This window comes from Armigeres subalbatus, unplaced genomic scaffold (assembly GCF_024139115.2).
Source record: "Armigeres subalbatus isolate Guangzhou_Male unplaced genomic scaffold, GZ_Asu_2 Contig1793, whole genome shotgun sequence".
In the NCBI taxonomy this organism is placed as follows: Eukaryota; Metazoa; Arthropoda; class Insecta; order Diptera; family Culicidae; genus Armigeres; species Armigeres subalbatus.
This window is the reverse complement of record NW_026942609.1, coordinates 8,382-80,470: the sequence shown is the minus strand read 5'-3', so window position 1 is coordinate 80,470 and position 72,089 is coordinate 8,382. Positions and strand designations below refer to the sequence as shown.

At 41.0% G+C, this 72,089-nt stretch overlaps 1 protein-coding gene across 1 annotated transcript; it reads left to right on the top strand.

Annotated features, from left to right (window-relative positions):
• Positions 1 to 44,899: 44,899 nt before the first annotated feature.
• On the top strand, positions 44,900 to 66,055 carry LOC134203333 (uncharacterized; the record flags this gene model as incomplete). The annotated part of the gene is given in 7 exon segments (XM_062678210.1): positions 44,900 to 46,078; positions 46,081 to 46,568; positions 47,177 to 47,424; positions 47,485 to 47,679; positions 47,736 to 48,102; positions 64,436 to 64,530; positions 64,922 to 66,055. Coding segments are annotated over 7 exon segments (2,870 nt in total), but the record flags the coding sequence as incomplete, so codon positions are not given.
• Between the last annotated feature and the right edge of the window lie 6,034 nt (positions 66,056 to 72,089).

Sequence of the window (72,089 nt, the reverse complement as noted above, 5' to 3'; positions counted from 1 at the left end):
TTCTTTGAAGTTCATTGGTACTATTATACCACGGAGGCAATTTCAGAATCATTTTCAAAATTTTATTTTGAATCCTCTGAAGTGCCTTCTTTCTGGTATTGCAGCAACTAGTCCATATTGGTATAGCATACAACATGGCTGGTTTAAAAATTTGTTTGTAGATCAAAACTTTGTTTTTAAGACAAAGTTTTGATTTTCTGTTTATAAGTGAATATAGACACTTAATATATTAGCTACATTAATTCGATCTATAAATCCCAAATTACACAATCCAGCTCCTAAGAAATCAGCCAAAAGCTAAACAAAAGATCATTCAGTATCATCGTACAATGTTCTATGAAATTGTTCTGTAACATACCAACTGCCCTTTTTGCAATTCTGAGCTCAATCGAGCAATCAGAACCAATTTCCAGATCAAATGAGTGACGGAGGTGTATTTTCCTATATATTTTGACTGAAAACACCCATACAAACTTCAAATCAAATGGCGCATTTGCTTATGCAACAAGCGATTGAGCTGAAATTTTGAGAGATTGATTTTCTCACCAAAAGACACAATCCTGGGGGGTGCCCCGTAGAATTCGACAATATTTTTTCTCCCCATATAAAGCTGGGCCAGTCTAGGCAGCAGTTTGCCAAGTAGAAATAATGTTTCCTTTCTTGTACAAAAACTTGTAACAAAAAAAAATTTATCTTTTCCTTCCAAATTTAACCTTTTTATAGGAGGCTCGGAGACCCATAGTCTCATATACAATCAACTCGACGAACCGAGCTATTATCTGTTTGTTCTTGTATATGTGTTTGTGGCATGAAGCATGCAAAAATTGTTGTCAAATTTTCATCCTCAACCGACTTCAATTGAGTGCAAGAAACAGCTGCTATGGACAGTATGAGCCGGTCACGCCCTTACAGCCAATTTAGTATTAAGAGAGGAAAATTAGTATAAGAGACCGAGGAATGCTCTGCATCTCCATGAGCGCCACGGGAAAGGAATCTTTGGTTTGTTGAAAAGGTAATTCATGTGAAGCCACCTTGGTAATTGACATTGTAAACGAAGTTATTTTGAAAACTCGGAGACAAAAACCTTGCTTCAAATCGATTCAACGCAAAGGGAACAGGAACCGAAAAAAAAATCAAATGTCCCATTCTCACATTTGATTTTTTTTTCGGTTCCTGTTCCCTTATAAATAATTTATGTTAAAAAAGACAAGAAGTTCCTTTGAGAATTCCTCCAGGAATTCCTTCAAAAATTCCCCCAGGAATTGCTCCGGAAATTCCTCCAGGAATTCCTCCGTGAATACCTCCAGGAATTCCTCCGGAAGGTCTTCCAGGAATTCCTAAGGACGTTTCTCCAGGAATTACTTCGGAAGTTCCTCCAGGAATTCCTTCGGAAGTTCCTCCGGAAGTTCCTCCAGGGATTCCTTCGGAAGTTCCTCCAGGAATTCCTTCGGAAGTTCCTCCAGGAATTCTTTCGGAAGTTCCTCCAGGAATTCCTCCGGAAGTTCCTCCAGGAATTCCTCCGGAAGTTCCTCCAGGAATTCCTCCGAAAGTTCCTCCAGGAATTCCTCTGAAAGTTCCTCCAGGAATTCCTCCGGAAGTTCCTCCAGAAATTCCTCCGAAAGTTCCTCCAGGAATTCCTCTGGAAGTTCCTCCAGGAATTCCTCCGAAAGTTCCTCCAGGAATTCCTCCGGAAGCTCCTCCAGGAATTCCTCCAGGAATTCCTCCGGAAGTTCCTCCACGAATTCCTCCGAAATTTCCTAAAGGAATTCCTCCGAAAGTTCCTCCAGGAATTCCTCTGGAAGTTCCTCCAGGAATTCCTCCGGAAGCTCCTCCAGGAATTCCTCCGGAAGTTCCTCCAGGAATTCCTCCGGAAGTTCCTCCAGGAATTCCTCCGGAAGTTCCTCCAGAAATTCCTTCGGAAGTTCCTCCAGGAATTCCTCCGAAAGTTCCTCCAGGAATTCCTCCGAAAGTTCCTCCAGCAATTCCTCCGGAAGTTCCTCCAGGAATTCCCTGGAAGAACTTATGGAGCAATTTCTGGAACAGCTTCCAGAGAAATTTCTGGAGGAACTTCCGGAGGTATTTCTGGAGGAACTTCCGAAGTAATTACTAGAGGTACTTCCGGAGGAACTTCCGGAAAAATTCCCTGATCCCGAGGAATTCCCGGAGGAACTTCCGGAAGAATTTCCGAAAGAACTTCCGAAGGAATTTCCGAAAGAACTTCCGAAGGAATTCCCAAAAGAACTTCCGAAGGAATCCCCGAAAGAACTTCCGGAGGAATTTCCTGAGGAATTCCTGGAGGAACTTCCGAAGGAATTCCCGAAAGAACTTCCGGAGGATTTCCCGCAGGATGTTCCGGAGGAATTCCCTGAGGAAGTTCCGTAGGAACTTCCGGAAGAATTCCCGAAGGAACTTCCGGAAAAATTCCCGAAGGAACTTCCGGAAGAATTCCCGAAGGAACTTCCGGGAGAATTCCTTAAGGAACGTCCGGAGGAATTGCCGAAGGAACTTCCGGAGGAATTGCCGAAGGAACTTCCGGAAGAATTGCCGAAGGAATTTTCCGGAGGAATCGCCGAAGGAACTTGTTTTCATTTTCCAAAACCAGCTGGAGTTTGTTTATTTTGATCTCCTCATTGCGTGATTGGTCGGCGCTGCTGCTGTCCTCTCTAAAAATACTTCACAAGGGCATCAGGAATCCACGCCACGGCTTTGCCTATTTGTCAAAGTTCTACAAATCCGATTCATATCTGATTACATTTGCAATCTAATCCTGACGTATTAAATATTGCGTCGAATAACTTGTGAAAATAAATAGGAAAGAATAGTTAAAGACATTTTTCTTTTTCTTCTTGGGCATTTCCAACATAACACTGGAGACGTTTTATAGAAGACATCTAAATACGTATTTGTCAACTTAAAATTTGTATAACATAAAGTTTCGAAAACAGTTTTATCATTTTATTAAGCGGCGCAGCCAAAATTTTTGATAACACACAACCTTAAGAGACAGTATGGTTTAAGTCTAGATTTATTTCGATATTCCGCGGAATACCGTTAAATTTCGTTCAAAGCTAGCGAAATTTTTGTAATTTTACGAAACGAAACGAAATCATGATATCAGATCTCGCCATGTTCAAATTCCGCAAAATTCCGCTGAATTTCGCTTCGAACCACCTGAAACGAAATTTTTCGAAATACCGCATATGCTTAATTATTTCATGTCAACTTTCCCAAATAACCAATATTTTTAAAATCCATATTTTAAAAGTGTGAACCGGCCTGAAGAATTCGTTAGGCCAAAATTTAATTTCAGACGTTAAAAAACAAGGTTTGGGAAAATTAACCTTAAGTAAGTGAAACAATCGATTGAGCGAGTAGCAATTTTTTAAGGGAAAGGTCAGCTTTGTCGTTCTCAGCGGCCCAACCATGCGTTATCTCTCGGATAGCCTTTCTCACTTCGTATAGTTATCAATATTCGAGCAACGCCTAACAATATACCCTTTGTCATCAACAGAGTTTGTTACTGACAAACACATCTCGCAGCAAGCCTTTATCAGAACCCAAACACAATATGACAAGAATCGTTTGCCTTACCCACTCTGATATTTCCGAGAATACGATGCTAATTTAGTAATCAGAGTTAGATTCTCGAATATCTCCATAAAAGCAGAAACTACGATAGCCTAAACCAAAATTTGCTGTAGAGATAAAGCAAACTAACGGGATCAAAAGTTAGTTGCTAGTTACAAAATTGTCTTCTTTTTGTTACTGACAAAATTTTTCGGATCTTTGTCATTACTCCGACAAAAACAAAGCTTTGTCGTTGGTTCTCTTTTGTCGCTTGTTTCGCATGCGCATCCAAGCAAAAAATGATTCCGAGTTTGGTTGCGAGTCAACAACAACCCAGAGCAAGGGGCAAGTAACTCTAAACTTTGCGATAATATTACTCATTGTCTCGCAATAGTATTTCGTGATATTTCTAGTATCCACGATTTTCGTCAAACAAAGAAACGGTTGCTAGTTTGGTTGTTATGGCATTTGTCAGTTAGTTGATGAAACACAGTGATCCCCCGTATTGGAATCACCTGATTTCTACCTTCTGCAGATTCTAGACAAATTTCAAACATTTCAATATTTCTAACGCCATCAAACCAAAACGTGGGCCCTAAAGATTGCTCAAAAAGTAATAGTGATAGAAATAGTTGTTCAGTGATTTGTTAAGAATTAAAAGGAGACTGAAATCATGTGTTACCTAAAACTGGTTGGACTGTATCGGCTGGGTGACGTTGTGTTTCATACTTTCCCAACCAGGGCTCTTTGATCAATTTAACATAGATACGACGTAGTTTTTCGCTAGTATTTGTTAGTATTTCTGGATACTGTTGAAAGTTTAGAGTTAGTTGCCCCTTGACCCAGAGTGTTCTTTCCATCTAGTAGCCACGAAGCCACGACTGGCACGTTCTACTAACGTAGTGTTATTGCGTGTGTTATTGCTGGCAAAGCTTCCCGATGGCCTTAAGCCCTAGTTTTTTCTCAGTTGCTTTTAGTTATTTATATCGTTTTTTGTCTTGACTCCTAGCTTTTCAAGCAAGTGTCTCCTTTACTGGTTTTCTTACCTCATTTAAAGAATTCAATTCACACAATTGTGAATTATTGCCTTTCTCGTAAACGGATTTTTTTTATATATGTAATCTTCATCTAAGTGATTTTGTAAATAAAATTGGGCGAGTAATAATATTGTTTTGTAAATAATATTAAGTTCGCAGTGATGAATACTGCAATAACGCAGACAGTCGCTGTATGTTCAGTCGCATGGTTCGCTCACACCCAGAACCGGTGATGCTGGACAGTCATACCACCAGATAGTGGTCACAGTCGATATTTGATCCTCAAAAGGTCTTCATATCGATGACATCTAACAGATACCGAACCTCAACCAAAACACAATCGATTTGAGAATACGTTTTGCCATAAAAGTGTCTCTAAAATTTGCATTCCAAGATTCCTACGTGCAAAATAGACACTACAGATAGCCATTCCACTGGAGGCTGCCGAAAATGATACCAGCAGAGTATCTCTTACATACTATGAACCCTGCATTGCGCATCTCCGCATCTTGAAGACGTTCCGATCGAATAATGTACGCCGCCGTACCAAACTGACTATCTGCAAAACACTCATTTGACCTATGGTGGGGTGGCGAATGAACCACGAGTTGCATCTGCTGTTGGGAGAACCGTCCGCGAAAATCGGAAGAGTACGGTGGGCCAGGCACGTTGTCAGAATGTCGGACAAAAACCCGATGAAAATTGTTCTCGACAATGATCCGGCGGGCATAGGAAGACAAGGTGGATTCATCAGGTGGAACGCATTTCGGAATTCAGCCTCTGGAATGATTTATTGGTCAAATGATAATGATAATGAAATGATAAGTTCATTATCTGACAAAAGTAGTCATTCTATTACTATATTATTTTTTTGAAACTAGGGTTGACTCTAACAATTCTTTCTAATGGCTAGCATTTCAGAAACAATCGACTTTTGTGGTGCAATCTATAACACTATCCCCAAAGACATCGAAACCATTCGACGTCTTGTAAACCTATCTGACACACTGGTCATTGAACTGAATTGGTACACACATTTTGTCGGTCGAAAACACGGCTGCAGCTGCGATGCGTACCATAACAATAATTCACATTGGTTGAGTAATAACGCACCAACGAAAAAAAAACGCACCTGTACTCGCAGGCAGTAAGCAATAGCCAAACCTTTAATGTGCCCCAGTATTAAAGGTACAGAGACTCGACTCGAGACCGAGTCAATTTTCTTGGGATTTACTCCATCACATTTTGCCCGTATACGTCTGTCTGTATTAATTTGATGGACTCGTAAGAAGACGCAAATGGAAATTGAGAAAGATGTCTCGAGGTTTGTTTTGGGCGATGATGCATAGCCGGAGACTGGTTTGTCAGACTTGCTTGTATTTGTATGTATCAACATCTCCCATTGTCCGATGGAGTGATGTTCGGAAGGATGATAATGATCTTATCGATTAGCACTTTTCGAAAATGTGCAATGATACAACGTCTTTATACAAATTCTTACTCGCAGTTGTGAGACAAGCAATTTCAAAATATCAAAATAATTGCATATTTCTTAACTCGAATCACATTTCCAAGTCTGTTCCCACATTTCGAGAGCAATTTAAATTCAACAGATTTGTAAGCCACGCGCCGTAAACTGAACCGTAAAACATGCGAACGATTATGCCCAAAGTACCTACCGCACTTAATCTGAGATGCCGTTGCAACCGAGCTTTGCATCATAATCAATTATTTTCAACCGTAGCGCCGTCACGAAGAAACACACCGTAGAAGATGAGGATAACCACACTTTCTCACATTCCAGCCTGGCTGGGGAGAGGCACCTTATTTATAAAACATTGACAATTGTATGCAAAGCGTCAGCAGCAGCAAAACCGTTAAAGCGCTGAAGTCAAACAACGATGGCCATCCGCTGCCGTTGTGGTGCGATGATGATGAGTTCATCACAAATTACCGGACTCTCCCCCGCTCGGTCGCGTCTTTATCTACCCAACCTGCAAATTGTGGGCCCGAGTACTGGCGAGGCCTAGTTGAGTATGGCAACATTTTTTCCATTGCATGCTCGACACGTTTCGGACGTCGTCGTCGTGGTCGAGGATGACTGCTGTGCAACTACTAATTAAACCATTAGGAGAGAAAACACCATTTATTTCGCAGCAAAGAGTTGTTAGGCTGAAGAAATCACGCCCCACGAGATGGCCATGATGGCAGTTTGGGTGGACCTATCCGCATTCAAACGATCAAGAACGACGACGCCTGGGCGATTCAAATTCATCTCGTCAAAAATCGCACCATTGATTGAGCTTCCAAATCACGTTCCGTTTTTTTTTCTTCGGCTGTCAGTGCAGATGTGCGACAGTTGAAGATATACCTCATGCGTGACTATTTACATACCATCACGACATTAGTACCATTGACCATTTTAACTTTGCTAATGTTTATTTTCCTTTCGAAACATCTGCATCCATTCCAAATTTACTTCGAAAGCAGCCATTCTGTCTGATGGAAACAACAATAGGAATCACTTTCGACGGGTTTACAATCGATTGGACGTGGGGAAAATCGCCAAAAGAGGTTTGCGTTGTTTAGCGACAACGTGAAGTTTCAATTTAATGGATTCATGACTTATTCATATTGGAATTGGAAATCTGGCCATAGGAAAATAAAATGGAATACGCTATTCGGAATTTACTGGAACTGAAGAATTAAGAGATGACGCAGTTTTTCACAAACGCCAAGATGATAACTATGTATTCATATAGTGTGGTAGATGATGGTATGCCAAAATAAAAACTCAAAGGTGCACTTGTCATAAGACGATTTTGTACTATCCCATTTAATTCCACCAATTTCAATACAATTCCAAGGTACAATCAAGTGGTGGAATTAAATGGGACAGTATAAACTCGTCTTATGACAAGTGAAGATATTCCACTAAAAAGCTAACAGTCCTTTTCAGGACTAAAGCTATTTATCCAAGCAAAGGTATTGACCGTTGGGAAAAATCTTCACCCAGACAAACAGACTACTCGGCTTAAGTTTCTGAATTTTCTTTATTTAAACGATAATGACGATACTAAAAAGAACCTTTATTTTCAATAATGCGCCTTTGCAAATGGCTTTGGTACAGTTCGTTGAATGACATTTGGTCGAAGGGACATTTGGTCGAAGGGACATTTAGTCGAGAGGACATTTAGTTGAATGAACATTTAGTCGAATGGAAATTTAGTCAAATGGACATTAAGTCGAATGAACATTTAGTCGAATGGAAATATAGTCGAGTGTAAGTTAAATGTTAAATAGATAACTCGTCAATAGATTTTTGGTTGAGTTTGAATAAATAATCCACAAGATACATGGATAAACTGATTAGAGGAATTCGAATCTATACAATTTCGTCGAAAGACATTTCGTCGAATGACATTTGGTCGAAAGGACATTACGTCAAATGGACGTTTGGTCGAAGGGACATTTAGTCGAAATGATTTTTTAATCCACTAGAGACGCAGGACATATGGTCGAAAGGACACTACATCGAATGGACATTCGGACGAATGGACATTTAGTCGAAATCAGATTTTAGAATGAAGAATCTTCGTACACTTGGTTGAATAACGTTTGTTCAAAAACAGATTTTCGAGTTAAAAATCTTGGTACATTTAGTCTAATGACGTTCCGTCGAATGGCTATTTTAAAAAAACGAACTTTAGTCAATAACAATTAAAAAATGAATGATTTATTGTGGTGTTTATAAAAGTCATATAATTATCGCTCCAATATTGTCCAAAGAATGATGGGTTCATAAAAGAATAAATAATACGAAAACGGTGAATATTCTGAGAATATTCCCGATTGGATATCGACTTTAGCGAACCTATCTAACCGACTACGATGAATCTATTCCACCTGATCAAAAAAAAATCAGTCGAATGATGTTTCGTCAATAGACATGACGTCGAATAGATTAGGTCATATGACCATTTGGTCGGAATTAAATTTTCGGCCAATAATTAACGAATTATGGTTGGAATTTTTTTCTAAGCTTATTATTGTATAAATATTGAGTGAAAGAAAGAGTTTCAATGAAAAGAATAAGAAAACCATTTCCATTCGACTAAACGTCCTTTCGACGAAATGTCATTAGACTTAATGTTCCAAAGCCGACTACGATGAAGTATTGGTAAATAACATTAAATGACATGTGCCGAAAAATAGATTAGACGGTATTTCACCATCAGTACACACTTAAAATAAATCGCCGAATTCGGTAAAATTTTACCGAAATCTCAACAGCAGAACTGTTCGGTAAATAATTTAACTGATTTTCGGTGATTTTGACAGTTGTGCAATGGAAAAAATACAAAAAATCTGTAAAATATATTACCGAACAGTTCTGCTGTTGAGATTTCGGTAAAATTTACCGAATACGGTGAAATGAGTTAAGTGTGTACCTAATATTTTGCTATTTCTGTAGGTTTTCAATTCAACAACTATAATCCACCAGGGACTCCTGAAGTTTCTGTTAGCTCAGGTGAGAAATCCTCATTGGCATCCGTATTCGTTTCTTCCGCTGCTGATTGAGCTTCCGCTGAATTCCTCTAATCAGTTTATCAATGTATCTTGTAGATTATTTATTCAAATTTACCCAAAAATCTATTGACGAATTATCTATCTAACTAATTACCTATTACCGACTAAACACTTTCAACATTCGACTAACTTTCCATTCGACTTCATGTCCTTTCGACTAAATGTCCATTCGACCAAATGTCCATTCCATTAAATGTCCATTTGACTAAATTTCCATTCGACTAAATGTCCATTCGACTAATTGTCCCTTCGACCAAATGTACTTTCGACTAAACGTCATTCGACGAAATGTCATTCAATCAGCAACGGAAGAAAGGAATACGGAAACCAATGACGATTTTTCACCAGAGCTAACAGAAACTTCTGGAGACCCTAGTGGATTATAGCAAAATTAAACCTACAGAAATTGCAAAATATTAGGTACTAATGATGAAATACCCTCTATTCTTTTTTTTGGTACATGGTACAAAGCCAATTATATCAATGTTATTTTGCCAATATTCCATCGTAGTTGGCTTTGGAATATTTCGTTGAATGACATTTTGTCGAATGACATTTCGTCGAAAGGACGTTTAGTCGAAGGGACATTTGTCAATCGTTAATTATTTGCCGAAAATTTAATTTCGACCAAATAGTTTTAGGATCCAATGTCTATTCGGCGTCATATCTAATGATAAAACATCATTCGACTGGTATAGATTCATCGTAGTCGGTTAGAGGGGTTCGCCAAAGTCAATATCCAGTCGGGAATATTCTCGGAATATTCACCGTTTTCGTATTATTTATTCTTTTTATGAAACCATCATTCATTGTAATAATTTTGTGACTTTTAGAAATACAATAAAATTGTACTTTTGACTGATACGTATTTCGACCTTAACGGTAGGGCCGTTTTCAGTGTCTCGTACTTGACTTGACTTGAAGAAAATGATCGTAGGTACTATCTAGGTACAATAACTTATTCTACTGCAGTGCTCATTTCTACTCCCTTGTTACGTTACGTATTTTTAATTTTTATTGACTGAAATTCGTTTCTTTCAAATATCCATTGGACAGAACGCCATTAGACTAAATGTACATGGAATATTTATTCGAAACTCCGCTCCGGAATTCCTTTGAGAACTTCTTTAATAAATACTGCATGCACTGCACATCAAAATCTTTGATAAACTCTTTCGGATATGACCAAAAATATTCCGTCGTTAATTGCCGGGAGAATTACCGGGGAGATTCTTGGAGGAATTTATATAGGAGTTCTTGGAGAAATTTTCGGGATAATCCTTGGAAGAATTCCGGGGTAGACATTTCCGGGTTAGTTTCTGAAAGAATTCCTAGAGGAATGCGCGTAAGATTTTTTTTCTAGATCTTTCTTAAGTAGGTGTCCGACTAACCATCCTTCCCCTTCCCCAGCATTCGCAAGGACGTGGCCAGGATAGATCTGGACTATTGGAGAGTGCATTGCTTCCATCTAAGAGATAGTGATTAGTCCCAAATCAATATCTGTGGTAACGGATGAAAGTGATGCTACTCCCATACAATCCTGAAGGTACTTCCGAATGCATTCCTGGAGAAACTTCCCGAGGAATTCCTGGAGGAACTTCCGGATGAAATCTTGAATGAACTTCCGCAGGAATTTCTGGAGGAACTTCCGGAGGAATTCCTGGAAGAACTTCCGAAGGAATTCCTGGAAGAACTTCCGAAGGAATTCCTGGAAGAATTTCCGAAGGAATTCCTGGAGGAACTTCCAGAGGAATTCTTGGAAGAACTTCCGAAGGAATTCCTGGAGGAACTTCCAGAGGGATTCCTGGAGGAACTTCCGGAGGAATTGTTGGAGAAACTTCCAGAGAAATTCCCGGAGGAACTTCCGGAGCAAATCCTGGAGCAACTTTCAGAATGCTTTCGGAGCTTTCCTGGTAATATTTACGGTGGAATATGTGGAAGAATTTCGAAGAATTTCTAATGCACGAAATAAGCTCACGGCAGGCTGATTTGGCAGGTGTGAAAGGTCTCGTGGGGTTAGTGCCTGTGGAAGTTTCGGTTGCTGTAATGGCACATTAACTCAGTCTCGTTAATACTCCATAGATATCAGAAGAGGATAAAGCATTTATTCAGGCAAAAATAAACTGCTGGCTGTTCAACATGGAAAATGGTTGAGAACAATTAATAGTAGGACCACAAGCTAGAACACGCCAAGCAAACTACTTTGCTAGAATACGAATAGACGCAGCTTCACCTAACTTATTCCTAAGGAAATATTCTCACCACCAGTATTTTCACTCTACCATATTTCTTTCTGTGACACCTGTCATGTGCGAGTGAGAAGAAATAAATTTACAGAAATATTAATCATCTATAGACCCATGGTTTCAGACTCTTTTCAGAATCTAAAAGGGAAAATTGTGAAAATGTTTTTGCATTGTTGTGAAACTGTGAGTCAGTTAGTAAATTAGGACATAAAAGAAAATTGATTTTGAATTAATATTTCACTTGATCAGTACTATTTTTTGTGATTGGGTGCTTTTCAACCCCGTCATACATACGTAATGCATAGTATTTATGCATTCCTCGATACATCCCTGATCTACGCGTATCAAAGCAGGCGTTGCTTTGAACGATAAAGAGTCGTCCTCTTTGTTCTTTGAACTGCCGGGCGAGCAGGTTGTGTGCTGGGCGACAGTTCGTGCTCAATACGGATTTCACATTTTTTATGCCTTTCAAAACGATCACTAAACATCACAGATACTTAGTTAGCATACAAATGGAGAGTTGTAGCAGATATATACGTTGATAGGACAATCATTGGCAAGTTAGTATACGAATTGAGAAGCGGTGTTCAATATCTTCCATAGACAAGGAAGGGTTAATAGTTCGTTTTGAAACAGAAATACAAAGAGACGGATTTATGTCAAATACTACGGATAGAATGTTAGTTGAAATATTGAAAAATCTATAAATAGGTGAAATAACATTAAACCTGGTACTGTTGTGTACTTTCTTGTTCCATACTTTCCTGATCCGGTAAAATTATATATTTATGCTGAAACTGTCGCACTACGTCACATTCCATCTCATCACATGTATCGACAGAATCTTTACTTGACGGCCTATTACTGACAGCGATTACTGTCCATCCTGCTGAATTGCCGCTCGAGGAACGTTTTGTTCTTCTGTCTCGTTTTTTTTTCGATTATCGCCAACACCGGAACGTAATTACCGATGTTCAGCTGGTCCACTTTGGCACTGGGATTTTGGTTCTGTGTGACAAGGATTTGAAGAGCGTCGAACATATTTCCTCCCAGAAACTAAAAAAAAGTATGCAAAGACAATTCGAAGTAAAAAAAAAAACAAAAAATGTACGAAGATTATTTATTCTAAAATTTGATTTCGACTAAATGTTCATTCGATCAAATGTCCATTCGACGTAGTGTCCTTTCGACCAAACGTCATTCGACCAAATTTCCCACGTCTCTAGTGGAATAAAAAGTCATTTTCGACTAAATGTCCCTTCGATCAAATGTCTATTCGACGTAATGTCCTTTCGACCAAATGTCATTCGACGAAATGGTATAGATTCTTTTCAAACAGTAAAGCAGTTAAACGAAATTTTCCACCGTAAAAGACGAGTTTAGTACTCTCCATTTAATTCCACTTCGTTTTGTTATCTTTGCATATAAGTATTTCGACCACAACTCGACTTAGGTACGAGACACTGAAGACGACCACACAGTTGTGGTCGAAATACTTATATGCTAAGATAACAAAACGAAGTGGAATTAAATGGAGAGTACTAAACTCGTCTTAGACGGTTGAATACATTAAAATATTTTTTGTTGCCTGTGCTTGCGATATCTAATCTTTAATCTGCTATCCTGTATTTGTTTTAAACTTTTGAACGTAACTTATAAAATAATAGAATAGGATAGGATAGGATAGAATCATTTATATGTACAATGTTTAATTAATCCTCTTCCTTCAACTGACGAGAGTCCATGATGCAGAATAGCCGCAGAACCGATTACCATTAAGTGCGTCCCGTGCCTGAAGACAATCAAGCAGTTAACCGAGCTTCTTTCTTTCCCACAGCACAGCTCCCTTATTTATGAAATCAGCTGATCGCGAGGAACCGGTTTTAGCCGCAAGCATCATCATAACAGGCCTACATTATTTAGTGCAACAACGCATAGTCAAGGCCGTCCGTGTGGGGGGACGATGACAACGACGCGGCGCGTTTACGCTCTGGCACGAAGCTAAACGGCTTCAAGTGCCAGTGCTTGTCGTAGTGTCCGTCGTGGATGGTGGAATGTCTGATATCGCCACACCACCATCAATGGCACAAGCAATGCAACAGCAATGGTGCAGGAAATCTGGTTCTCCTCGTAGGTTCATTTTTGTCATTAGGCACTTATTTGATCAGATGCCAGAGGAGTATAGATTAGTAGGCATTTGAGGGGTAGATTGGCACTATTTATATTACATTTTTTTCAAAGTGAGCTGTTTTTATGTAAAACGCAATGATCACTAGAATTATGTTTAAAAGTCGCATTCATTTCAATTATTCGCTTATCAAGCATTACGATTGCGTCTATTTGATAATGAAATAAAATAACTTGGATTATCTCGTTATCTTTCTATCCAAAATACCTACATATCGAAGCAAATTTGTTCTACATTCTTGTATGACCTATATGGAATAAATTATTTGTATATAAATGTTTATGATACCCCGAATAATATTCGGGATATCTAAGAGCATTAGCACCAAATTAATCTAATGTTTCTGTGTACTTTCCACTAACCATTCATTTAAACCAGCCGGGTCTGGTATCACTGTTTATCCAAACATAACCCAGAGCCATTACGATTCCCCTCGGTATACATAGTACGAACCGGTTTTAATTATCATCGTAGCTACAATCTAAGTACCGAGTCCCACCGGCCCCGCAAGTTACCACCTCTTTGCCCCATGAAGCAAAGCATGCCGTGCATCCGATCAATCCGGAAAGGCTAAAGCTGCAGCAAATCCAAACAAGCACCATCACAGCGACCGCGTGCGTTCGCGGCGGTGATGGGAAGTGGATCGGATACTATGCGAAAGGCGTTCGTCCGCCCATGCCGGTACGCGATGACGAGCGGGCACCCCCTTGCAGGAGGAAAATAAACATCTAATCATAGCTATCAGTGAGCAATAAAACGCTAGAGAGCTGACTAGCTCTGAGCAATTTACTATTAGATATACGTACTTCAGAAACATGCTCCGTGAAAATACAAACATAGTAGACGAGGAGGAGTAATCCGAGGGGGGTGACCGGTAGCCTGCTTTAATTGTGCTAAGAGAAACTTGTAATTAATTGAATGGAGCCAATTGAGAAGTGCGACTTCCACTCAGCACCATGGTGCTGTTGCAAAGATTAATGTTAAGGGGTGGATCGTTGAATTACAGCTACAATAATAAGCACCTTATTGGCTAAAAATAATTGTATGTCTCTTTCATCCTTTGCTTGTTATCTCCTAAAGTATGATTTGTTGACGCTATTCTGAAGGATTTGATAAAATTGACTGCGTGACTATCGCCAATTTTGCAGAACTGTGTACCATCACTTACGTCCTCATTTTTTTTTATTCATATATTTGATAGGCGCTCTGTGTTCTTAACCGCTATTGTGCCGTGATCTACTGTGGTATTCTGCCATTCAGAATCTATTTTTAGATCCATAATCGTTATTGTTATTGATCATCGATTCTCAACTGTTTCCTTGAGTGTTTCACCTAAATCCGGGTAGAATCTTCTGAGCAGAATAAAAGTGTTTGCAATTTACGGATTTGTAAACTTATTTTATAAGTATTTTCCTATCAGGAATAAAACATGTATTCATCCGTCTCAACCGTCTAAGACGAGTTTAGTACTCTCCATTCAATTCCACCAATTATGTATTCATAAGTTATCATAACTGTTCAATATTCTGCTGTCCGGATATTCTAGAATTTCAAAGTGAAAAAATTCTCGTAAAACAAAATCATTCGGAATACTTTTTGAGAGATATCAATACTTTTACACAAAAAGGTGCGTGTTGCATCTGACAATTCGTGACAGCGCTTGCTGGCTGCAGATGAAGTTACATTTTTCCTCTTTGCAAGACCCGTCCCAGGTCGTTACTAGTCCATCTCATCGTGGATCTTTTTTTAGGGGGAGAATATATTTACGCACGACCCAGCACACGTGCTTGATAGTTGCCAAGCTACCACACGGTAATGTACTAGAGTGTCGGACTCTCTAGGAATCCGCCCATCATTTCACCCAGAAGCTGCCTCTCAGCCTCAGGATTACTTCTGGGGTATAGGCAGCAGTAGTGAGATTTTCATTTTCATTGAGAGAGGTCACGCGATATTTACAGCTTATCTCGCTACAGCGATATCTCTCGCTTTCAAAGAAAACATAAACAATTAAAGGAAAATTTTTCACGGATTTTTATTTCATGAAAGCGCATCAAACTATTGTAAACAAGCTGTTTCTCCTTCAATAATGTTACTTCCAACTCGTAAACAAGGATGAATATAAGCATTTTATCAACTAGTCATCGTTATTTGCACAGATTTAATAAAACTATTCAGAAATTTAGATTTCAAAACAAAGCAACATTCCCATCATGACTGCTTGTAATGTGACAGGTGACCGGGAGCCCGCTACATTTTCATTTGATCTCTTGAAAATGAAAATGCAACTGTTTTTGGTTTCATATGACGATCACGAAAACCCTACATGATCGTTGCTTTGTTCGGTTGCCATTTATCTAGGTACGTTGGAGTAATGCTTTCGAAAAGATCAAGCCGGTGTCGTTGAGGCGCCTTCCCCAAAACGCCATCTCACGGATTGTGCTTCCGGCGACTGACGAGGGTTTGGTGGAGGGGCTGGGATTCGAACCCATGACCATTCGTTCATAAGGCGAGCGTGTAGTCAACTACACTACAGGAAGGGGGCTTCTTTGCTTATGAATTCAGTACTGGAAAATTTCGTTATGGTCATAAGACAGCGAGCAATGCGTCTGCGTCTTTTTCTATCTTAGTCGACCAAATAAAAATATCGTGGGCTCTTTGATCTACTCCACATGAACCAGACAACCCTTCCACATGTGTATAGTACACGTTCACATTAGAGGAGCTTGATTATTTAGAACAGGGCTGCCCAATGTACGGCCCGCAGGCCGGATGCGGCCTTCAACATAGTTTTTTTGTGGCCCGCGGCGTATAAAAAAAACCCTTATAACCGGCCCGCAAAATTTCTATCTTGCTTGAGATGCAGCTTTTTATTATATTATTTATTTATTATTTGTTATATTATATTAGATTCGGAAACCACTGATCTGCAGGGCTTTTAGAACCGGGAAAGCTTCTTAAAATGGGTTGAAATCCCACCCTGTTCTTAAAGGGGGACTCCCATACAAATGAAACACATTTCTGCATAATTCGAGAACTAATCAAGCAATTTGGCATGTGGAAAAAAAAGAAGTTTTGACGTTGCTCCACCAAAATGAAATCGAAATGCCAAAATTTGCTTAATTTGTGAATACAAAATAAATGCTTGTGCTTATTAATTTTGGGCGAGGCGAAGTTCATTAAGTTCAGCTAGTTTATTAATAAATTCTGTAGGTTACTACTGAAAATCTTGGCGAAATGGCAAATTCTTGGCAAGCACGAAGTTGGATAATGCAATACGGCCAGTTTGGCTGTTAATAAGATTTATTGGTAACACGGAGAACTTGTTATGAAATGCATCTCAGCTGTTAGTGATATCGTGTACCTTAAGGAAAAGCATCCTTCAGTACTATTAGTTTGTTGTAAAGCACTATCAAGAGTAAAAGTCTTCGAATTGAAAACTACGTTACGTGAAAAAGCCACCTGCTTGTGACTCTACTTGCTTGAAATCGATGAAAATACTGAATGTAAAAAAACAAGACACAGGTAGGTGTATTTATAAGTGGAATTGATGATCATCTTCAAATCACAGAGGTATTAGTAGCTTTGATCCTAATGAAGAATAGACCTGAGGAAAGCTGTGAAAACCTATACGAAGGAGCCTGGACTCTTCTTTTTAAATACTTAGGGCCCAACAACTGATGGAGCTCCGGCAATGACTGAAACGAACACGGGCGTTGTGTTAGCGTTAGCGTTAGCGTTGTTACGGTATACTTCGTAGATTGGACACTAGTGATACTCATGTTTCTTATAAAATCCTTATCCAGATTGCTGTCAGAAATCAAGGAGGGGAGTAATCCTTGATTTTAATCTAAGATAAAAATGGCATAAGCATGAGGATTACTACTCCCGGCCACGCCCATCTTTACCGTAACGAGGGATAGGGAAGGAAATGTTGATGTATAACTTACTTAGCGAGAGGCCCCCGACTTGGCGACGCCCTCATAAGTTCCACGGAGTTGGTTGTTGGGTAGGGTAACGTAGGTCATGCAGGTTTGCCTCAAGCTAGCAATTTGAAACGAACACGGGCGTTGTGACACTTTAAGTAAAGTAAACCATTTTGTTTATTTTATAAACAATTGTTATGAGTGTTTAATGTTAATGTTAGTGTTAAATGTTAATTTGTGAGATTCCCCTACACATTACATTTTTCACAAAAAAATATCTCTGTCCGATATATCTTCGTGATGTAATATGACAATCACCTTTTACTACGCGAGGACACTCAACTACCACCAAATCCAAATTATGTCGATGGAAGCACAACACGGGGATTTTCTGTGTTATTGTGAAGTTTGTTGGCAAACCGACGAGCTCGGTGGTCTAGTGGCTACCGCTGCTGCCTTATAAGCAGGAGGTCGTGGGTTCAATTCCAGGCTCGTCCCTTTCCTACTTTGTATTTCTATCTTAGTTCTTTCTGTGTTTAACGTTCTACCAAAACGATTCCTACTGTTATAACCTTCTACACAATCCCAAAAAAAAACCTCCCATGGCAGCTATGAGAGGTCGTAGAGTTCTCTGCTTCTTTCCTTAATAGGTGTCCAACTAATCATCCTTCCCCTTCCTCAGCATTCGCAAGGACGTGGCCAGGACAGATCTCGACTATTGGAGAGTGCATTGCTTCCATCTAAGAGATAGTGATTAGTCCCAAATCAATATCTGTGGTAACGGATGAAAGTGATGCTAGTCTCATACAATAGTCTTGGCTTGTACCACCTACGAATTTGTGCGAATTTCTCAATGCTAATGATATTGTGAAGTTTATTGGCAAACCCGTGGTACCTAGCTTGATAGATTTTATTCTCTTCAAAAGGAAATCATTTTTCACAAGTCTGCTCCGTGGCAGTGCGGTTAGCAGCATCTGTCGTCTGGCCGCATTTGCGTGCTGTGGAATGTGGGTTTGGTTCCCGCCCTGGTAAGGAGAAAACTTTTCATAATGCGGAAAATTCTCCACTGTCCCACTGGGTGTTGTGTAAATGTCCTGTCCGTTATCTAATGCCAATTGTTAAGTATTCATTCTGTACAACCTCTGGTCGAAGACGGTGATCATATCGGTCGGTCAATCGGTGATTATAAAGGAAAACCGATACCCGAGCTGTTATCCAACATGCAAACTATTGAAACAAAATTAACAATTTGGCACAATTGATTGCCGAAAACTAATGCATTTTTCCAAACCTTTTAGAAAACCTTTCATGTAAATCTGTTAAATATGCTGGTAAACTCGAAGCCCTTCAACAGAAATTTTCAAGCCCATTCGCTTACGAGAACACAGTTCCTCAACACCGTTCACTGATGTGAATAGTGTACCATAAATGTTTCGAATGGATATAATTGACCTTCAACGTAACAACGAACTCGAATCTAAATTTCAGAAAGACACATCTCTCGTAAGATTCTAAGTTTCTTTTTTCAGAAGTACATATATGTATGAACAGCTCTTATCAAGAATGAAAACAGTGAAAAGTAATTGTTGATCTTCTTTATATGATTGTAAAATTTGTGAGTGATTTGACTATGCGTCCAATTTGGGTATCTCGGGCTCATCCAGTAGCCGCTAAGTTGCAAATAGGCCGACGGAGGTCCTTCGTAGCTTAGTTGATTAAAGCACCAGTCTACACACCTAAAAATAATCATGTAATTTTAGGTGCTGCGACAACGACATATACAAGCATCACTTTTGACGTAAAATTAGATGATACTTTAATTTTACATCACAACTTTATTGACAAAAAATTGAAGGATTAGAACGAGAATCGAACATAAGCCCGTTGAGTCAGAGCCCATCACGTTACCACTCAGCTATCTTCGTCTCTTGAAAGAGGGGTGATCGAAGTAAAGCACAATTTGCACTGAACAAGTATTTCACTGCATCAAGTCATCGACTGCTAAGAGCGTTAGGTGCGTCGCACCGGGTGCTGTGTTTGGGTTCCATGACATGTAATTTTAAATCATCTAACATTGAAAAATATGCGATTCAGTTTATGTCATGTGGTTTTGTGTCATTTTATTCACATACGTCACCTGTAATATTCATATTTTTTTGGTGTGTAGCCTATTGAGGGTCGTGGGTTCGAACAATACACAGTATTAAAATGTTACAGCATATAGGTATGATGTAAGGGAAGTTAAGGATGTCATCCAACAGCTAAATACAAATAAAGCAGCTGGTAAGGATGGTTTTGGAGCTGAGCTCATCAAGATAGGCCCGGAAAAGCTGGCCACTTGCCTGCATAAACTGATAGTCAGAATCTGGGAAACTGAACAGCTACCGGAGGAGTGGAAGGAAAGGGTTATATGCCCCATCTACAAAAAAGGCGACAAGCTGGAGTGTGAGAACTTTCGAGCGATCAGCATCCTTAATGCCGCCTACAAAGTGATATCCCAGATCATCTTCCGACGGCTGTCACCATTAGTGAATGAGTTTGTGGGAAGTTATCAAGCCGGCTTCGGGCGACTTCGGATTTCGGGCGAACACTCCAGTTCGTTCGAATCGCGCCGGGGACTAATACAAGGTGATGGACTTTCGTGCCTGTAGTTCAACATTGCGCTAGAAGGTGTTATAGGGAGAGCCGGGTGTAACAGCCGGGGTACGATTTTCAAAAGGTTCAAAAAAGTCAAAAAAGATTCACCTAGTGCGGTGGTGAATGTGTCATGTACAAAACGCTGATAAGACCGGTAGTCCTCTACGGACATGAAACTTGGAAAATACTCGAAGAGAACTTGCAATCACTCGGAGTATTCGAGAGATCGGTGCTTAGGGCCATTATTGTCGGTGTGCAAGAAGAGGGTGTGTGGCGGCGAAGGATGAACAACGAGCTCGCCCAGCTCCCCGTCCAGAAGGTAGCTAGTAAAGCTTGAAAGGTACGATGGCCGGACAGCAAGCCTGTTTCGGATCCAACAGGTACGAGACGGCGTGGAGCGCAGCGAGCGAGGTGGGCTGACCAGGTACAGGCGAGCGTGGGGCGCATTCGAAGATGGAGAGATACGGCCTCGAACCGTGTATTGTGGCGTCAAATAGTTGATTCAGTGTTATCTGTTTAGATGTAAACTAAATGAGATGAGATGCGAAAAGTGTTTCAAATCATTACAAGCCATAAACACAGGTTTATCGTTCTTCGACACTAGTGCGAACAAAACAGAATTGGATAGGCAGCCCCACCGATAAGTGATGATAAAAGGCTTAGTTATCGCCAGCGCCGTAGCGTGTGGTTGGCCAGGTTGGCACCCGTCAAGGGCACCAGGCCTCAGGGGGGTGCCAAAAGCAAGAATGTCGCTATGATTAAGTATTATTCTCAAATTCATTGGTTCAAAATGATTCAGATCCAAGCGACCAGGATCAGACCACTTCCTCCATAATCAACGATTCCGTAATCAACTGTTTGACTAGTATCCAGAGAGCCCTTTTCTGTTAATAACTGATACACGTATCAGAACGTCGACTCAGGGGGCACGTTTTCCCCAATTTAGGAGATTTATGCCATCGCCTTCACTGTCTTTCACTGCTTTTATTTGACGGATTAGGAAGTAAAGAATAAAGATAGAACAGGAAATACAAATGGCAAAGAGTACGGAACAGGCTTCTGGGGAAGAAGCCCTACAAGGGGACTTTTCAATTCGCTAAAGGCAAAACACAGAGTAGACCGTAAAAAACGTATACACGGAAGTAGTTTGTGTGAATTTGAGATAAAGAAACTCATGTTACGCAGAAAAGTTATTTGAAGTCTGAAAACGATCGCATTCGATCCAGTGACATTCCCGCAGAGGTGCATCCACGTTCCAAGTCGTGGGCGTGGGTAGGACAAATACGAGAAATGACTATTTAGCCAACAGTTATGGTGTTGAAAATCGATGCAAATTTTACATGAAATCAACTCTGAATATCAAAAATCTTGACTACCGGGCAGAATCCTCACAAAAGTTATGAAATTTTCGTTGGTCTTCAGAACAAATATTGTATTTCCAAATACCGGGATTGTTCATTTCACAGTTGCGAGTTGCTCTTTTAAGTCAATCACTCTCAATGTCCATTGAAAAATGGCAAGTTGTAACGATTCGGGATAAGTGCTTTATAAACAGCCCCAATTACAGAGGACACTGGTTCTAATTATTAATTTCAATTATTTATCCAGTTGTGCGAAAAAAAAATATGGTCCTCAACGGAAAATGAGCAAGGACGAAGCGTTTTATCATAACTTTTCGGTAGGTCTGCCTATCCAATTCTGTTCTTCATGACTTATAATGATTCATAGAGGTTTCTGCCTTTCTCGTTGTTTGTTATATATAAGGAGTTATTTTTGCAAACCCTGCGTACAAGAATCAAGCTTTTTCGATAGAAACGACGCGTACTACAAGTGCACGACGATCTGTCAAGCACTAATTATTTAACTTCATTGTATCGTGATTCAAGACAAAAACAACCCACACATTGGCCGCCCGGTGACTGCTGCACTCTGACTGTAAATTAGCTAAAGAACTACCCATGACATAAAGATGGCAAATTTCTGGAGAATACTAAACTAATTTTTGCTTTCGAAGTGTTTCCAAAATTATTGTTGAACATATTTTCTCAGTCATGTACATGAAATAAGGAATTTTTGAATTTTGTTCATTCGAACTTCTGTTCCTTCCATCTTTAGCCTATCCGACCTCTAGTCATTTCACCTTTTTGTCTTCCATCTTCTTGTCTCACTGCCCATTCTGGAATGGTTCTGATTTTTGAAAAAAATTACAACCTTCCAGCAGAGGTTACGGATCCTACAAATTTCTGCAAATCTTCAATGGTTTCAAGCAATTATTACTAATTTCTTTGAGGTTAATAAACTTTCCAAATTTGTGATGGACCTTGGCGATTTAATATCAAGACATCGTACCCCTTGCGAACCATATTCCATGCGGGCTTAGGGATGATTGTGATTCCATAGATTTAAGACGATGCCTTCATACAAAAACTACATACCGTATTTTAAGACTTGGAAAATCAGACCTACCAGACAGTATTGCAACTAAATAGTTACCTAGGTGATATGTTCTTACCATAATCATGGGTAGGACAATGCCTTGACTGTCCCACCCAGGAATATTCATGCGTAGGACATGTCCTACTTGTCCTACCCACTCCCGGCGCCACTGCGATTCCTGATTCCATTAAACCAGAAACTAGCATGAACAGTGCCCTAACTACCGGCAGACCGAAGATTAGTCTGGCCATTAATCAACCCACTCCAGACTTGGTTTTTATTATACGACTAGGTCAAATAATTATTCCGACCATCTAGCAATTCACTCCAGAGTTGAATTTTATTTAAAATCCTGTTCTTTCAAACCATCGACCTAGCCACTCTAGAGTTGGATTTTTGGTCCGATAGCGCTCCATGCACATTTTATTGGCATAATTACCTAGATGCACTAGTGCGTAAATTCACAACAAGTAAGTTCAGAGTTTTTTGTCGAGAATCCGTGCAGTACTGGATCAAGTAGCTATTTGCATAGGTTTGTTGAATTCAAAAATTCATGAAAATGTCTATGGATTTGTAGGAATTTTATGGATATAGCTTTTTTAGAAAACCTTACTTCCTACCTCTATATTGAATCAAATTAAGGTTATAGAGGCTTAAGGAATTCATAAAAAATAATTAGGTACACTATGCAAATAATTGATTTTAAATCTCCCTGCGTTTATTGCACTTTATTATTATTTTGAATATTTGCAAGAAAGTAAGGGGCGCCCAATAAAGACTTCGCCAAGAACGCCGGGACGCTACGCAACGGCTTTCGTTATCGCTCATTCAAACAAGTTGAACGCACCATCAGAGCCAATGCCCCCCGCGTGTGGAGCTGTTTGAAAGGAGTTTTTCGTTACATATCGTAAATTTATTCAGAGAAGGTAAGTAAAATTTTTTTTAATTCTCTTTTCAAATTCAATTCCTGCCCCAGGATAAGAATTCAAGAAGTCAAGTTCACAGAAATAAAAAATGATACGACTGAGCTTGCAGAATTTGGTGGATCTCTTCCGAATTTCTTGTTTTACTTCTTTTCCTTATTAATTTCCGACCAGCATAAAACCATCTCAAATTATCTAAAGAAAGAAACCTCTCAATGTTGAAGAATTATTTTCATGCTGCTCTTCAACCACATGAAAAGCGATTTGCTTTACAAGTTTAATTCATTTCACAACCTATCTTGTCTCGCTACAATAAATTAAATAATATATTGGCAATTTATTAGTGTTCCGTACTGACACACCAAAAGCTACTTCTACCCCAATAAGCAATTTCCCGGGGTACTGTAATTCACGCTATCTTCCGCGTCGCTTCATTGGCAAATGCATAAAACAGAACTAGAAAACGGGCAAAGAAGCGATGCTACCAGCAGCTGATGCTCCAGCTAGCGCCAGCGGTAGCATCAGCTGTGAACAACGTGGTGGGTGTGTTTGATTTGTCTGCGCCAACAAGTTACATACGGATTGGAATGGAAAGACGGAGGATGGAATTAAATGTTTAAAGTTATTCCGCTTCCTTCTTCCACGCGCGTGCTCGGTACCAATAAACACAAAACTTTTTACTTCCAGAAGTCCAGCTTCCAGCTACAAGTGCGCCAATGATTAATTGATCAAACTTCATTGTTTGTTGGTAGAGCTGCTACACGATAGAAAGTTGTTCAGTTGTTTTTATTTTTCTTCTTTTTAATCTGTTGGCCAATTCGACTGGAAATTTACGATATCCATATTCAAATCAACTGCGTGGATTCTAAATTGATTTTTATCTTGAATGTTACAACGACTCTCTGTTATCAAATTATTTCGTCCGGTTATGATGTCCAGAAAATAGAATAGAATATAATCGCTTAAATTTTATTACATTAGTATTTGCACATCAGATTGAACAACACTGTGAAACACGAAACTATTGGTTTCAATGCTCCGTAGAGACTCTTATCTGTTTTCTCTAATCGATTCGACCTAGTAAGCAGTTCCTTTTCCCCCAGGTAAGTAACAGCGGTGAGGGAAGCTACCCGGTTCTGTTCGGCTTGTCATGTTCCAGCAGACTACACGAATGCTTGGACTGTTTATATAGTTTCAGTCGAATCCTATGGCCCTGTGTGGCAGAGGAATTAGTTGTTATGCTGGCACGCTTCTACACACTGCCTCGCCGCCGTACCTCTCATGCCACGCACGTGAGCACCCTGGAGTAGCAGCCGAGCCGTCGTCGATGGAGCATGGGCATGACAACAGGATCAGATAAGACCACGGCCGAGAACCTACTGCACTACTTTACAAGGGCTGTATTTTATGACTGTTTGTGTATTGTTTATTAGTTTGATAAATTGAATCGTTTAAAGCGATAATTGCATGCGTGTGTACGGTTCAATCGTGTTCAAGATTGTGTTCGGAGCTTCCCCTTCTGCAGACATACATAAATCACGCTACTTTGTTATGGGAAATAGATCTAACGATGTTTTGGATTTTTTAACTATTCTATTCATAAAATGTTATGCTACAGAGGGAAATGATTGTCAACTTAGACTTTACGTAATATGTGGATCGTACCTTTGCCATGTGTATACCAAAGTTCCCTTGCCCCGAGCTACAGACTCTCGCAATTAACCAATCACCGATCCAGATGAGTGCGCTTCGGATCGCGGCGCCTTCGCCGTTCCGTCGTTCATGCGTATTCAAGTTGCTTTCGATTTCTTCGAATACATATTGATCTGTGCGAAGTGCAATAGTTTCGTAATAGTTTCTCTTTTTTTCCTATGTGTTTTTGCTGCTTGTGCCCCGGTTGTGAAAGTTCAGACCGAAACTGCCACCAATTTTCCATTCCGCTGTGATGCGATCGAACCGAGATGCGAAGCGAAGCCCGATGAATGCCATTATTTAATCAGATCTTCTTTCAAAATGGTCCGCTAATCTGTGTTATTAATCTATCCCCTGCTCGTTAGTGTAAACATGCATCGTTCCTATGTTGATTTAAGAGCGACCACGCTTTATGATCATGAGAGGAATTAATCTTTCGATTATGTCTTGTGCGGGAAATTCAGTCATTGTTTATGGGATTATGTTATATGAGTGACTGGAATGTATCTATATAGGCAATATAGAGGAGGAGGTTCGGTTGTGGGCACCCTTTTGAATTTTGTCCATAACTCTGGTTCTAGTTGGTATTATGTATACATTTTTATACCAATGGACATCTAGACGTATAACCTTACTGCTAGAGAAGAAATTGGTTTGATTTCATCGATTTGAAACATTTTATTGTCAATTTCGCAAATTTGGAATTTTTGGACATTTCAGTTTTGTGGTTCGGTTGTGGGCACCCTTGAAAATCCGGATAATAATGAAGAATGACAAATGAAATCCACCCAGTTTAGTTTTAATTGTCAGGAAACAATAAAAAACCTAGATTAATCCACCTAGCAGTGATTAGCATTAGCATTAGCATTGAGCAATTCGCACAAATTCGTAGGTGGTACAAGCCTGGACTATTGTATGAGAGTCCCATTACTTTCATCCGTTACCACAGATATTGATTTGGGACTAATCACTATCTCTTAGATGGAAGCAATGCGCTCTCCAATAGTCAAGATCTGTCCTGGCCACGTCCTTGCGAATGCTGAGGAAGGGGAAGGATGGTTAGTTGGACACCTACTTAAGAAAGATGCAGAGAACTCTACGACCTCTCATAGGTGCCACGGGAGGTTTTTTTTTGGAATTGTTAGTGAGGAAGGTTATAACAGTAGGAATCGTTTTGGTAGAACGTGAAACACAGATAGAACTAAGATAGAAATACAAAGTATGAAAGGGACGAGCCTGGAATTGAACCCACGACCTCCTGCTTATAAGGCAGAAGCGGTAGCCACTAGACCACCGACCTCGTCACTAGATTAATCCACCTAGCAGTGATGATGCCTTTTTCATGCATTAAAGAAGGTAACGAAAACAATCACTTAAGATTTGATTGGATTTAACTTTTTCCATCAATTTACAATCGCAGGCAAAAAATATTTATTTTTTTATCTCGCGATTTTTTTTCCCTATGAAAATAAATGATAATTTGTCAACAACTTCGGAAGGCAATATCTAAAAGGTCCAATTTTAAATGGCAAACAAATAGACTGAATCTCCCCTCGAATGCAACTTGTTGCGTGTAAATCGGTCAACGCTTAGTTCCTAGAAGCGCATATACATATAATGGTTAGATGCACCTAAAAAACAAATAAATAATAAAACTTATTATTACAATAAACTATGACTGAATAATTCGAAGAAAATGCATATAAACAGCATAAATATAAGTTTGTTGATAAACTCAGTGGTATTGAACGATTTGTTAATAAAAAGAGGGTGCCCACAACCGCGTTTCAGGAAGGTGAAAATAGAAAAAAAAAATTATTCATAGTTCAAAGTAGAGGTGTCTATCTAGTTTGGTATTCTTCACAAAATATCGTGTTTCGATAGCAAATTAATGACAGATGTCAGAATAACAGTATCTGCTTTCTGTCATAAGATAAGTGGGGGTGCCCACGCCACAACCGAACCACCTCCCCTACATATTGCAATAAAAAAATCAAAATTGAGCTGGTTAGAAGCAGAGGGCTGTTGTAAGTGACATTTTGTTCAAATTTGAGTTGAATGCTTTGATTTTAGAGCTTTGCGACAATCTATTGAAAAAGTGAGTACGTTGTGTGGAATCTCCAGTTGCCTTGCGAGCGAAAGTGTTGGATTACCAATGCGGAGATGGCGAGTTCGATTCTCGGTCCGGTCAAGGATGTTTTCGGGTTGGAAACTTTCTCGACACCCTGGGCATAGTGTATTACTGTATCCATTGTACTCGCCACACGAGATACATAAGGCTTGTTCGCGACAGAATCTGGACACATAACTTTAAGAATAAAAATAAACTGCTGTTGGTTTAATTCGGTACGTTTTTCACTTCAAATGGCTTCATTCCTTATCGATGCTTCGATGTATGCACGAAACTTGGTGACATTTGAATTTTCTAAGAAATAATACGTGCCGAATGATCTGGCATCCTCAGTAGAATTTGTTTCGAGCTCGTATCCTTCTGGTGGCTCATAAAATCCGTTTTTGTTCCACTCTCTGACGTTTTAGATATTGTCGAACAAGCATCGACAAATTTTAAAACGCTTTGAGCAGAGTTCACATGAAAACAAAATGTTTTTAGTCATTTTCTGGATCGAGAGACCCGAATTTCAATTGCGACTGCACACAATTCTTTCTGAACCTGCAACTCCTTCGACGCGATTATTCACTACGTACTTGTACCACTCATAAGAAATATATTTTCAGAAAGTACAGACTAGATTCATCAATCTACGAAATATTTCACTCATTGATGAGCTATTTTAAAAGTTATACGTGTTTAAAGGTGTCCAGATTTTGTCGCGTACAAGCCTTACTCACGCAATGGTGGGCATAGAAAAGCTTTCAAATAATTAATTACTGTGGAAATCCGAATAGAATACTAAGTTGAAAAGCAGGCCTAATTCAAGTTGAAATGTAGAGCCATTGAAGAAGAAGAAGGAGACGTTGTTTGTAGAAAAATATGAAAATTCACGGAAAATTAGTAATTTTTTGATCTTCCATACGATTTGTATGAAACGAAAAACCTGAACACTTTACACACATTTTTCTCCAAACTCATAACCACATTACTCTAAAGGGTTTGATGTGGACAATTTATGTTTTTAAATAAATACCTAACTATATTAGTTTATATTTTAAATCTAAATATTTAATTTAAATAACTGCACATTTTTTTGTTATTCAGCTCTTGACGTCTAATCGGAGTATGTATTTTTCTCTCACTTTGATTTACTGTAGCCCATAAACGCACCTCTTACACTTTTTCGATGTTTTACCCAATACGAACTCAAATGTGTATCGAATCATTGTACTAAGCTGCCTTTTAGTGACCGTTTTGTTTCGAAAATCGTGGTTTCTTTATTTCCCAGATACCAAACAAGCATGAGTTCCTTGTTCTACTTCGCATGGGCTTTCATAGTATTAAAATTTTGGAAAAATCGCTTTCAGTGTTTATGTTTTTCAAGAAAGTTAGAGAGGTCTATAATGTTCAATATCCCAAGGAAAAAGAAGCATTTTTATTTATTTATTTTCAAACTAAGGCCGGAGTGGCCTGTTATTTATTTATTTATTCAGACTAAGGCCGAAGTGGCCTGTGCGGTATATAAAAGTCTTCTCCATTCGGCTCGGTCTATGGCTACACGTCGCCAGCCACGCAGTCTACGGAGGGTCCGCAAGTCATCTTCCACCTGATCGATCCACCTTGCCCGCTGCGCACTTCGCCTTCTTGTGCCCGTCGGATCGTTGTCGAGAACCATTTTCACCGGGTTACTGTCCGACATTCTGACTACGTGCCTAGACCTGTGCGCCGGTCATATAATCGGCGGCGGCGGCGTAGTGGTCACTTTTGCCCCGGCGGCGGCGGTGTCACGGCGGCGCGCCGTTGGCTTTTATCGGCGGCGGCGGCGGCGGCGTGAACCGGCGTGGATGAAAAAATCAATGGCAAAAAAAATCAATTTTAACGCGGATTTTTGAATTCACGTGGTTTTGATTCACACCGTACGAATCGCCCGTATAAAAATCGACTTCAGTGGATTAAAATTGAAATATTCTATGTTTGTCGATCATCAAACATCACATTCCATAGTAAATTACCATTAACTCTAATAAGTACCTGATCTCAAAATGTTATTTAAATTAAAATTTTTTATTATTCTCTGATTTTGATGAATCAAAATTTAACAACGAATCCTGCTTCACTTTTCGTAACCCTTGAGCAGTATTGAGAATTAGACTTCGGTGTCATAGGACTAATTTGTTAATATTTTTTCCAAAGTTTTCCCAATTCAGGATTTTGATACCTCCAGTCGATTTACTTCTCAATATATCTAAATTTCAGAAAAATTCTAACTACTATTCTTTGAGTTACATAATTGGGCAATGTTTTTCTTGATATTTAGAGAATTTGCAGTGCTACTTCGTTCATCTGCCATGACCCTTAGTTCCTGAAAGGGCATTCACGATGGAGTCCACTAATGACAACCATAATGGACAGTTTACTCCCCACCTCGCGTTTTTGTGGACAAATCTCAATAGATGATCAACATAACTAAAATGAGCTCTGGCTGAATAAGACTTGGGCACGATAACCAAACCAAATTGAATATTTTTCTTAAAAGTTGGTAAAATATGCCAAAAAAAGTTCTTCGTTGAGTTCCTGAAGTGATTTCCGGAGGAAAACTACAATTTTTTCTAAGTTTCATTAGAAATTCCTTGTAAACCCAATAAGAAATTCTGCGGAAACTCCATGAAGGCATTTTTTAAAAACCGTTAAGGTTCTCGTTGGGTAAACACAGGTAAAACCGTAGAACAGCGGTTCTCAACCTGGGGTATATGTACCCCTGGGTATTCACTGGCCCTAGGGGGTAGCTCGGGCAAAAATGCATAATGGCGAATGTATATCAATTCCAATCGGAGCTAATTGAAAAAGTTTTGATAATTGTGTATATTTTATTTCAAAATTTTGTCTTGTACATAATATGCATGGCGATCAGTAAACCAAAGTCAATTGAACCCCTGCCTCTAAAACCAGAACAGCGTATGAAGGGTTCGCTGAACGAAAATAAAAAACAATCGGACAAAAAGCAAATTTAAAAAAATATTTATTGCAATCTACCTGATCTAAACAAAATGTTGATAAATATGTTAGAAACGTGCTTTTGAACCAAAATCTAGAATCTAAAGGTTAGAAGCCTCCGTTTGAGAGGCATGAAGGCTTTGCAGAAAAGCTCTGGTTTGCTTTGTGTGCAAGAGAATAAGAAGCATTCTTTCACGCTTCTGTGAAGCCTTCTTCAGAGCAGCTCAGAATGCCTCCTTTCAAGATGTTCAGAAGCCTTTCTTTCAAAAGGTTCAAGGAAGCCTCCTTTCAAGAGGCTCTTGTCTTCTTCCAAGAGACCCCGATGCCTCATTTAAAGAGATTCTGAAGCCTTCTTTCAAAAATCTCTGAAGGATCCTTTCCAAGAGGGTCGGAAGCCTTTTTCAAAAACTTGGAAGCCTTCATTCAAGAGGCTTTGAAGGTTCTTTTTCAAAAGGCTCTTTCAAGAAGCTCCGAAGCCTCCATTGAAGAGGCTCACTTCCTTCTTTCAAGAGGCTTGGAAGCCTTCTCTCAAGAAGCTCGAAAACCTTCTTTCAAAGGCTGAAAGCCTTCCTCCTTTCAAGAGGCCTGGAAGCCTGTTTTAAGCAGTCCAGGCCTACTTTCAAGAGCCTCGGATACCTCCTTCAAGAGGCTCGAACTCTCCTTCCAAGTGGGTTGGAAGCTTATACTTTCAAGAGGTTCAGAAGCATCCTTTGAAAATGCATAGGAAGCCTCCTTTAAGTAGCCCAAAAAGCCACCATTCAAGACGCTCGAAGCCTCTTTGCAAGGCTCAGAAGCCTCTTATCAAGAGGTGCAGAAGCATACTTTTGAAGTCCTTTCAAGAGGCTCGGAAGCCTCCTTTTAAGAGGGTTGGAAGCTTTTCTTTCAAAAGCTCAGAAGGCTCTTTTTAAGAGGCTGAGCAAAGAAGCCTATTTTGCAGTGAATCGGGAGCCTCCCTTCGAGAGGCTCGGAATTCTTCTATCACAGAAGCTTGGAAGCATGCTTTCAAGAAGCTTGGAAGCTATGCTTTCAAGAGGCTCAGAAGCGTCCTTTCAAGATGCAAAAGAAGCTCCTTTTAAGAAGGTCACAAGCCTTCTTTCAAAAGCTCGAAGGCTCTTTTAAAATGCTTCGAAAGCCTTCCTTCAAAGAAGCTCGTAATTCTTCTTTCAAGAGGCTTTCAAGAGGCTTGAGCATACTTTAAGAGGCTCAGAAGCGTCGTTTCAAGATGCAAAAGAATCATCTTTTTAAGCGGCTAGAAAGCGTGTCTACAAGAGGCTTTAGAAGCCTATTATCAAGAGCTGCGGAAGCCTACTTTCAAGAGATTAAGAAGCTTCTTTTGTAGGCTTGAAAGCCTCCTTCAAAAAGGCTCGGAATTATTCTTTCAAGAGGCTTGAAGCCTCATTTTCAAGAGGGGTACTCAATTAATGCAAAAGTGTGGAGGGGTACTTCTCAAGAAAAAGTTGAGAACCGCTGCCGTAGAATATTATTTCAGGATTTCATTCGAAAATTAGTTTCCGAAAGAGTATAAATAATTTCGAAAGAATTTCTAATACAATTTTCTAAGAAATTGCTGGAAAAATCTTCGGAGGGTTCAGAAAGCACTCTCCGAGAGAATAGCGAAAAGAGTTTATAAAGACATTTTCTTGCAAAATTTTTGAAAGAATTTTTCGAAAGAACTTAGTAAAGATTCACTATTGATCCCACGACTCATTTCCCACAAATCACACCAAGAAAATACAAAACCTTGCTTAATGTAGACTCGTTTATTCGTAATAAGGAACAAAAGGTTTGGGCACGCAGGCCTTGCTTATTATATGTATAGGTTTTTAAAATTTTGCCCGGAAGCACCGATTTCAAACATAGTTTACATTAGGGAACCAGAAGGAATTCCGCAGAAAAAATCAGAAAGAATCTTTTCAGTAAATTTCCGTAAAAATGTTCTAGGGAATTTTTAGAAGAATTTCCGAATGGATCCCAAAAGCAGTTTCCGAAGAAATATCTTTGAATTAATTTCTGAAGTGATTACCGAAAAAATGCAAAAGAAATGGAGAATGTTCTGACGGAATTATTGAGGGAAATGTCCAAGAACCAAGTTACCAAAGAATTCTCAAAGGATTACCCGTAGAAATTCCCAAGGAATTGTTTAAGGTAGTTCTGAAAGTATTCCTATGGGAACTTCAGGAAAAGTTGTCAAAGAACTTGCTAAGGAACCCCTAGAGGAATTTCTATAAAATTTCTAACGTTTTTTATTCTAAAAAACCCAGATTAATCCACCTAGCGGTGATGATGCCTTTCTCGTGCGGTAAAAAAAATAGTATTTTGGGCATTACTTCTGAGCTCATCGTCCGATCGGGCCAATTTTCAATAGGAAATAATGAGACAAGATTCTGCGTCGAATGCAACCTGTTGCGAGGAAATCAGGGTAAGTGCATTAAAAGTGAGCTAGACTTTTTTACGCGCTTTTTTATGAGAAAAAGTATTTTGGCCATAACTCCCAAGCCCATAGTTCGAACCGGCCAATTTTCAATAGGAAACAATGGGGCAGAATACTGCGTCAAATGCAACCTGTTGCGAAGAAATGCGTTGCGGTCAACCGTAACTACAAAAAAAAGTGAGCGAGACTTTTTGCTCTTTTGGTGCGCACATACACACACACATACACACACACACGCACACACACACGCACACACACACAGACATCACCTCAATTCGTCGAGCTGAGTCGATTGGTATATAACACTATTGGTCTCCGAGCCTTCTATAAAAAGTTTGTTTTTGGAGTGAACATATAGCCATTACGTATACTTAGTATACGAGAAAGGCAAAAATCCGAAGGAATTCCTAAAATATTCCTCCGTATTAATTTCTGAAGAAATTCTTAAGCAAACTTTCAATGACTAAACATATTTCCGAAGGAATCTGTAAATAAATTCCTGGAGGAATTCTAAAATATTTCCGTCGATATTTCAAAAGGAATTTGCGAATGATTTTCGGAAGGTATATCCAAAAGAATTTCTAAAGGATTTTATGAAGCAATTCCTAAAGCAATTTTCTAAGAAATTTTCAAAGGAATTTCTAAAAGAACGAACCTTAACGAATTTCCTAAGGTTTTCCTAAACAAAGGAAAACGTAGAGGAAATTCTGACGTAATCCCGAAGTATATTTAAAGAAATATCCGAAAGAATTTCCGAAGAACTTTCTGGAATTCGTTTACGGAGGAGTTTTTGTAGAACTTTTTGAGGCAATTTCCTTAGGAATCCCTGCACGAATCTTCAAAGGAATCTCTGGAGGAAATTGCGAATAAATTACTGGATTTTTTGGAGAAACCTAGGAATTACATCAGAAAAACCAGTAGGCATTTATTCTGAAATTCTATTAGGATTTTCTCCGTAATTTTCTTTGAGAATTCCTTCGGAAATTCCATCATAAAATCCTTCAAAAATACCTTTATCGATTCCTCTGAAAATTCTTTAGGAAAGTATTTTACCTTCAAAAAATCTTTTAGAAGTTCCTTTAGGAATTATTTTCGAAAATCCATTCAGGTTCTCTTTTGGAAATCCCTTCAAAGTTTATTTGGAAATTGCTGCACTAAACCCAGTACAAATTTCTTTAAAACGCCTCCATAAACTTATTTGTGAATTCTCCAGAATTTTATTTCTTAATTAACAAAAAGAAAAAAATACCGCCGGAATTCATTCGGATATTCCTCCAGGGACTTCTTTAAAAGATTATTCGTAAAACCTGCAAGATTTCTTTCGGAGATTTCTCCAGATTTTTTTGTATATAATTCATTGAAAATTAAATTATTTTGCGACGTTGTTACTTATTAAATTTTCAAAAAAATCCAAAAAACAAACAACTAACAAACAAAGACTTTAGGCAAGATGAAGGCATTTTGAAGAAATTCCTGCAGGAAGTACCGGAAGAATTCCTGAAGAATTTTTAAAGGAGTTGCTGGAAGAAGTTCTGAAGAAATTCCTTGGCAAAATTTGAATTAATTCCTTATGAATATCTAGAAAAACTTTTTCCTGTGATTCACGAAATAAATGCCGAAACAATTTCAAAAGGAAAAATTTTCGAATAAATTCTCAACAAAATTCCGAAGAAAAGAACGAATGGAATATTTTAAGGAATTCCTAAAGGAATTTTCACAGGAATTGCTAAGGAAACATCCAAAGGAATTCCTCAAGGAGTCTCCGAAGGATAGTAGGAATTCGTGGGAAAAAATCCGAAAGCATTCCTTAAGAAATTTCCAAAAGAAATTCGTAAAGGATTTTCTGGATTTAATTATTTTGCTAAATCAGTTTGCCTTATAAGCCAACTATCCTAATAGCACAAATCTTAAAACAAAGAAAACTGATGTATATGAATAAAAACAAGTCAAAATAACTAATGTGCAACTTAAATTTCTTAACTGCAATAATTTTCCTGCACCAATGCCAGATCCTTCAAGAATAGGGACGCTTTGGGCATGTATCCAAGCTCCACAACAACATGTATTATTATACTAGATAAATCCTCATTCAAACTCTCAAACTAATCAACCAACCTGTTAATTAACCAAGACAATGTATGTCACTACACTGACCTAGGGACACCATAGCTTGAGGTAGATTTGAAATTGAATTTTTACTTCCATAAGACTAGTTTAGTACTATTCCAATTAACTCTACCACGCTGTATTTCTTCACAGATACGTATTTCGATCTCAATTATCAGGCCGAGACACTGAATCTCGTGCTTGGCTCGACTCGACTTAAGTTAATTGATTTTTTTTATTGCGATTAGTCACCGGCGTGGCCAAATTATGATCGGCGGCGCGCCGACCCAAAATCGTCGGCGGCGGCGGCGCGAGTAAAACCACCGGCGGCGGCGGCGTGGCGCGGCGGCGCACAGGTCTATACGTGCCCGGCCTACCGCAGTCGTCCGATTTTCGCGGTGTGAACGATGGATGCTTCTCCCAACAGCTGATGCAACTCGTGGTTTATTCGCCTCCTCCACGTACCGTCCGCCATCTGCACCCCACCATAGATGGTACGCAGCACTTTCCTTTCGAAAACTCCGAGTGCGCGTTGGTCCTCCACGAGCATCGTCCAGGTCTCGTGTCCGTAGAGGACTACCGGTCTAATGAGCGTTTTGTAGATTGTCAGTTTGGTACGGCGGCGAACTCTATTCGATCCGAGTGTCTTGCGGAGTCCAAAGTATGAACGATTTCCAGCCACTATACGTCTCCGAATTTCTCTGCTGGTATCATTTTCGGCAGTCACCAGTGAGCCCAAGTACACAAATTCTTCTACCACCTCGATTTCGTCACCACCGAACCGATGCCAACTCGCGGTGGGTGGCTCACATAGTCTTCTCTTGAACCTCTTCCTATCATGTACTTCGTCTTCGACGTGTTGATGACTAGTCCGATCCGCTTGGCTTCCCTCTTCAGTCTGATGTAGGCTTCCTCCATCTTCTCAAAGTTACGTGCCATAATATCTATGTCGTCGGCGAAGCCAAATAGCTGGACTTATTGAAAATTGTACCACTCGTGTTAATCCTTGCCCTTCGTATTACCCCTTCCAAAGCGATGTTGAATAGCAGACACGAAATATCATCACCTTGCCTTAACCCTCTGCGGGTTTCGAAGGGACTCGAGAATGCCCCTTAAACTCGAACTACGCACATCACCCGATCCATCGTCGCCTTGATCAACCGTATCAGTTTATCCGGAAATCTGTTTTCGTGCATTAGCTGCCATAGCTGGTCCCGATCGATTGTATCATTTGCGGCTTTGAAGTCGATGAATAGATGATGTGTGGGCACGTTGTATTCGCGGCACTTCTGCAGTACTTGGCGAATGGCGAACATCTGGTCCGTGGTGGAGCGTTCGCCCATAAAACCCGCTTGGTACTGCCCCACGCAGAGCTGGCATTTCCTCACACACTGTGCACAATGAGGAGATTTTAATACACACCACATAGAGTGACGCTGATACTCATTGTGTAACAAAGCCAACACGGTGAGTGAAGACGAAGGCGAAGAGTGAGAGAATCATTCCGGTGAGAGTTGGGCCAACACAAAGTTGTGCCACTTAGTGCAATATTTTTGGAAACGATATCGTTTTCTATGAAGCTCCCAGATTTTTTTTTGGAACACAAGCATATTTCGCTTTGAAAAATTAGTTAACTACGTGTCAGTTAGAGAGGGGGTTTTAATAAAGTATGGTGTTCCATGCTAAAAAGTATAACATTGGCGAATAAGGATTGAAACAAAAAGAATAAGAAGAAGAAGAAGAAGCCAAAAGATGATATTTGAAAGGAATGGCACGGGAAAGCAAACGGTGGAATTTTTAAAACGCGTCTCGAAAATTCTAGAAGCAATTTAGATAAAAGCGTTTAGCAGTACGGGGATGAACTTTCCTCATATTGTATTAAAAACACATAATTTCGATTTTTGAATTTTATTTTTGTGATATAAAATTTGTGAGAAGAGTTTTAAAAATTTCACCGAGTCATTTTCTTTTTCAAATATCTTACAGCTTCTTCTTCTTCATGCAACCTTATTCGCTTAGAGACGGAAGGGAAATTAAAACTGATTATTTTTAGCTTGGCGTGAATCATTAATTTTTTCTTAAACTATTTTACACAAAATTGTGCAAAATAGACAGTGTTTTGCTATGAAATTGTATGAACACTTTCACACGGTCGTGAACATTATTCTGAAGGTTGTAGACAACGAAATAACTTCATTTAAGGTGACGTTCAAATAATAAAAGTGGATCAGTATTTCGACGACAAACACACAAAAACCCATTGGCAGGGAAGTTTTCTGTTTCCTGTTTTTGTTCCGAATTTATAACTTTTATATTTACCAAGATTACCTGACGGAAATTGTATTTAGAAATCGTCTCGTCAGTAACTTATTTTTAGCCAAGTGGGGCGGAATAATGTTGGTAGTACAAGGCTTCTAAATAGTTTTGCCCACAGACATCCCAAAAGCCAGCAAAAACAAAAATATCTTATTACGCATAAATAGTATCAACAACTACGTTTAACTTTCTTTGACAATGTTTATTCTCATTCTGTTTGATTCACCGTTTTGTCAAAACTCATTGAGGAACACGGTGTGTTTATTTCATCATTTATCCTCAACTCTTCGTGTCTGACAAATGCATTCGCTGCAGAGTAGAAACACAAAGAGGACTCACTGCGTTGTGGAAGAGAAAGAATGAGCGATAAGCGAAACACACTCTCTGCGGTCTTTTTGAGGAGTGCAAATAACACGCACATTTCGACTACTCTGAGGAGTATGCCTGGCCCCACGAACTCCCTTGCAATTGGTGCTAGTCGACGGCATAAAATTTGGGAGAGTACCTTGTAGGCGGCGTTCAGCAATGTGATTGCGCGGTAGTTGCTACAATCCAGCTTATCGCCCTTTTTGTAGATGGGACACATGACACCTTCCATCCACTCCTGCGGCAAAACTTCCTCCTCCCAAATCTTGGTAATGACCCAGTGCAGCGCTCTAGCCAGTGCCTCACCACCGTGTTTAAATAGCTCTCCTGGTAGTTGGTCAACCCCAGGGGCTTTGCTGTTCTTCAGCCGGCTAATCTCCTCCTGGATTTCCTGGAGATCCGGAGCCGGTAGAATTATGTCCTGCGCGTGTTCCCCCAGGTCCATCACTATACCGCCATTTTCGTCTGCCATATCGTCATTCAGGTGCTCTTCGTAGTGCTGCCGCCACCTTTGGATCACCTCACGCTCGTTCGTAAGAAGGTTCCCGTTTATGTCCTTACACATATCAGGCTGTGGCACGTGGCCCTTACGTGAACGGTTCAACTTCTCATAGAACTTTCGTGTGTTATTAGTGCGATACAGTTGCTCCGTCTCTTCCCGGTCTCGATCTTCCTGCTGACGCTTTTTCCTCCGGAAAATCGAGTTTTGTCTGTTCCGCGCCTGTTTATATCAGCCTCGTTCCCCCTCGTGCGGTGTTGCAGCAATCTCGCCCATACTGCATTCTTCTTCTCCACTAACTGCTCACATTCGCCATCATACCAGTCGTTTCTCTCTGATCCGGGGCTAAGTGCAGCGGTTGTTGCTAGATCGAATATCTCCAGCCATCTTCAAGAGACGCTGAGCCTAGCTGCTCTTCCGTTGGGAGTGCCATTTCCAGCTGCTGCGCGTATTCTTGGGCTAGTCTATCGTCTTGTAGCCGCTCAATATTAAGCTGCGAGCGTCCGACTCCGACGCGCGTTGTACACCGTCGAGAGTTTTGAGCGCACATACTGCAACGAGGTAGTGGTCGGATTCAATATTCGCACTGCGGTAAGTGCGGACGTTCGTGATGTCGGAGAAGAATTTGCCGTCGATTAGAACGTGGTCGATTTGGTTTTCCGTTTCTTGGTTAGGTGATCTCCATGTGGCCTTGTGGATATTTTTGCGGGGAAAGTAGGTGCTTCGGACTACCATTCCGCGGGAGGCTGTGAAGTTTATGCATCGTTGGCCGTTGTCATTCGATACGGTGTGCAGACTATCCGGTCCGATGACCGATCTATAGATTTCCTCCCTTCCTACCTGTGCGTTCGTGTCACCGATGACGATTTTGACGTCCCGCAGTGGGCATCCATCGTATGTCTGCTCCAGCTGTGCGTAGAACGCTACTTTCTCGTTGTCGGGTCTCCCTTCGTGTGGGCAGTGCACGTTGATGATGCTATAGTTGAAGAAACGGCCTTTAATCCTCAGCTTGCACATCCTTTCGTTGATTGGCTGCCACCCAATCACGCGTTGGCGCATCTTTCCCAGCACTATGAAGTCGGTTCCCAGCTCGTTGGTGATGCCACAGCTTTGGTAGAAGGTAGCCGCCCGATGCCCGCTTTTCCACACTTTCTGTCCTGTCCAGCAAATCTCCTGCAGCGCCACGACATCGAAGTTGCGGAGATGTAATTCATCGTAGATCATCCTGTCGCAACCTGTGAAACCTAGCGTCTTGCAGTTCCATGTTCCAAGCTTCCAATCGTGATCCTTTATTCGTCGCCTAGGTCTTTGCCGATTATATCGAGTCGCATTATCTCTTATATTGTTCGTAATTATTGGTTTTCCAGGCGGCTTATTGGGCCTGCGCAAACCTCCTGTCTCGCCGGAGGGCCGTCGTGTCAGGGCTGTTTAGCGTCCCACCTAACACCAGGACTTTGGCTTGTGCGCTTTGAGCGGCACACGGTCGCTTTGGCGGAGCCTACTTGCGGATACATGCAGCTTTTTATAGAGGTTTAACAGGGCCCACTGTCAAACCCCACCACATCCTAGGCAGGCGCCACAACTCGCAGATGGCCTGGGGAGGGACATAGTCCCTGCTGCCCCCGGAGTGGCCTGTGCAGTGCAGAAAAGTCTTCTCCATTCAGTTCGGTCCAAAACTGCACGTCAGCAACCACGCAGTCTGCGGAAAGTTCGCAAATCGTCTAACACCTGCAGCCCACTGCAGTCTTCTGGCTTTCGCGATATGAACGATGGATGGTTCCTCCCACCATAGATAGTACGCAGCACTTTCCTTTCGAAACGAGTATCGCCCTGGTCTCGTGTCCTTAGAGAACTACCCGAATAGAAGAAAATAGCTCAATAATATCAAATGTTGATAAGATAGCAAAATGAGATATGGACATGATTGACATAAGAGATAAAAGATCAGTCGAAAATATAAATAATTTGCACTAAAATATCATGAGGAGATCAAGTTATGCTATTTGTAAGAAGTGATCAATATCATGTGCCATTAGCTTGTTCTTATCCTTAGCATATCTTGATATTCAAATGATATTTCTGTGCAAAATTTTGATATTGTTGCCTGTTCTTTTATCTCTTATATCAATCAAATCCATATCATGTTTTGTTAGTCTGTTTCTGGCTTCTGCCCGGGTACCGGTTTAATGAGCGTTTTGTAGATAGACAGTTTTATACGGCGGCGAACTCTGTTCTTGCGGAGTCCAAAGTACGTACGATTTCCTGCCACGATACGTCTCTGCCTCGGAGTCCTGAGCGTTCTGGAATAAAAAAAAAATGCCTCAGGGTCCTTCTCACTTCGCTGGCAGAGTCGGTTTCTGTTCTCAAACTTGCATGCGCTTCCGTCACATGGAGTGGTCTACTTGTGCTTTATCTTACGATTCTTGCTTGCATTTCCACCGAACTTGAAACTCAACTCGAAGGCATTCGACGAACTGAAAGTGCTGTTGGCAGGGATGGGAAAATTAAAATTTTCAAAAAATCGAGGGTGATCAAAACTCACCCACGATCTTACTTTTAAATTATCAAGTGAGAAAAACTTGTCAGCGATTAAGAATCGTTTGAAAACCGTATCTTGATTTGAAGCACTTACCGTTACATTTTGAAATCTTTTTCCTGACTACCTTGAAACCATAACGCCAAATAGAAGATATAACGAGACTGTTGACAATTAGCTGATATTAGTAAAGAATAATGTTTAAATGCTGTGTTTATTATCGTTTGAGTACAAAATTTGAGAAGTTGTCGCCGGGGACAACTCGCGTGAAAAGTTTTCACATGAAAATTGCAATCATTATCATCTGATAATGATTCAGCACAACACTGGTTGTTGATATTATGCTTCTTTCCGTTATTTCATCTGTTTCGGTATATCACACTTCTAACAGGCAATCCCGAATAAACTACACCATCACGGATGAAACACATCGCATCCGAAGGCGCATGCAACTAGTTGCAGACAGATGATTTTTTTAGCACGACCAACAGGGTCTGCCAAATTGGAATTATACTACGATTGCTGAAAAATTGAGTTTTGCAACGAGTTGCCCACTTTGCAATGACGAAAAAGGCTTTTATTTAATAAGCTAACAAAATGTTTGCTAAGAAATCAAGTCGGTTAAACAAACCATCAGTTTCCATGCTAGGTATCAAGCCGCATGGTACTGCTCGACGAATCATGAAGCCATTGCTGAACCTGCCTTTGGTGAATTGAAAGCATACCCATCAAACTATTTTTTTCTCGGAATTCTTATCAAAAGCAAAAACAGCTTTATTTTTCAAATACCTATACCTTGGCTACGGCGTCGATACACCTATGTCTGGCGTACTGTAGAGCTCCCTAATCGTCGGTTTTGGGAAATGTTCCTTCAGTTTCCCCGGACGTTTAGGATCCCAAGGTCAGATTCCACCGCGTTCAGCGTGTTCGTGGCCTTCCATAAAGTCGCCGACCTCTATCTGGTTCTCTGTTGAATATTGTTTTCGTTATTCGTACTTCAGACATCCGCACTAAGTGGCCAGTCAGCTGAAGTCTGCCGTATTTAATACGATTCCAAATATTATCTTCTGTGTATACATGATACAGTTTATTCTCGCTCGAAAACCCCGAAAACTCTTCTTGTCCGCCTCTTCTATAGTCCATACTTCATGTCTATGAAGAGCTACTGCACTGGTAGAATCAGAGTTTTATATAGAGCAAATTTCGTTTCCGTCTGCATGTTGCGGGACCTAAGGCGCCGTACACATATTACGTAAGCTTTTAAGGGGCCGTACACATATTACGTAAGCACTTATGGGGGGAGGGGGGTCAGTCAATATCTTACGCTCCATATAAATAAAAAATCATTTGTATGAAAAAATCTTACATGGGGGGAGGGGGGTCGAAAACCCCAGAAAAATTGCTTACGTAATAAGTGTACGGTCCCTTAGGGGGGGACGGAGGTTCCTTCACCAAATAAATAAAAAATTATTTGTATGGAAAACATCTTACATGGGGGAGGGGGGTCGAAAAACTCAGAAAAAAATGCTTACGTAATATGTGTTACGACCCCTAAGCTGGTTACGTAATCCGTAGAAGGCACTATTCGCAGCAGCAATACGTCCATTCACTTCATGGGAAACGTTATTGTCACATATCACAAGCGTTCCAAGGTGAAAAAATTGTACAACAACTTCAAACACATCCCCATCAAGCACTACCTCTACATCAACACCACTAGGTCTTCCCCTATCTCTACCTGCCACCATGTGCTTTGTCTTGGTAGAGTTAATGGTTAAGCCTATCCTCGCCGTCTCTCTCTTCAGTGGAACAAAAGCCTCCACTACTGCTCTGCGATCAATTCCAATGAGGTCGATGACGTCCGCAAAGCCCAGGAGCATATGCGACCATGAGATGATAGTGTCGTTCCTCCGCACACCAGGTCTCCTAATAGCGCCCTGCTTCAATCCGTCTAAGGTCTAAAGGCCAATGCCAAACAATGTTCGGACATTATCTGCCACAGCTCATTGCTTTTTACTGAATACGTACGCTGCTTTGAAATCAATGAACAAATGGTGAGTCTGCAAGTTTTACTCCTGGAACTTATTAGGCCTGCGGATGAAGGCTAAACATCTGATGCGTCGTTAATCGGCCCTCACGAAAACCTGCCTGGTATTCGCCGACGAAGGACTTCTCATGCGGTCTCAGTTTGTTAAACAGGATACTCGACAGGATTTTGTACGACGAGTTCAGAAGGGTTCTTCTTCTTCTTCTTCTTATTGGCATTATATCCCCACACTGGGACAGAGCCGCCTCGCAGCTTAGTATTCATTAATCACTTCCACAGTTATTAACTGCGAGGTTTCTAAGCCAGGTTACCATTTTGCATTCGTATATCATGAGGCTAGCACGATGATACTTTTATAACCAGGGAAGTCGAGTCAATTTCCAATCCGAAAATTCCCTAGACCGGACCGGGAATCGAACCCAGCCACCCTCAGCATGGTCTTGCTTTGTAGCCGCGCGGCTTACCGCACGGCTAAGGAGTTCAGAAGGGTGGTCCCTCTGTATTGGCACACTCTAGTCTGTGCCCTTTCTTATAGATTAGGCATATGAGGCCATCCAACCAACCGGTAGGCAGTTCTTCATCCTCCCATATTTTCTGTAAATGATGTGGATCGATTGATGCAGCTGCTCACGTCCGTGTTTGAGAAGCTCGACCGGGATCTCGTCCTTCCCAGCAGCTTTACTGGTTTTCAGCTCGTTTAGAACCTTCTTTACTTCGTCCAGCGTTGGTGGTTCCATAGCTTGACCGTCGCCGACTACATCATCCTGCTCCTTAATACAGCTTCATTTTCACCGTTCAACAAATCTTCGCAGTGCTCATTCCACCAGGCTGCCTCCATAGTCTTGTCTGTCAGCAAATTCCTCAGCCTAACACTTTCTATTGTAGTCACAGCTTCGTGGATATTTTTCCACAATCTGTTGACGTCTAGATCCGGTGGCACCTCCTATCCGCTCGTTCAGCTTCTGGTGGTACTGTTCAGCAACTTGGATATTGGATATTAAAAAACATCGCTTTGTTGTTTCGTGAATTCGTGACGCTGGAGAGTCGCGCCCGAATTTTTGCAACTACAAGGTAGTGATCCGAGTCGATGTTCGGACCTCTGAAGGACCTTACATCTATAGCATCCGAGAAATGTCGTCCGTCGACTAGCACGTGGTCTATCTGTGAACAAGTGTCTCCACTCGGATGTTGCCAGGTGTATTTACGGATATTCTTACGTGCGAAGTAGGTACTGCTGATTGCCATGCCTCTAGCAGCAGCAAAGGTTACAAATCGCAGACCATTATCGTTGGTAGCGGAATGAAGACTTTCCGTACCAATGACAGGGCGAAAGAAACTTTCTCTTCCGATTTGCGCATTTGCATCCCCGATGACAATCCTTACATCGTGTGTTGGGCACTCTCCGTAGGCCTTCAAGGCTCTCATAGAACTCATCCTCCACGTCATCAGGCTTATCGTTCGTTGGGGTATATATGCTGATCAGGCTATAGTTGAAGATTTTGCCCTTCATTCTCAACTGTACACTGCCCATAAATGCAGTCGCTTATCGGCTTCCATCGGACAACACGCTTCATCTGCTTCCCGATCACCATGAAGCCAACTCCTCGTTCTGCTTTGTCACCGCCGCTATATTAGATGTGGTACTTAAATGAAGTGTTCGCTATGGGATCCACCGCCGGGAATTCACGTTCTGGGCCACCGTATTTCCTGGATTGCTGCCACACGAACTGCTTTTGTGCCTCTCTCCTCCTACAACGTTACGTAATTTGTGAACAGTTCTTTACTCACGACATGTACACAAGTGGATGATCCACTATCTCTTCATTGTAACTGTTGAAGAAATCCCAGGAGCAATTTGTGGATGCTTTCTGAACTTGGAGTAGGGCGGCTGGTACTATGAGCTGACATGAAATCCGTGTCGATTACCAACTAACTTACCAATTTGAGTGAGTGAGTTAATTCCACCACAAGAAAGTGGTGGAATTAAATGGGATAGTACAAACTTGAACTTTGACAAGTGAAGAAATTCCACTAAAAGCTAAAAACAATTTGTCTTTATAAAAACAAGATTAATCCACCTAGGGGAAGTGATACATTTCCCGTGCCTAATATAAAAATATTAGAGAAGCAATAAGTAATTCAAACGACAACAGACTACCTGTTCCATTTCTATTTTCATATATGATGTAAATTAATCTAAAATCTATTCTCTAAAATTATTAAAAGTCACATTTGCTTTTCATTTTTTGCAGGTCTCAAAAAATTCCTCTCACAATACCCTGCCCTATTCGAAATCAACGGTGATTTCGTGCACATCAACAGTTACACATCGAGCAGCGTAGACGACTCGTCGATCACGGGCAAACGAGACTACATCCAGGAGGCGAAAGACTACTTCAAACACAAACTGCTCCAATACGGCAAGGGCACCGAAGTGCCGATCCGTAGTCTCCTGGGTCACCGTAGTCAAGCATCTCCCCAGGTAAGGCACATTTCCGGACAGCACATCCGAGAGTTCACCGAATTCCTACTCAAACACCCGGATACCTTCCACGTGGTAGACGGGGAAAATGTCGTCCTGGTTGGGTGCGAAAACGAAGAGGACGTCCCCGCTTCGGAGCGGTTGCATTTGCCAAACTCATCTATCGACACACAGGGGACCCAACAGCTGCTGGACTATTTTGCCCAGGTTATAGAAGTGAAGGGTCCCATTATCGTCGATCAGCTCTTCCACATGGTCACATCCAACTTCCCACAAGAGCAATGGTTTCACATGTTTAAAAACCCAGGTGATCTAAAAACGTTTCTGAAGCTCTTCTCGGACTGCTTCCACATCCAATCCAATCTAGTCACACTCCTGCAAAAGCCAAAACTGTCCGATTCACACATTCGGCAGGCGCAGGACAAGCTCAACCTATCCAACAGCTCCTTTAACACCACACCAAGTATCGGCAGCGCTGGAAGCGCCGTGGGTAGTGCAAATGGCAGCAACAACACCAGTCGAACGGCCTCACCCAAAAACATGATCGGTGATTTTAAACTTAACGAACCGGTTTCGGTCGGGATCGTTCCCAACAATCCGGCCACCACATTAAGCAGTAGTAAAAGCGAACCCACCAGCGGGTTCGACAGCTTATTAATCAATAATGATTTTAAAATGGAGAACCTTTGTCCTAAAAACTGCCCCTCCACGTCGAACTCCGCCTACTCAAAATCCCAACAGAACTCAACAGTTCAACAGCAAACCACACAAACCGCCAGGCTAGATCCGAATCACACGATAGCCAACGAAAAAGCGAACCTCATCAACAACAACAACAATCCGGCTGTGAATCCGAAAAATCAAACCCTCAAACAACGTATCAACAGTTTGGTGATCAAAACGCTCGCCGAAAACCTAGAAAAAGATAAGCAATCAATGTCTGCCATACATCAAACACATCACAGCGTGGGTGTCGGTCCCGGTGGGGTGGTCCCCAACCGAACAACAACCCAGCGCCACATCCCGTCTCACCGACGCCGACCAGTCCGGTTCACTCGAATAACTACTTCATCGGTGACACGTGGAAGATCAAAGTGCTGCAGAACACTCAGGTCATCTCCACCGTCAAGGAGTCCCTCTTCGTCAACAATGCCATCCTGAAAGCGTCAACGTACGAGGACCAGGCGGTGGTATCGTTCGACTGCGAGGGCATCAACTTGGGCGTCCGAGGGCAGATCACCATGATCCAGCTGGGTACGACCCGGGGCGAAGCGTTCATCTTCGATGTGGCGTCCTGCCCGGACATGGTGCCGCTCGGCGGCATAAAGGAGGTGCTCGAATCGGAGAAGGTGATTAAGGTGATACACGACTGTCGGAACGACTCGGTGAATCTGTACAATCAGTTCCAGATATTGCTGAAGAACGTGTTCGATACGCAGGTGAGTTGTTTTTATCATAAAATTATGGTTTTGTCATTCTGAAAAATATCACCAGTCACTAACGTATTGCAATACATGCAGCTTACGACTCGGAAGCAATATATCTGTAACAAATGTCTTCGTTTTCCACCCCCTCAGTCGTTGACTTTTTCTACTAGAATAGTAATGTATCAGCATTTGAAATGTTCAACGCTATCCCAAGTCCCAAACGGTATTTTCTAGTCGGTCGCTCCTTTGACTTTGTTTTGAGTGATTCTAGTGATTTTTTCTTCTGAATACACTTTTGCGTCAGCTGCATTCACATTAACTGCTTTAATTGCACTGGAATAATCTCAGTGGAGTTAGGGCCGATTTCTTCACCTCCGCTGGTTTAAGCCCTAAGCGGAGGTGAAGAAATCGACCTTTAGTCTATCAGATTATCCTTAATGCAGATATTGGCAGTGTTAATAGTAAGTAACGCCAACATTAGGCAAGGCAGTATCATGATCTGAAGCCCAATTGTGTAGATTGTAACAAGTTCTGGTTGACATCAGATGTACCATACGCAAACTAATGAACTATTCTCGAGGCATACCAACAATCCTAAATAATATCCCCCATACCCTCAGTCGGCCCACGCAGTGCTCCAGTTCCAGGACCAGGGAAAACAGGTCTACAAGGTGAAAAACGTCTCGCTGAACACCCTGTGCGAAATGTACAACGCCACAGTCAACCCGATGAAGGACCAGCTAAAGAATGTCTACCGAAGGGACCAGAAGTATTGGGCCCGAAGGCCGCTTACCCGCGACATGCTTCTGTACGCCGCCGGAGATGTACTGATACTGATCAACGAACAGCTGTACCTCAATATGGCCACGTGAGTGTTCTTCAGGTTCGTTGTTTTAAATGTCCAGACTGATTCTAAATTTCACCGTAGATCAATCAAGACAGAATTCCGCGAACTGCTCGCGGAGTTGTGCACTGAGCAGATTTTGATGCTAATCCGCCCAGTGGACGTCAAGATGCGCAAGAAGCAACGCAAGGTTCGCTCAGAGATTCAGGATCTCAAAGTGAAGCTGAAAGGTGCCAGCAAAAATGTGGTGCTAAGCAATCGTGAGATCCGATTGCTGAGGTAATTTATCGCCAACAGTCCTACAATAGGTTTAGTTCTAACGCAAGGTTTTTTAGGTACATGGACCTGACCGAAGATGAGAAGGAAAAACTGCGGGTATCGTACAAGGTGGCCAAGAAGCTGGACAAGCTGGAGAACTTTGATCGGGATCGTGGCGACGCGAGCGACTCCGACGACGATTGTGATGTCATCGAGCAGGACTACCAGAGCCTGGAGAGCATGCCGTCGGACAACTCGTTACCGGGCACGGGCAACAACGGCGGCCCAGGCACGTTTTCACCCAAGAGTTCCGAACCGCCGAGCCTGACCGAGTCGATGCAGTTGATGGACGAAATACTGTCGAACACCACAATGGATCGGATGGCCAAGATCGATAAGCTGGAGGCGATCTTGTCGGCGGCGACCCTTCTACCAAGCGATCAGGTGAGTGTCGTCAGAGTGTTGCTTAGCTTTTGTTTATTCGATTAGATGGAGGCTGGTTCGGATGGGCTGATGGTTTGAATTTGCACCAAGATGATGTTCCTTACCGGGTGAAGTTGCCCTCACCCTATACATTCACCAAGCGCTTTTAAGTAACTGCACAGAACATACACACGGGAATTTAGAAAATTGTAAATAGTACGTGGCATGGTGATGGGGCTTTTATTTTTTAGAAAATCAGTTATTAAACTCTAGTCAGAAGATATATTATTTAACCCTTTACTCCCCACCACTTTCTTCAAAGATTTCAATAGGAAGGAATCACCCTTGAGAAAATGCTCAAAAAGATATTTGGCATAGATAAAATTAGGCCGTTACAAATATTTAATTAACATTTCGTCCTACTGGTCTCCGAAAGGTCAAGGGGGGAGGGGATAATAAAAAATAAATATTAAAATGAAGAAAATTAAAAAACTCCTCGGATTTGTTAAAGACGTTTTTGAAAATCTTCAAAATTATCCGAAATTTATTTTGTTGCCCCCTCAAAATATTTTTTTTTTGGCAAAAAAATCCGAGGGGGAGGAGACAAAATAGATTTTAAATATTTGTATCGGCCTTAGTTGAAAACGGTAAAAAAGTTATTTGATTGTAAATCAAAAGTTACTTTATTGTATTAATGAAGTCACTAATTATACACAAAAATGATTATATTAGCAGTCTAATGAAATCATAAAGTTGTGCCAAATATTGCTTTTTATAGCTCAAACAATTCGATGAAAGTGGGATGGTACAACATTTTATGGAGCTCTACAGGTTAACGCAAAACCAAGTTCAATTGCTGCTTCAGTGATAGAAAAAAAAACCTTTTCTCCCACTTAAATCACTTGAAAATCCTGCCCAAGCATTCTAAAACATTTTCTAATTATACTATCAGAAATTCGTCTAAAAATAGCTCCAAAGCGTTATTATTTACACAGTAAATCGCTCTAGATCTCACATTCCTTTCATTGTTATTATTATTTAATCAGACTAAGGCCGAAGTGGCCTGTGCGGTATATAAGAGTCTTCTCCATTCGGCTCGGTCCATGGCTACACGTCGCCAACCACGCAGTCTACGGAGGGTCCGCAAGTCATCTTCCACCTGATCGATCCACCTTGCCCGCTGCGCACCTCGCCTTCTTGTGCCCGTCGGATCGTTGTCGAGAACCATTTTCACCGGGTTACTGTCCGACATTCTGGCTACGTGCCCGGCCCATCGCAGTCGTCCGATTTTCGCGGTGTGAACGATGGATGGTTCTCCCAACAGCTGATGCAATTCGTGGTTCATTCGCCTCCTCCACGTACCGTCCGCCGTCTGCACCCCACCATAGATGGTACGCAGCACTTTCCTTTCGAAAACTCCAAGTGCGCGTTGGTCCTCCACGAGCATCGTCCAGGTCTCGTGTCCGTAGAGGACTACCGGTCTAATTAGCGTTTTGTAGATTGTCAGTTTGGTACGGCGGCGAACTCTATTCGATCGGAGCGTCTTGCGGAGTCCAAAGTACGTACGATTTCCAGCCACTATGCGTCTCCGAATTTCTCTGCTGGTGTCATTTTCGGCAGTCACCAGTGAGCCCAAGTACACAAATTCTTCTACCACCTCGATTTCGTCACCACCGATGCAAACTCGCGGTGGGTGGCTCACATTGTCTTCTCTTGAACCTCTTCCTATCATGTACTTCGTCTTCGACGTGTTGATGACTAGTCCGACCCGCTTAGCTTCTCTTCAGTCTGATGTAGGCTTCCTCCATCTTCTCAAAGTTACGTGCCATAATATCTATGTCGTCGGCGAAACCAAATAGCTGGACGGACTTATTGAAAATTGTACCACTCGTGTTAACCCCCGCTCTTCGTATTACCCTTCCAAAGCGATGTTGAATAGCAAACACGAAAGACCATCACCTTGCCGTAACCCTCTGCGGGTTTCAGAAGGGACTCGAGAATGCCCCTGAAACTCGAACTACGCACATCACCCGATCCATTGTCGCTTTGATCAACCGTGTCAGTTTATCCGGAAAACCGTGTTCGTGCATTAGCTGCCATAGCTGGTCCCGATCGATTGTATCATATGCGGCTTTGAAGTCGATGAATAGATGATGTGTGGGCACGTTGTATTCGCGGCATTTCTGCAGTACTTGGCGAATGGCGAACACCTGATCCGTGGTGGAGCGTTCGCCCATAACTGCCCCACGAACTCCCTTGCAGTTGGTGCTAGTCGACGGCATAACATTTGGGAGAGTACCTTGTAGGCGGCGTTCAGCAATGTGATTGCGCGGTAGTTGCTACAATCCAGCTTATCGCCCTTTTTGTAGATGGGACACATGACACCTTCCATCCACTCCTGCGGCAAAACTTCCTCCTCCCAAATCTTGGTAATGACCCAGTGCAGCGCTCTAGCCAGTGCCTCACCACCGTGTTTAAATAGCTCTCCTGGTAGTTGGTCAACCCCAGGGGCTTTGTTGTTCTTCAGCCGACCAATCTCCTCCTGGATTTCCTGGAGATCCGGAGCCGGTAGAATTCCCTAGCAGCACACATGTACCACAAAAGTTTCTGCAACTCATATATGACCGGATTCAGTTACAATTAAGTTGCTGCAACCATTTTTGTCTGACTTGTGCTGCTCGGGTTATGTCCTGCGCGCGTTCTCCCAGGTCCATCACCATACCGCCATCTTCGTCTGCCACATCGCCATTCAGGTGTTCTTCGTAGTGCTGCCGCCACCTTTGGATCACCTCACGCTCGTTCGTAAGAAGGTTCCCGTTTATGTCCTTACACATATCAGGCTGTGGCACGTGGCTCTTACGTGAACGGTTTAACTTCTCATAGAACTTTCGTGTGTTATTAGCGCGGTACAGTTGCTCCGTTTCTTCACGGTCTCGATCTTCCTGCTGGCGCTTTTTCCTCCGGAAAATCGAGTTTTGTCTGTTCCGCGCCTGTTTATATCGTGCCTCGTTCGCCCTCGTGCGGTGTTGCAGCAATCTCGCCCATGCTGCATTCTTCTCTTCCACTAACTGCTCACATTCGCCGTCATACCAGTCGTTTCTTTGGTCCGGGGGCACCGTGCCAAGTGCAGCGGTTGCGGTGCTACCAATGGCGGATCGAATATCTCTCCAGCCATCTTCAAGAGACGCTGCGCCTAGCTGCTCTTCCGTTGGAAGTGCCACTTCCAGCTGCTGCGCGTATTCTTGGGCTAGTCTACCATCTTGTAGCCGCCCAATGTTAAGCCGCGGCGTCCGACTTCGACGCGTGTTGTACACCGTCGAGAGTTTTGAGCGCAGGCATACTGCAACGAGGTAGTGGTCGGATTCAATATTCGCACTGCGGTAAGTGCGGACGTTCGTGATGTCGGAGAAGAATTTACCGTCGATTAGAACGTGGTCGATTTGGTTTTCCGTTTCTTGGTTAGGTGATCTCCATGTGGCCTTGTGGATATTTTTGCGGGGGAAGAAGGTGCTTCGGACTACCATTCCGCGGGAGGCTGCGAAGTTTATGCATCGTTGGCCGTTGGCATTCGATACGGTGTGCAGACTATCCGGTCCGATGACCGGTCTATACATTTCCTCCCTTCCTACCTGTGCGTTCATGTCACCGATGACGATTTTCCGAGAATCGATGACGATTCTTTCTCGTCGTCGGGTCTCCCTTCGTGTGGGCAGTGCACGTTGATGATGCTATAGTTGAAGAAACGGCCTTTAATCCTCAGCTTGCACATCCTTGCGTTGATTGGCTGCCACCCAATCACGCGTTGGCGCATCTTACCCAGCACTATGAAGCCGGTTCCCAGCTCGCTCGAATTCCTTTCATACTATGACTTTATTTATCTAAAGAAAATCAGAAGGCTCTTAAATGAATTGCTTCAATGGCATCTTTGGGTTGTTTTATGAATTCATTAATTTCATTCTAAAAATGCCTAAAGAATTTGTACGAAAGTACTTCAAATATCTTTTTAGTTCCTTCAGAAACAAGAAATTAAAAAATACATATTTCTGGGAGAAAAAAATTAACGGGGGATAGACTACAGCAGCAAGATAAGAATTTTACTGTTTGATATTTTTTTCTTGCGGAGGAATTTCCAATGCATGAAAGATGAAATCCACATTAAATCCACATTCCCTGGAGTAATCTGACTTCCATTTGTGTTGAGAATCGCGCGGATTTTATCGTACGAAGCAGTCGTATAGGACCGATTCCTGAAAAGATCACCTGAACATAATCCGACTAAGTTGCCAGCCGTTGTAACGTCTCATATGAATTATGTACATAATTGTTCCTTCCCTTGTCGCTCTATAAACCTTACAAACCTTAAGGCCATCTCCATAGTAAATACTTTTTTCTGAATCTTATATTGCGCCTTGCAACAAAATGAAAACTTTTGTATTCATTTTCTAAGGCTCTCATAGATTTAGAACGCCAGAGGCGTTATTGTAATCAACATTATTCAACCATATAAACCCGGATTTCGCAAAAAGAATTTGATCTGTACAATTGATTCAGAAGTATAAGTTTGCTCATGTCGCTCCTGTTTGTATGACCAACATCTAGTTTTATTCGACCTAGCAGCCAAAGGACCGGTACTAAAAGTGTCAAACTGATGTTGGTGATAGAACTATTCAAACATGCACTACAACATGATACATGCTAAGCGGCCAAGTTAAGCTTGGGTAAGCATATTTTGACAAGATACTTTAAATGGCTACAGCGATTATGTGCACAGTACTTATGTGCTTATAATTCTACTATCTGTACCTTGAATGGGTTTCTTGTTCTCAACTAAGGTTCTCCTCAAGTATGAAAATTGGGCTACTGTGATGAAAAACAAGAACATCTGACAGATAAAGTACCGCCATGAACAAAACATGTGGATCACAACGTTCACGGCGTCATTAGGAATATACTTATGCATCTACTCTCATAAATGAGCAAAATTTATCCGCAATACAAATAACACGTGCTAAAGTAGCATTCCCCGCCTCGCCCCATCACTTAGCGAGCATATTCCCAAAAATATCAGTAGCTTTTTCTGTATATTTTTTTTAGGTGGCTATAAGATACTTGATTTATTTTAGGTTGCGATTGTAGTCCTCTCACCCCGTGAACAAGATTCCCAAGATATGAAACTATTTTTAACGTCTCAGCATTTAACTAATCTCTCCAGTTCCAAAAATTCTACTTCGCGCTCCAAAATTTCTCGTTTCTTCGTTTTCTCGGCCCACTCTCACTCATCCATTGAGACTCCATGTGGAACCATAGTGGACAGCAAACCCAACAAGGTGACGCGATAGATTGGTGGTGTATAGTTAGTCCATTTCGTGGCAGAAGAACCATTTGTCACATCGCAGATAGATATTGTCCAATTTGTTCGGCAATCCGCAGATCTTCCAGTCGAGACTGTGCATCTTTTTGGCATCATTTTGTCAGAGAATGTCAAGCTGGCCAACAGCAGGTTTTTCGAACTTTGTAATGAATTGCACAAGGTTTGAAGCATTTTGATGTTTTCGAAGAATCTGCTGCTCTTAGTTTTGAAACAGCCCAACAAATTTCAAATTCATGAACTGAACGGGTTACCAATTTGTTCAAATCGTTGGTGGACTGGTTGGTTGACTTACATACGTTTGAATAAACTCCATCTGCACAACTTAAAAAAAAATGATGGTAGCTCGTTTCTACACAAGTACTTTTCAGACATTTTTGATGATTGTGACATTATTTCAAATGCTTGGTAATATATTCGCTGTTTCGCTGGCTGTTGTTTTCAAGATGGAACATACCGAATGATAACACCGAATGTACGCATAGTCAAACCACTCACAATCCATTTATCAAGACAACCCTTCCACATGTGTATATTACATGTGAGTATTTAGAATGTCTGGCGGCTACACACATTCTTCATCAGCAATTGTACTGATCAAGTGAGGGCGTGTGTGCTATTTGTCGGTCGGTCGACCAGCTCAGAGCTCAGACCCGATTGCATTTCGTAGGCAAGAGCACGCAACTCAGGTTCAGTTCAATCAAAGTTAATTGCCTATGTTCCGGGTAATAAACCACCCGGACGACTTGGACATTAATTTACAATATTCTGAAAACTAAGCTGTGAATGTGTACATTAGTGGTAGATTATCTCGGGCTTATTCAGTAGCCGCTAAGTTGCGAAGGCCGACGGAGGTCCTTCGTAGCTTAGTTGGTTAAAGCACCAGTCTAGCGTACTGAGGGTCGTGGGTTCGAGCCTCATCGAAGGGAAAGTTACCTCCAATACATTTTTCAAATCAATATCTTCCACATAACATCTGAATGTTCAGAACATTGTAAATTTCCAAGTCGGGTGGTTTAATACTCGGAACATAGGCAATTAACTTTGATTTAACTATCAATATCAAGTTTAAATTGATTTTAAATCAAGAAATTAGACGCAAAATATTGATACCATTGCTTTTCAAGAATTAAAGGAATTGTTCCCACAGAGCTTTTGGAAACTTTTATCAGAATTCCTTTGGTGTCTGAAAATATTTCATTTAAAAATTTATTTTTTTATTATGGAAACTCGAAAAGAATCTTTTAATTTCTGGTGAAATCCATTTGAAAATACTCTTTTGAGAATATCTTCTGGAAGCCTATCAGGCAATCCACCCGAAAATATTTCAAGAATTCATCTGAAAATTCCTACAGATCTTAAAACCTGGAATTCATTTTCGAATTTCTCCTGGGACTCTTCCAGATTTCTTTTACCAAGAGTTCCAGGAAGTCCTGGAAAGAGGGATTTCCATAAGCACCCATAAGTATTCCATTAGTATAAAATTCCTAGAGATACTTTTGAAAGAATTTCAGGGGGTGCGTGGGAATTGAGTTAGAAATTCTATGTGAGTTCCAAAAGGAGTTCAGTGGAAATTCAGTTGAGTTCTTGGATGAATTTCTGGAGGAACCCCAGAAAATATTTCAAGAAGATGTGAGGATCTAGGGGACTATGCAGGCAAAAAATCTTAATAATTCACAGGTACGTTTCTGGAGGAATTCACTAGGAAATTTCGTAATAAGTTCTAAGGAATTACCAGACTTCAGGAACTTTTGGAGAAATTCCTGCAGGAATCTTCGGATGAATTACATGAGGGAATTCCGGACGAGCTCCCTAAGAAACTTCCGAAGAAATTCTTGAAGAACTTCCAGAAGAATTTTGATGGAAATTTTGAAGGAATTCCGGAAAGAGGAACTTCCTAACTAATTTATGGTGCAACCTTCGAAAGTATTTCTGGAAGAACTTGCATAGGAATATCTGGAGCAACTTCTAAAGGAAATCATGGTGGACTTCCGGACGAATCCCTGGAAAAGACCTGAGCAGAATGGATACGTTTGCGTACGTTTTGACAGGTTTCCCATGGTAAAACTGTCAAAACGCACGCAAACGTATCCATTCTGCTCAGCTCTGAAGCATCGGAAGAAATTATTGAAGAAACATTCTTAGGAATTCCTGGAGGAATTTTGCTGAAACTTTGTAGGATTCCTGGAAGAGAAATTTTCCGAGGAATTCCTGGAGGAGTTTCCCGAAGAATTCTTTAAGTAACTTCCCAGCTAATTCCTTCGGAAGAATTTCAGGAAGAACTTTCGTAGGAATTCCTGAAGATTTGAGGATAAAAAAAACTCTTGAGGAAGCTTCCGAAGGAATACCTGGAGGAACTTCCAGATGAATTCCTGGCGAAATGTCCGGTGAAATTACTGTAGGAACTTCCGGAAGAATTCGTGTAGGTACTTCCGGATGAATTTGTCGATGAACTTCCGGAGGAATTCCCAAAGAATTTCCGTAGGAACTCCTGAAGGAACTTCTGAAGAAACTGCTACATGAACTTCCGGAAAATTTGCTGGTGGAACTTCCGGAGGAATTGCTGAGGGATCTTCCGGAGGAATTCTCGGAGGAACTTCAGAAGGACTTCCTGGAGGAACTTCCGAAGGATTTTCTAGAAGAACTACCGGAGGAATTCCCAGAGGAATTTCCGGAGGACTTCCTTGAGGAATTTCCAGAGGACTTTCTGGAGGAACTTCCAGATGACTTCCTGGATGAACTTCCGGAGGAATTCTTGGATAAACTTTCGCAGGAATTCTTGGAGAAATTTCCGGAGGAACTCCGAAATAAACTTTCGGAGGGACTTCCGGAGGAATTCCTGGAGGAACTTCCTAGAAGAACTTCCAAAGAACTTCCTGGAGGAACTTCCGGAGGAACTTCCGGAGGAATTCCTAGAAAAACTTCCGGAGGACTTCTGGAGGAACTTCCGGAGGAATTCCTGGAGGAACTTCCGGGGGAATTCCTGAAGGAACTTCCGGAGGAATTCCTGGAGGAACTTCCGGAGGAATTCCTGGAAGAACTTCCAGAGGAATTCCTGGAGGAACTTCCGGAGGAATTCCTGGAGGAACTTCCGGAGGAATTCCTGGAGGAACTTCCGGAGGAATTCCTGGAGGAACTTCCGGAGGAATTCCTGGAGGAACTTCCGGAGGAATTCCTGGAGGAACTTCCGGAGGAATTCCTGGAGGAACTTCCGGAGGAATTCGTGGAGGAACTTCGGGAGGAATTCCTGGAGGAACTTCTGAGGAATTCCTGGAGGAACTTCCGGAGGAATTCCTGGAGGAACTTCCGGAGGAATTCCTGGAGGAACTTCCGGAGGAATTCCTGGAGGAACTTCCGGAGGAATTCCTAGAGGAACTTCCGGAGGAATTCCTAGAGGAACTTCCGGAGGAATTCCTAGAGGAACTTCCGGAGGAATTCCTAGAGGAATTCCTGGAGGAACATCCGAAGGAATTCCTGGAGGAACTTCCGGAGGAACTTCCGGAGGAATTCCTGGAGGAACTTCCGGAGGAATAGGTCTAATCGAAACCCGTACACCTAAGCGCTTCAGTATATCAAAAAAGCTCTAGAAAATACGAATCGAATGCAAATAGAACGTTCGTCATTGATCCAAGTACACGAGGGCCTCTATTTTTTTAGTATTCCACTGTATTGCATTGAAAAATTACGAACAAAATCAACACCTCCTGAATCGAAATCCGTCCAACGTGGACGGTATAATAATCCGTACAGTTACATATGTTCTCAACATATTTTAATTAAAGCAGATCAGACTACCATTGTAATAGCGCAATACGCACTTTGAGAAGCGATCCCTGTGTTTATTATACTGTTAACCCTTAAATGCGCAATGTTGTTTTAAAACAACAAACCGAAAATACGTTTAATGTTAATAATTTCAATGGTTATTTACGTTAAAAATATTTCCGACGATTTCTAAAAAAATCGCCTTGCGCCTTTAAGGGTTAATCTTTCTCTATTAATTGCGATTTGAAATTTAAACACAGTCACTTTCGGTACAATTATGTCCAACACGCTAACCAAATGGCACTTGAGACTTCACGTTTGGGGGGGGATCGACTTATTTTTCAATAATGTTATTTCAATTTCACAGCCTACTTTCCATTTCAATGGCCAGAAAGCTAACTGTCAAGTTTAAGATCAGGATAGGATAGAGTAGAGTGGGGCAAGAGTACGCATTTAGTTTTCAATCGATCATGTAGCCCTTATGAAGCAAGCTTTATTTATTTATTTATTATCAGACTAAGGCCAGAGTGGCCTGTGCTGCACATAAAAGACTTCTCCATTCAGCTCGATCCATGGCTGCATTTCGCCAACCACGCAGTCTGCGGAGGGTCCGCAAATCGTCCTTCACCTGATCGATCCACCTTGCCCGCTGTGAACCTCGCCTTCTTGTTCCCGTTGGATCGTTGTCAAGAACCATTTTCACCGGATTACTGTCCGACATTTTGGCTACGTACCCAGCCTACCACAGTCTTCCGATTTTCGCTGTGTGAACGATGGATGGTTCTCCCAACAGCTCATCCAACTCGTGGTTCAGTCACTTCCTCCACGTACCGTCCGTCATCTGCACCCCACCATAGATGGTACGCAGCACTTTCCTTTCGAAAACTCCCAGTGCACGTTGGTCCTCCACGAGCATCGTCCAGGTCTCGTGTCCGTAGAGAACTACCGGTCTAATAAGTGTTTTGTGATAGTCAGTTTGGTACGGCGGCGAACTCTATTCGATCGGAGCGTTTTGCGGAGTTCCAAGTACGTGCGATTTCCTGCCATGATGCGTCTCCGAATTTCTCGGCTGGTATCGTTATCGGCGGTAACCAGTGAGCCCAAGAACACGAATTCTTCAACCACCTCGATGTAGGCTTCCTCCATTCTCTCAAAGTTACATGCCATAATATCAATGTCGTCGGTGAAACCAAATAACTGGACGTACTTCGTGAAAATTGTGCCACTCGTGTCAATCCCTGCTCTTCGTATTACCCCTTCCAAAGCGATTTTGAATAGCAGACACGAAAGACCATCACCTTGCCGCGCGTTTCTGAGGGACTCGAGAATGCCCCTGAGACTCGAACTACGCACATCACCCGATCCATCGTCGCGTTGATCAACCGTGTCAGTTTACCCGGAAATCTGTGTTCGTGCTTTAGCTGCCATAGCTGGTCCCGATCGATTGTATCAAGCACAGCAAAAAAAAAATTGTAATATCACATTAGATTTGATGCACATCATCGCCGTCGTAAACCGCGTGTATTATTACATCTGTTTTGGTGTATCAAAAAATGACGTAATTGGTATTTTGAAGCCAAAATGAAACGATGTAAGACGTAATATATTCGACGTAATAACCAGCCAGCAGAAACCTCGCATTCAACGGCTGGATTAGGGGTGTTCGGGAGTTTTCTTTCATGATACCAAAATCCTTTTTTTTTATTAAACTTTATTTTATTTTTTACTAGCAGACCCGACAAACTTCGTCTCGCCTAAAATTTATTAATTCTCTGATTAATTCTCGAGATATGAAGAAATTGATATTTCATTTGTATGGGAGCCCCCTGTGCAAAGGGGGGGGGGAGTCTCAAATCATCTTAAGAACCTTCCCCGGCCCCAAAAACCTCTTCAAACAAATTTTCACGCTGATCGGTTTAGTAGTTTCGAAGTCTATAAGGTTCAGACAGACAGAAATTCATTTTTATGTATATAGAGAAGAAAAGAGATAAAGATAATTTTGCTTGTCAATATAACAAAATAATTTTTTTTTTCTTTATTGGCGAGACTTTCAGCCAAACGCTGGCTCGTTTTGCCTCCCGAAATTCCTTCACGAGTTCTTTCGGAAAGTCATCCAGAAGTTTCTCCGATAATTCCCCCAGGACTCCCTTCGGAATTTCTTCCAGGGAATGCTTGCCGGAGTTCTTACGAAAAATCCGCCAAGAGTTCCATCAAGTATTCCTTCAGCAGTTCCTTTGGAAACTCTTCCAAGTATTTCTCCGGAAGTGCTTTCAAGAGTTCCCGAAATTTCTCCAGAAGCTCTTCCGGAAACTACCCCGGAGTTCCTTCGGAAATTCATACAGAGTTCCTACAACATGTATGCCAGGCAATTCTTCCCGAAATTAATTCACGAGTTCCACTGGAAATTACACCAAAACTGCTTCGGATGTTCCTCCAGGAGCAGTCTCGGAATCCCTCCAGGTGTTCCTCCGGAAATCTCTCCAAAAGTCCTTCCGGAAATTCTTTCAGAAGTTCCTTCGGAAATTTCTACAGGAGATCCTTCAGAAATTTCCCCAGGTTCCTTCGTAAATTTCTTTGAGAATATCTTCGACAATTCCTTCACTCTGGAAAGTCTACCGGAAATTTCTCATGAAACTCCTTCAGGAGTTCTCAAGAAGTTTTTTTCGGAAATTCTTCCAAAAGTTCTCAAGGGAAGACCCTTAGGAATTCCTTCTAAAAATACTGCCGGAAATCCTCCAGGCGTTCCTCTGGAAAATACTCCAAAAACTGTACAAAATACTTCCACCAATTTCTCAGAAAATGCCTTTAAGAATAACTCCGGAAACACCCTTCGAAAATTCCTTCAGAAGTTTCTACAGAAATTCCTCATTTCTAGAGAAATATCTCCAAGAGTTCTTTCAGGAATTCATCCAGGAGTTCCATCAGGGAGTCCTCCGGAAGTTCTTCTAAGAATTCCTCCAGAAATTCCTGCAGAAAGTCCTCCAACAAATCCTGCGGAAATTCCTCCAGGTATTCCTACGGGAGTTCTTCCAAAAATTCCTGCGGCAGTGCTTCCGGAAATTCCTGCGGGAGTTCCTCCAACAATGATTCCTTCCGAAGTTGCTCCAGGAATTCCTACGGAAGATCTTTCTTAAATTGTTCCGGAAGTTGCTCCAGGGTTTATTAGGAAGTTCGTTTAGGAATCCCTCCGTATGTTCCTCCTACAGTTCCTCCGTAAGATCCTCAAAGAATCCCTTCTGAAGTTCCTCCAGAAAGTTCTTCCGAAAGATCCTCCAGGAGTTCCTTCGGAAGTTCCTCAAACTATTCCTGTAAAAGTTCCTCAAGGAATTCCACACGAAGTTCCTTCGGTAGTTCCTCCAGGAATTCCTGCGGAAGATTCTCCAGTAGTTCCAGCAGAAAATCCTTCAGGATTTCCTGTAGAAGTTCCTCTAGGATTTGTTGCAGAAGTTCCTCCAAGAATACCTCCGGAAGTCCTCCAGAAAATTCCTCCGATAGTTCCTCCAAGAATTCCTCCGGAAGTTCCGCCAGCAATTTCTGCGGAAGTTCTTTCAGGAATTCCTGCGGAAGTTCCTCCAGGAATTCCTGCGGAAGTTCCTCCAGGATATCCTGCGGAAGTTCCTCCAGAAATTCCTACGGAAGTTTCTCCTAGAAATCCTGCGGAAATTCCTCCAGAAATTCCTGCGAAAGTTCCTCCAATAATTCCTTCTGAAGTTGCCCCAAGAATTCCTGCGGAAGATCCTTCAGGAATTGCACCGAAAGTTTCTCCAGGTGTTTTTAAGGAAGTTCCTATAGGAGTTCCTCCGTATGTTCCACCAAGAGTTGCTCCGGAAGTTCCTCCATGAATCCCTCCGGAGGTTTCTCCAAGAATCCCTCCGGAAATTCCTCCAGAAAATTCCTCCGGAAGATCCTTCAAAAATTCCTGCGGAAGTTCCTCAAAAAAATCGTGTGAAAGTTCCTCAATAAATTTCTCCGGAAGTTCCTCCAGGAATTCCCCCCAAAGTTTCTCAAGGATTTCTTCTCGAAGTTCCTTCGGGAAGTCCCCCGGAAGTTCCTACAGGAATTTCTATGGAAGTTCCTCCTGGAATTGCTCCGAAAGATCCTTCAGGAATTGCTCCAGGAGTTCTTTCAGGAATTGCTCCAGAAGTTCCTCCAGGAATTTCTCCGGAATTTCCTCCAGGAATTCCTAAGTTCCTCCTGGAATCCTTAGAAAGCTCGTCCAGTAATTTCTGCGGATGTTCCTCCAGGTATTCCTACGGAAGTGCCTCCAGGAAATCCTGCGACAGTTTCTCCAGAAATTCCTGATGAAGTTTTTCGAAGAAATCCTGCGGGAGTTTCTCCGAAAATTCCTGCTAAAGTTCTTCCAGGAATTCCTCAGGAAGTTCCTCGAGTAATTTCTGCGGAAGTTCATCCAGGAATTGCTCCCGAAGTTCCTCCTAGAATTCCTCAGGAAGTTCCTTCAGAAATTTCTGCGGAAGTTACTCCATGAATTCTTATGGAAGTTCCTTCAGGAAATCCTGCGGAAGTTCCTCCAGAAATTCCTGCTAAAGTTCTTCGAGGAATTCATGTGGAAGTTCCACCAGGAATTGCCCCAGGAATTTCTCCGGAAGTTTCTCCAAGAATTTCTCTGGAAGTACCTCCGGTTGCTCCTGAAGGTCCTCCAGGAATTTCTCCTGAAGTTCCTCCAGAAATTTTTCCGGAAGTTTTACCAGAAAATTCTCGGGAAGTTCCTCCGGTATCGATTGCTCCCGAGGGTCCTCCAAGAATTTCTCTGGAAGTTCCTCCAGGAATTTCTACGGAAGTTTTCGGGAGCAATCGCCACGTTTTTTTAGAAAACGTTTTCAATGTGAATGCTTCTTCTTCTTCTTATTGGCATTACATCCCCACACTGGGACAGAGCCGCCTCGAAGCTTAGTGTTCATTAAGCACTCCCACAGTTATTAACTGCGAGGTTTCTAAGGTTACCATTTTTGCATTCGTATATCATGAGGCTAGCACGATGATACACTTTTATGTCCAGGAAAGTCGAGACAATTTCCAATCCGAAAATTGCCTAGACCGGCACCGGGAATCGAACCCAGCCACCCTCAGCATGGTCTTGCTTTGTAGCCGCGCGTCTTACCTCACGACTAAGGAGGGCTAAGGGTGAATGCTAGTGATCGTAATAAGGGAAGTTGCCAACAAGCAACACAATTGCCTACATGAGCTCCTAGTCGACTAGCTGGGTTGCTAATTCAGACAAAGCTGTTTAATGGCTAAATGGAAGCCGCATAAACCATAAAAGTTCTAGATTGCTTTGAGAATAGGTCGTATGTGCAAAAGAGAGATTCTCTTTGATCGCGCTCTCTTTCGCTAATATATAGGCTAGTTTTGCATTTTTTGCTACATTTCCACTTCAGCACGATAGACAAAGCTATCGTCTTTGGTTATCTGCCAAAAAAATCGAAGTAAACTTTTGTATAGTTTTGTAATAATCGAAAGAGAATAGATCCAAAGAGAGACTCTCTTTTGCACATACGACCTATTTTCAAAGCACTCTAGAGTTGAAATATATTCGGCACAAGCTGACAAGCTGATAGATATTTGGCTAATAGTCGAGTTGCAGCTTAATTTGCGGTGGTTTACTTCCTTCCTTAGCCGTGCGGTAATACGAGCGGCTACAAAGCAAGACCATGCTAAGGGTGGCTGGGTTCGATTCCCGGTGCCGGTCTAGGCAATTTTCGGATTCTCGACTTTTCCGGGTATAAAAGTATCATCGTTCTATCCTCATGATATACGAATGCAAAAATGGTAACCTGGCTTAGAAACCTCGCAGTTAATAACTGTGGAAGTGCTTATTGAACGCTAGGCTGCGATGCGGCTCTGTCCCAGTGTGGGGATGTAATGCTAATTAGAAGAAGAAGACTTTTCATTCAGCATTGGCTGCTGTTATTCAAATATTATACAACGTAATGCTGGAAAATGAAGTTTATAGCAACAAAATTGTTAGTTGGGATACGTTGTTGTCCAGTGTTGTAAATTGTTATTGGGATTCATTTTTATTATTTTACCGAGAACTTTTTTCAGACGCTAGATATGGTTCGATGAAGTATGACGAATTCATAGCGCCTAAATGTATTTCTATCTTAGTTTTTTCTGTGTTTCACTTTCTACCATTATAACCTTACACACAATCCCAAAACCTCCCGTGGCCCCTATGCATCTTGCTTAAGTAGGTGCCCAACTAACCATCCTTCCCCTTCCTCAGCATTCGCAAGGACGTGGCCAGGACAGATCTGGACTATTGGAAAGTGCATTGCTTCTATCTTAGAGGTTGTGATTAGTCCCAAATCATTACCTGTGGTAATGGATGAAAGTGATGCTACTCTCCTACAATAGTCCCTTGACTTGTACCACCTACGAATTTTTGCGAATTTCTCAATGCTAATGCTAATGAGGCGTGCGTGATAGCCAAAATGTCATTCGAATGACAATGCCAAAAGACACGTTACACTTTGAAGAGATTCCACTCTTAAGCCCCAAACGCAATACAACGGAACGGTGACGGAAACGGCAAATTTGATAGAAAATATATAGACTAACTGTCAAATTTTCCGTTTCCGTCGCCGCCTCAGATTCAATAATTAGATTAGATTAGATTCAATGATTAGAGTAATATACCTTAGAACAAAAGTATTGGACACCCAAGCGTTATGGGTTCATTAAAAATATTGAAATGAATCAGGCTTCTGAAATATGTATTGAGCAAATTAGTCATTTAATGACATGTAAATGACATTTAAAAAAAAATTATCGTGTCTAACATGACGATACACGAATTGAACTGTTTTGTTGTTACATATCCAGCATTTGCTATATTTGCTTTTATGGTAATGGGTTCACAAGGTGTTATAGTCCTACAATCATAGGTTTAAGGCGCCACATTGTCCAACAGCAAAAATGTTAATTTACTGTTTTTTTTCTGCTTCTTCCCCTATTTTCGTTATGTTCACTACCCATGAATCGCCCTTCGCGTCTTCATGTTTGTCGGTCATTCTACTCCGAAATTCGTCCGTACTACAATTGTCACGACATTTTACTACCACCTCTTACTACTACCACTACTACTACAATATTCACCACCATGTGCACGTGTCCAACAAAAACCAAAAAAAAACTTCATTTTCGAAAATCCAAACCAAATGAAAATTCGGAAAATCCGAAAAAAAATCACACCACCGCCAGTCCTTCACTGAGACCATGAACAATTTCAATACCAATACGATAGTAGTAACTAACGATAATATTCTACAGCCGGCGAAGAAGGAGGAACCTAAAGGGTAAGTGCCACGTTTGAAGTCTTCAACACAGCCAGGGTGATTCGAAAGGGTGACAAAGGGAATTTATTTCAAAAAGAAACTTTTCTCGATTTCCACATGAAATTGCTAAAAACTTCCACAGGACATTCCTTTCAATTCATAGGAAATTTCTTTAATTTTTTTACAAAAAAAAATCCTTCAAATTTTGAAGGGGGGATCACACATCTCTACTCTAGTTGGTATATGGAATTTGTGAGATTCAACATTATCTATGAAATAAATTTGAGAGTCATAAGAACAGTGACACTGTTCGTCAAATGCAAAATTCACGCAGTTCCTACTTCTCACCTCTTTTTCGAATCACCGTCCTTCAACAACGGAACGAGTATCAATTTACCCCCTCTCCCAACAGACGGACGCAAAAGTCCTCCTCAGTAATGGGTCCCCCGCTGGGCAGTTCCAACAAGCCGTCGTCCCGCCATCAGTCGCAGCATGGCTCGACTCCACCTCCAGCGCCGCCGAAAGCGGAAATGAAGGAAGCCGGCTGCCAAACGCTCAGCACCGGCGACATCGTCATCACGAAAATCTTCTTCAAGGAGGAACAGGATAAGAAACCGGAGAAGACCCTCAGCGGTTCGGCCAAACGGAATGGGTTGGACGCACCACCGGAGATAATGGTACATCAGCAGCACAACTCCGTGCCAGCCTGACAGGCTCAACCGGTCAGTTCCAGAAGTGGTGGTAGAAAGGGTTCGGCAGGCGAAAGACGATCGCGCAACGGCAGCGCGACAGTCTACCGCCAACAGCAGCAGCAGCAGCACCATCGAGGTGAACGATGTGAATAGTAGTCGTTTTGTGGGAGGGTGCTTTTCTGTTTTTTGGACGGGTTAATATTGTTTTCAGTATATAGCGAGTTAATGTTTGTGAACAGGTATCAAATATCTGTTCGAGTTGAGCAATTGGCGAGCGAGTACAGTTTGGTTTGGATGAGAGCACGAAGCGAGCGAAGCAAGGCAGTATGATTTCTGAACGAGAGAGAAGCAATAATTTATCGACGTATCTATAGAATCACATATTTTTAAAGAAAGTTATTTGAACCCCGTATTTATGAAAAATCCATTTGCGAAGAGACACGAGTTCAGGCTATAGAAGGAACAAGACTAGGTGAAACCTTGTTATATCAATTGTAAAATAGTAAAATGCAATTCATAGGAAGTGAGAACCGTTTCAGAAAACCAATATCAATATTTTTTTATAGTAATATATTTAACGAACCATCTGAGGTGAGATTTTTTCCAAACGTAAAACCATGTAAGCATAGCTATACTATCTTGAGACTCATTTATTATTAAAGTACAGAAAAGAATCACAAGAAATTGAAAGGATCATTTTTTGCAGTCGATGAGACATTGAAGAAATTTTACATATGCTGAAAGTTAACAATGAATACGAAAGTTGTATCATGCAAAACATGTTAGATCAAAAACCGCTTCCTAATATATTATACCAACAAACACGTAGATGAAATACACAGAATTGGACAACACATCGCATTCTAAAATAGAAACAAAAAGTGTGAAAGAGGATATTAACTAATTCGAACAACGTGAGCGTTATTAACATTTGAATTGATAATTGTTTGATGCGTTAGACCAGACTAGAATAATAAACCCTAATTCCTAGAACTATACTTTATATAGTAAAGGGAGAAAAATATTGTACTGCGGAAATAAAATATTCTAACAATAAAATGTATTGGAAATAAAATACGAGAAAAAAACATGAAAAACAATAAAATCAACATTAGAATACCGAAGCACTGTTTCTTAGTTATTCTTTGGAAGAAATCCAATTATTTAAGCCGCTAGCATCGTTTACCGCCATTTTTTTAAATCGTTTTTTTTACTTCGCCGTCCGTACTGTAACGACTTCTCTGCATGTGGTAAACAACAGAGAAGCATCTGAATACTCCAGGCTCCGACAGCAACCCGAATCTTGAACTCACATTATTTTTTCTTGAGCAAAGATAAACGGAAATCTGCAAACAGACAACTGAGGAGGTAAGGCCACCTGGAAAGCCGGTAATGCGCTGGCACGATACCCAAGTAACATTTTGAATTCTATTTGGATTTATTCAAGTTTTATTGCAGTTTTATCAGGATTCGCATAAACTGTAGAGTTTTATCATAGTTTTCATCTAGTCCAAGTTACCTGTATAAATTAAAAACAAGTGGATCAAAGGTAAAAATAATGTAAATTTATCCCATATATGGAAACTCCATTAGCGCAGGCATCTGTTTTTTTTTTTTCTATCGGAGTTTTCTTTCTATCGGATCATCAGCTGCAGTTTTCTTTCTATCGGATCAAATTTACCACCAGCTGTCTTGATCTTCCAATACCAGGCAGATTTCATATCCTCCTATTTCGTAATCGTAACCATCTGGGTACAATATACAGGCGAATTTCGCCAGTTTTCAACGGACGGTTGAGCTACACAACAAATACTGGCAAGCTAAGTATTTATAAGATAGATTTTTCAAATCTTTAACAAATTGTTGCAAAATCGCGACCAAAAATCATTATCGAACTATCAACTCTACTCGTATTTCGAAGCTGGTTTATTTTTAATAAAGAAGTATTAACTATTTACTTTTTGATTAAAAATAACCCTATAGATGTTTAACTAACAGGTAAACGAATAAGTTATATGCATTTCTTTTTCAGTTGAATTGCATGTTATTATATGACAATATTCGCAAAATGGATGATTTCGGCTCAATCTGTGTCGTTTTTTTTATTGCAATCATGCGTGTCCACTACCGTAATACTGTTAAACTATCAGTCTATCTAAATGTAATTATATTTTAAGACAGTTGCTTCCTTGACCCGATAAAAAGTATGTATATACTAACTGGTTATCGTTAAAAAGAAATAAACAATTACAATTACTACTGAAAACCAACACAAACATGGAAATCAAAACATTTTGCGCTCCAATTCTTTGTTCTCGATTGTTATTGATATAGATAGATAGATATTATGAACCCGAGGAGCAGTAACCCTATTGAGTTTTAATTTAATTCAGCATTTTGTGCAGATATTCAGTTTAGTAAATATTTAACGGCGAACTCTTTCCAAATGAACGACTTGTTTTCAATGAATATGTAAACAACATGTTATAATGAAAGCACCAAACTTATAACGCTCTTCAATAAAACTTCTTAGTTTTGACCAGCACTAGTTAGTTTTATTCAAGACAAACTAAGCTTCGTCAAGATTGCGATAAATCTAGTTCAATTTATCATGCTCCTGCATAAACCTAACAGGTTTTGTATGAGATAAAGTGGTTTTAATCCAATCTTATGATGGTTTTCCATAAAACTATTGAAATCATGGCGGATTATCGTCTACGAAAAATTTCCATTTCTATATGAACACTGAAAACCTTGCTGAAAACTATTTGTTTTCATTTTACATGCATCAGTCATTTCATAGATTGGGGCATAAAACCAATATTACATCTGCGAAATAAAAAGTAGAGAAAAAAATATTTTTTTGGGTATGTACATTTTTTTAAATAAAAATAGTTTTTCAAAATAATACTATATCTTGCAATAGGCGATAAGGCGCATTTAAAATTTGTTACATTTATTCGGAAAAGCATCGACAAAGTGGTTGTGGCATGTGGAATTACACGATCACAATGCAATTAATTTTAAATTTTTCAACGTATCCATAATAATTTTCATCATTATGAGATTTGGTTCAGACAATATTCAATATAAACAAGTATAAACATCAGTGGAGCTAGATAACGAAAACACATGCTGTCAAATTCGTTAGTAATCCTAACAGGGTTTCATGCTGATCTTTCATGTCATCATAAGCTCACTTTGATAAAACTAGTTTTAAGCGAACCTTGGAAAATGGTCTTGAACACCTTCTCAAGAGTGGGCCTCTTTCGTCTTATAGTGGTTTTATGGCTGTCTTGGAGCAAGCTTGTAGGACAATTGGCTTTAAATGTGGTTTTAAGGCACTAGTCTCAGGGTGTCGACTACCTGGAAAAACCTGGAAAGTCAGGGAAAGTCAGGGAATTTCAATTTGGACCTGGAATGTCAGGGAAAGTCAGGGAATTTCGAATGAGGTCAGGGAAAAAATGCAACCCAAACACTGATTTTTTTTCAGTCTGGAGATTAAAACTCTACTCCGGACCCATTCCATTTTCCCCACGGTAATCGATTTGGCTTCCATTATACTAATGACACACTGGTGGTATTCGTACCATGGTACAAGTTGTACCACTAGTGTGTCACCTTGTACCATGCTAGTACAACGTGGAAAACCATGGTACAATATGTACTAGGGTACATAACCGTGGTACTTGTACCACCAGTGTGTCTTTAATATTCTTTAATCTTCATTTGGGATCAATATAAGACGTTCCTAAGCCACGTTTCTCAAATAATCAATGGTGGGGCCAAATAGTTCTTATAAAAATCCCTTCTAATAATTGGAAGTATTTAGTTTTAGTGTGTGGTTTTATGTTGGAGTCATGTTGTTAGATCATGTGATATACTCTCTACGTATTATTTAGCATGGAGGTATGATGTACCAAGTGTTTAATTATATTTTCTGTATTTTGGCAAATAATATCTGATGCGTTTTTGTGCAATTGGGTCAAAAAATGAAGAATTGATATTCAATTTTCTTTCAGGGAACGATGAAGTTAATCATCCTGAACGGATCAGTTTTTCTCTCGACTCAAAAGTCGAAAGAAACATTGTTTAATTTGCAAATAAAAAATAGATGGAAAATGCTTTTCGGTCTTGTTTGACGCACGAAATAATATTATTCAAGCGCACTAGCAAAACACTGCAGGGCACTTGACTCAACCTTTGACAGTTAATATATGGGCCTTACAGTTTGGCCTGATGGTTTAATCGTTCTGATATGCGCCTTTTCAGCAACAGATGTTGCTCAGCCCAAATAATGCCTTTAAAAATCTCTAACACAAAAATATAATTTTTACTGGCTTAGACTATTATTAGAATTTAATAACATCGGTTCATGTATTTTTGAGCGGTGATTTATCGTTTGCAATGATGTAGGGCTTTAGGGCCCAATTGATGTTACCTGCTTTAAAGTGTTAAGTACTGCTTAGTAGTGTAACCATACTCGGACGCAATTCAAATAATTTAGTTATCATTCATAAAGTTCTTTCTTTCCTAGATGCGCGACATACGAACATATTCCGTTGCAGTTAGGGAAATTGTTGCGAGTTGAATTTGTTCCGATATTTGCAGGAGGAGGGCAATGTTTCAATTTTACATTGGTTGCTTTTGATGTTTTTCAACCAATTTTATCAGTAAATATTTTGATTGATGTTTGAGAATTTTGTTTAGAAATTACTTCAGTGAGGGTGCTGTAAGATAACTTCTGAAGAATATTTCCTTTATAAAATTTTCTAAACTATTCCAGAATTCTCCCTGAAACAAAAAAAAATCCCAACAGGATTTCCAAGAGTTCTCTCGATAGTTTTTACCTAACGTTCCTTGATGGATGATCAGTACATTGGAGGATTGCTAGCAGTTCGTGACTATTTTTAAAAGCCCATAAACCCCACAGAGAGTGAACAAAAATTCTTACTCCATAAGTATACTTGAGAGCCAATGGAGGTTTCTTAACGTCCACGATACTACCTGCAAATTTTTAACAATTTTAAGGGAATTCAAAGGATTTCTAGAAGCTCCTTCGATTGTTTGGAAAGATTTCAAAAGTCTTGTCAAATTATGCAAGATTTCACATAAGTTTCCAAAATGATCATGAAAACGTCAACGATTTGAAGAAGTCCGTCAGTAGTCTTGGAGGTCTATTGCGACTCGAGGGAGTCCATGAGAATTCCGGAAGGTGGATGAAGGCCCCAGAGGTCTATAACATGATGGAGTTCTGTGCACATTCTTGAGTCTTTGTGAACGACCAGATTTACCTACGATTTCCTATAAATTCTTAAGGTACTGCTTCTAGGAGTGATTAGGCTTCCAGTAACTCAGAAACTCGTATGGACTTCAGGGATTCAAACTTGCAGATATTTTCATATATTGCAAGGTATTGAAAAAACATTTATCACAACTGGAATTTTTAGGAGAAATGGTCTGGAAGGACAGGGAAAGTCAGGGAATTTTATTCTCAAATTTGAGTCGACACCCTGTAGTCTAGAAGTGTGCTTCAAGTGCCTCATAAAATTAGTTTTGCTACTTGGGATACCATGGTTTTCTTCTAAAAAAGCGAGTCACGAGCATCGTCCAGGTCTCGTGTCCGTAGAGGACTACCGGTCTAATGAGCGTTTTGTAGATTACCAGTTTGGTACGGCGGCGAACTCTATTCGATCGGAGCGTCTTGCGGAGTCCAAAGTATGTACGATTTCTAGCCACTATGCGTCTCCGAATTTCTCTGCTGGTATAATTTTCGGCAGTCACCAGTGAGCCCAAGTATGTACACAAATTCTTCTACCACCTCGATTTCGTCACCACCGGTGCAAACTCGCGGTGGGTGGCTCACATTGTCTTCTCTTGAACCTCTTCCTATCATGTACTTTGTCTTCGACGTGTTAATGACTGTTTGGTCCTAAAATGGCCGGAACGAAGTTATGACAGCGACTCTCCGTGGATGCGTGTGCACGCCGCGGAGGTTTAACTAGAAGAGGGAAAGTCATGGCTTGCTGCTCGCCGATTGGCACACTGATATGTGAATCTATCAACACACGCTGAAGGCACTTTACTCAAACCCCACATTTCCCTTCTTCTCTCATTAAAAACGCAAAAAAAATCTTCCAGCATAGGATGCAATGCTTGTTTTTATCCTAGGTTATTTAAATGAAACGAAGGTGAACATTGGTTGCAATTGAGCAACCGGTTAACTAAATTGAAAACTGCACACCAAAATAAACTTGACTCAACATCATGGTTTAAATACCAGAACAATGATTCAGAGTGTGGGTTCCCAAACCGTGAGTCGCGAAAGATAAAACGTGATTCATACTTCCGTTGGATGATTAGAGTACAACAAATTTATGAAGCTAATGGCCTTCTTTTGTTTGTTAAATACAATGACAATTTCTTCCAAAAAACTTTCCAAATCATACCCAAAAACAATCCAAAACTAGGCGGTGTTGAACTTCATTACTAAGAAGATTCAAGAACAACATAATAAAGATGAGAAAATCCATGTTAATCCAAATTCAATCCAAATCAAATCCAACGCAAATTCAATCCAAATCAAATTCAAATTCAATCTAAATCCAATCCAAATCCAATTCAATCCAAATTTAATCCAAATCCAATCCAAATCCAAATCCAATCGAAATCCAAATCCAAATCCAATCAAAATCCAATCCAAATCCAATACAAATCCAATCCAAATCCAATCCAAATCCAATTCAAATCCAATCCAAATCCAATTCAATCCAATCCAAATCCAATCCAAATCCAATCCAAATCCAATCCATATTCAATCCAAATCCAATCAAAATCCGATCAAAATCCAATCCAAATCCAATTCAAATCCAATACAAATCCAATCCA